Source organism: Paralichthys olivaceus, chromosome 1 (genome assembly GCF_024713975.1).
Source record: "Paralichthys olivaceus isolate ysfri-2021 chromosome 1, ASM2471397v2, whole genome shotgun sequence".
NCBI classification, from domain to species: domain Eukaryota; kingdom Metazoa; phylum Chordata; class Actinopteri; order Pleuronectiformes; family Paralichthyidae; genus Paralichthys; species Paralichthys olivaceus.
This window is the reverse complement of record NC_091093.1, coordinates 16,464,491-16,523,542: the sequence shown is the minus strand read 5'-3', so window position 1 is coordinate 16,523,542 and position 59,052 is coordinate 16,464,491. Positions and strand designations below refer to the sequence as shown.

At 40.7% G+C, this 59,052-nt stretch overlaps 5 protein-coding genes across 8 annotated transcripts; 4 read left to right on the top strand and 1 right to left on the bottom strand.

The window, feature by feature from the left end:
- The first annotated feature begins 2,238 nt into the window (after window positions 1-2,238).
- mc1r (melanocortin 1 receptor) lies at window positions 2,239-3,474 on the top strand. The gene has a single exon (XM_020098700.2). The coding sequence runs from the start codon at window positions 2,299-2,301 to the stop codon at window positions 3,337-3,339; it is 1,041 nt and encodes a 346-aa protein (XP_019954259.1). The 5' UTR covers window positions 2,239-2,298; the 3' UTR covers window positions 3,340-3,474.
- Window positions 3,475-9,385: 5,911 nt separating this feature from the next.
- On the top strand, window positions 9,386-21,839 carry def8 (differentially expressed in FDCP 8 homolog). 2 transcript variants are annotated; one of them, XM_020098615.2, is made up of 12 exons: window positions 9,386-9,526; window positions 10,304-10,426; window positions 14,283-14,377; window positions 14,497-14,646; window positions 15,784-15,925; window positions 16,263-16,427; window positions 16,799-16,926; window positions 18,020-18,133; window positions 18,405-18,485; window positions 18,910-19,050; window positions 19,233-19,342; window positions 20,237-21,839. In XM_020098615.2, the coding sequence occupies exons 2-12, from the start codon at window positions 10,318-10,320 to the stop codon at window positions 20,328-20,330; spliced, it is 1,329 nt and encodes a 442-aa protein (XP_019954174.1). In that variant the 5' UTR covers window positions 9,386-9,526; window positions 10,304-10,317; the 3' UTR covers window positions 20,331-21,839. The 2 variants fall into 2 exon arrangements, with proteins under 2 accessions (XP_019954174.1, XP_069379276.1); XM_069523175.1 differs by lacking the exons at window positions 9,386-9,526; window positions 10,304-10,426 and adding an exon at window positions 12,745-12,968.
- A 1,308-nt stretch (window positions 21,840-23,147) lies between these two features.
- LOC109636712 (mitochondrial inner membrane m-AAA protease component AFG3L1-like) lies at window positions 23,148-33,009 on the top strand. Its single transcript, XM_020098611.2, has 17 exons — window positions 23,148-23,482; window positions 24,921-25,002; window positions 25,118-25,177; window positions 25,272-25,381; window positions 25,668-25,817; window positions 25,901-25,975; window positions 26,326-26,450; window positions 26,537-26,810; window positions 26,921-27,058; window positions 27,698-27,845; window positions 27,939-28,046; window positions 29,198-29,323; window positions 29,480-29,590; window positions 30,258-30,373; window positions 30,484-30,684; window positions 31,028-31,222; window positions 31,480-33,009. The coding sequence occupies exons 1-17, from the start codon at window positions 23,363-23,365 to the stop codon at window positions 31,690-31,692; spliced, it is 2,352 nt and encodes a 783-aa protein (XP_019954170.2). The 5' UTR covers window positions 23,148-23,362; the 3' UTR covers window positions 31,693-33,009.
- A 112-nt stretch (window positions 33,010-33,121) lies between these two features.
- Window positions 33,122-47,435, bottom strand: dbndd1 (dysbindin domain containing 1). Its single transcript, XM_020098613.2, has 4 exons — window positions 47,240-47,435; window positions 44,047-44,190; window positions 39,817-39,954; window positions 33,122-34,526 (listed from the first exon to the last, which is right to left on the bottom strand). Exons 1-4 carry the CDS (start codon window positions 47,268-47,270, stop codon window positions 34,372-34,374), a joined length of 468 nt encoding a protein of 155 aa, XP_019954172.1. The 5' UTR covers window positions 47,271-47,435; the 3' UTR covers window positions 33,122-34,371.
- Window positions 47,436-49,225: 1,790 nt separating this feature from the next.
- On the top strand, window positions 49,226-57,487 carry mthfsd (methenyltetrahydrofolate synthetase domain containing). 3 transcript variants are annotated; one of them, XM_020098916.2, is made up of 8 exons: window positions 49,226-49,408; window positions 49,570-49,673; window positions 50,687-50,800; window positions 51,297-51,410; window positions 51,528-51,618; window positions 53,247-53,359; window positions 53,626-53,751; window positions 55,553-57,487. In XM_020098916.2, exons 1-8 carry the CDS (start codon window positions 49,381-49,383, stop codon window positions 56,285-56,287), a joined length of 1,425 nt encoding a protein of 474 aa, XP_019954475.2. In that variant the 5' UTR covers window positions 49,226-49,380; the 3' UTR covers window positions 56,288-57,487. The 3 variants fall into 3 exon arrangements, with proteins under 3 accessions (XP_019954475.2, XP_019954474.2, XP_069379253.1); XM_020098915.2 differs by lacking the exon at window positions 50,687-50,800 and adding an exon at window positions 50,873-50,986 and having other exon boundaries at window positions 49,239-49,408; XM_069523152.1 differs by having other exon boundaries at window positions 49,257-49,408; window positions 50,687-50,986.
- The last annotated feature ends 1,565 nt before the right edge of the window (window positions 57,488-59,052 follow it).

The following is a 59,052-nucleotide window of genomic DNA, read 5'->3' as shown; positions in this document are numbered from 1 at the left end:
CTGTAGCAGTGCAGTTCAAATAATGTCACATATAAAGCAGTGTGAGCCCTCATTCTGTATCTCTTTTCCATCGGTTGTTCTTGTCTGTTCATCTCTAGTCACACAGAGGACATAACCTCCAGAGATGCTGATCAAACTGGCGCTGTCTATACAATAACTTTTTCATTCTGTGAGCCACATGATGTGTGTGACTGTGCTAGTTCACCTGTAAGCTATGGTTGAGGTTGTGAGATCTTTTCATGTGATGCTCCAACAGTATATTTAGAATGAGCTTCACATCGGTGCCTCCGAACACAAAAGGAGTGTGTTTAGAACAAACCTGAAGCTGTGATATGTGCCCACGCCTCCAAAACACACGAAACTCAGTCATTCAAAGTGTGTCACACTGATTGTGCTTCAAATGTAATTCTCACTTTGTTTTTATTTACATCGAGTAGTACATTATCAAGCTTAAAACTGAGCTGACCGTGTTCAAGGTTTCCTCATTGTGATTATGTTTACCTCCATCAGGAGGTCCAGTTGTTGGTGGGTTTGTTTGATTGTTAATCAAAGATTATGGAAAAACTACAATGCAAGTTTCCATCAAAGTGTTACAGTGCTCTACTCATTGCCATTCCAGTTTATTATGAAGCAAACTAAATTATTTTAATGCAATGGGAGCAGGAAAATTTATTAAAGTATGAACCATATGTAGACACATTCTAAATTAGACCCTTGGATTAGTTTCAAACTGGAATATTTGGCTCAAGACAGTTTAGGATCTGTTTTTATACTTTACACGCAAATATTCTTTGTATTTACCCAAATGTATTGTGAAAGAAGAAATAGTTAACTAGTTTGCTCTATACTGTGTGCTACTCGTAGACTGTTCCAACACTCTATGAGTCAGTTACACTGCCTATTGTCACAAGTTTTGACCCATACGTTCAATGTATGATTACCACGCTGTTCAGCTGAGGATTTCTTCCCTTTAGGTCACAAGCACGAGTTTGCTGTTAATGATTTTAATTGGTGCATGACACAGGCTCTGAAGGGTCCACAACAACAAACAACAATGGTCATTGCAGAACTCCACCAACCAAAATGGATACTGTAAAGAGTGGAAGATTTGTCACGGCTCAAATCTGAAACTGCATGTAAGGGTGAGGTCATATTTTTTTCATCATTATAACTTAAATATTAGCAACTTACTGATTCTGTGTAAAAAAAACTAAAATAATTCAGGCACAAAGATGACATCTTCCTAAATGTGTCTATTTTTAGTTGGAGTTATGGCTCAGCCAAGGGACAGTCTACCCAAACACAAAGAGGGAATTTTGCTCTAAATTGATGCTAATTTTGGAACAAATGTGACTTTATTTGTCTGATTAAAACTAACTAAACAGAACTATGGGGCGGCAATGACATTTTCAGCAGTTATATGGATGGGCTTAATATGTGAACCTATACCCTTCCAGGCATGTGGTTTAATTAGATTGGTTTTAATAAGAGGAGGACTGCAGGTATAGATTAAAAGGTCAATACACAGAAGAAAAAAAACTTTTGGGTATGAAATGGGGAAAAGATTTGACTTTGTTGCGCATGGTGCGTAAAAGTGCTTCATTTCAAAATTTAGCCACTTTTGTTACGGTACAATAAATGAACAGCTTTCATTCAAATACATGAATCACAGCAGAAAACAGAAGGTGTAAAAAGTTCAATAATATTACCCCCCTGCTCTCCCCTATCCTTATTTATCCAGAGTGTGCGTTGTCAGACACGAGGCGGCTGAGCCATGACTGCAGCCCAGCTGACGTTTGCTTGAGAGGTGGAGTCGCATCCAGCCTCCCGGAGTCAGCATCACTTTGACTAACGCTCGAGCAGGTCACAGCCTCCCATTTTATAGATCTAGCTTTAAGCCAAAGACACTGAGCAGACTCTCATCTCGTGTTGGTCGGAATAGTCGGGGGAGTTGTGCGGACTTGGAGGGTCGGGTGCACGATGAGACTCAAACACGCATCACTTGTGAGCGCAAAGTTTTCATGTTGAAGGATATTTTATGGATTTCTGCGCCGGACAAGTTTCATCCATAGAAAAGTATTTGAAGTCAGCTTCGCGAACTTCTGCGGTGCGTAAATTGCTTGTTCCCATGGCTGAATTAAATATCATTAAACTGCGTTTTGTGGATATTTAACAGTCAACGTGCTGATGTGTTAAGGAGCTGAACAGTTACGCGGACTAGTCCCTTGACTTTGTGGTGTGACTGCAGCAGCTGATGCAGAAGCGTCCCCAGAAGTTACCACCCGTCAGAGAAAACTGATGAGTCTTCTTCACCATCATTCCTCAGGACAATCCTCACGCCAGACAGTCATTATACAGAAGTCAAACATGGACAGCAACAGGTCCCACATTCCCTCCATCCTCCACGTGGAGCTCAGCCCGTTCATTGACTACATGGACGACAACGACACGAACTCTACCGGCGGTGAGCGATACTCTCTGGGCTGCGTGCAGATCCGCATCCCGCAGGAGCTCTTCCTGGCGCTGGGGCTCATCAGCCTGGTGGAGAACATCCTGGTGATTCTGGCCATCATCAAGAACCGCAACCTGCACTCGCCCATGTACTACTTCATCTGCTGCCTCGCCGTGTCCGACATGCTCGTCAGCGTCAGCAACGTGGTGGAGACCATGTTCATGCTTCTCCACGACCACGGCCTGCTGGACGTGCACCCAGGTATGCTGCGCCACCTGGACAACGTCATCGATGTGATGATCTGCAGCTCCGTGGTGTCCTCGCTCTCCTTCTTGTGCACCATCGCCGCGGACCGCTACATCACCATCTTTTACGCGCTGCGCTACCACAGCATCATGACCACGCAGCGCGCCATCGCCATCATCGTGGTGGTGTGGCTGGCCAGCCTCGCCTCCAGCATCCTCTTCATCGTGTACCACACCGATAACGCGGTCATCGTGTGCCTCGTGACCTTCTTCTGCACCACGCTGGTGTTCAACGCCGTGTTGTATCTGCACATGTTCCTCCTGGCGCACGTGCACTCGCGACGCATCATGGCATTCCATAAAAGCAGGCGCCAGACCACGAGCATGAAGGGGGCGATCACCCTCACCATCTTGCTCGGGGTCTTCATTTTATGCTGGGGCCCATTCTTCCTCCATCTCATCCTCATCCTCACCTGTCCCACCAGCCCCTTCTGCAATTGTTTCTTCCGAAACTTTAACCTTTTCCTCATCCTCATCATCTGCAACTCCCTCATCGACCCGCTCATCTACGCGTACCGGAGCCAGGAGCTGCGTAAAACGCTCCAGGAGTTGGTCCTGTGTTCTTGGTGCTTCGGCGTCTGACATATACTTCACATTCAGGGAGAGAAGATCTCGTCAGAGATGCACATTTTTGTTGCAGAAGCTGAAGTGAGCCGTGACCGATACATGTTGGAAGACGCCCATGCTCAACGCTGTACATGACAGACCAAGACTGTATCTGACTGTTGCACGTGGCATCGTGGACTTGATGGTTATTCCCACGCATGCCTTCAGATTTATTCGCCTGTTGCTTTGCCTGCTGTTGCATTACGCTACTCCTGGGTCAGGTTCAAACTGTGAAACTTCTGGACATTTAATCCAGAAAGAGATTCTTCGTTGAAGAGTTAATATACTAAGTTATACTTATGAGCGTTTTATTTTTTGTTAATAAAGTTTTTTTCATGTGTTTGTCCTCTTGTAAATGAAATTATTGTATATAAAACTTGTCGATGGAAATTTGTCATCTACTCTCAACTCTCTTTTTCAAAGCTATTGACAATTACATTTTCTCAAGGAAAGACACGGAAAACCTGCAAACCCACGCTGGAGAAAAATGTTTGAGACCATTATATCTCCGAGTTAAATTTCTTCCTCCATTAAATGAAAACTGAATGATTGCTTGTTATTGGACTATTTCATGTCCTGAACCCGAACAAAAATCTCTTCATGATGCCAAAAGTTAGACAAACCAGACTTCAACATTCAGGGCTTTGTAGATAATGTGATGTGTGGTAGAGAGACCCTGCAGCCTTTTCTCCACCTTCCTCCGCCTCCATTCACTGCTGTTTGAAACCATTTGCTTGTCACATCCTCTGAAAAACAAGCATTGTGCAATGAAGGCGGATGCTGAAATGACTGCTGCTAAAACAATTTATTTCATGTTGGAATAAATTGACAAGGTTCATCGATTTTTTGCCTCAAGAACATGAATAAGCTGAGATATAATAGGAAAGCTTTGTACTTAGCCTTGGTGTGATGTAACTTTAAAATGGCGTGTTGCAGTCCACTTGGGGGTGTTGTGTGGGAATTACTCCCCCAAAAATAAATGTCTGAATGACTTACGATAAAAAAATTAAAAAGATGCAAAATCACATGAACGGTCTTGCCTGGTGGTAGGCCTGAGGCCCAGGGCACAACAAGAGGGTTCATGAAAGAAGTTATATCTAAGTGATATTTCTGGAAGTGTTTGTGGTTGTGTGCAAACGGAACGATGAATGAAAGAGCCCGATTTCAGTTATACTGATCAAACTATTGAGACATTAGGCATCATTGTGTGTGGAGAGCAAAGCAAAAAAACATGAGACCCCTATGTTTTGTCTGCAGCTGCAGATGCCAACACATCACTCTGGAAATCAAGAAGTTTGCTATTTTCTTCTTTTTTTTTATCCTATAATATCTTTATTGATCCTACGGATTCAATGTAAATAGAACATGCATGTTTTCCTTTAGAAAAACTGAAATGCAGTCATAAATCTGCATTTGAGCCATGAAGTGTAGATTTTTTTTTTTTAATTCCCACTCAGAATAAAGTATTTGTGTTGGTTTCACAGATATTTGTTTTTAAATGAAGGGGAAAAGAATCACAGGTCCCATGATAAGGCTAATCAGCCAAGACAGAAATAGCTAACAATTCAATTTAGACTTCTGACGGAAACCGTGATTCGAAATCTGCCTGTTAGTACTGACAATAATGTCGGCTGCAATGTAGTTTACCGCTGAGTACTGTAATTTACAGTTTTTCTTTCTTTTTGTCTTTCTTTCTTTCCTTCCTTCTTTCTATCTTTATTTCGACTCAACATTAAAACAGATCACTGGTTTTAATGTTGTGCCTGGTGGGCGTGTATCTGTTTTGTGAGAGTTAGTTCTGTTCCATCAGTAATGTGATTTAAAATTTATTTTTGTGTTTCAAATATTTTCCATGGCTTGAAAAAATACACTGATCTGCCACAGCCTTAAAAAACACTTATCAGTTCTAATGCAGTGGTTGATGGGTGTAACTTTACAGTATGTCTGTCGTGTCTACAATATAAAATAAGCTCTTTTTAAAGTAAGACTCTGAGATCTTGGTGCTGGCTGCTTTGGTATATTCTCTAAAGTAAACCTGATTCAACTGTCAATGCTGTGAGTATAATTATAAAACATGCAGCTTTCATGCCATGTTTACTTGAACATGAGTGAAGCAAGATTGTGCTGTATAGCTGTTGTATAGAAGGAACCTGTGTTATACTGTCTGTAATCCTTAAAGTGTTTGTTTCAAATAAAGGGGTCAAGACAAGAAATGCCTGTGGTCAATAATTAGTAATGCTACCATGTGTGTTTTGTGTACTTGCTTGGACAGAGGTTGTTTTAGTTATTTTCAGACCAAACATCCAAACCAAGCTCTTCACATGTGCACGCTAAAAAGACAGGAGTCCGAGAAGTCCATTAGAAATGGCTGTGAAGTTTGCACATGGGATGTGTCAAAGGGAACTAAATACAGCAACAGAGCAAAGGCTGTTCATGGCTTTTTAGATCTGACAGTCTCCGTTCATTACATCTTCTGCTGTCTCTGTTTTATCTGCAGATAAGACAGGACAGCAGAGACAAACCCAACGCCTTTGTACTTAAACGTATGTACATTGAACACCATTTTTTATGCCTCATAGAAAACATTTATGCGAGACTGCCAGCAGACAGAAGGGCCATTGATATATAATACAACAGAGACATTATTGAAATCCTCCATTTTTAAACTCATGATCAAGTGGTGTAAAAACTTTAATAACCTCAGTGTCATCTATCTGTCTGTCTGTCTGTCCGCCAGTCTGCTACCACAGTCAAACTGAAATCCTTTTCCAACACTCAGTACTGTCCATCATTGTAGATAAATTCATAACATAATAAATGACACAAGGAAGCAGACACATACTTGTCATGGACATGGCACTTGACAATTTTTATCTGTGCCTATTCCAAAGGATGACCAAAGTGTGTATAATTCACAGGGAGCAGCTGTTTATAATTCGTTATGTGACTTGTTCCTTCATCTGGCTGCACAAAGCAGCTCTGTTCACAGCAAAAGAAAAAACAGACAACAGTGCTCTCGGGATTCTGGTTTATCCATATGGCCAGACACCATGGCTTCTAATCCTCAGGGATGGACACAAATGGAACAATAAACAAACTAACCTTCAGCAAAACACAAATGTCAAATAATCCTAGGGGCATAAATCTGGCCTGCAAAATTACCAAAAACACAGAATACATCTTGAAGGGCCGGAGCACAGTTGTGTTGCTGTCATGATCATCTTTCTTATGTGTAAGGTGACATTCAGTTTCCCTCTTGAGGGATTAATAAAGCATATAGTATGGTATGGTAGGGTATCGAATTATATCCCATTCACATTGTATCTTACATCACATTGCGTTGTATGGTATTGTATCATATCATGCCATATCGTATCTGTCGTGTTGTATTGTAACATATTGCATCGTATCACATCGTATCGTATGTTCATTGCAACACCTTTACTTGGTGGAAACAAATGGGATGGGATGACCATTCAAAAAACTAACTGGTGTCTGAAATTACCTGTGTGTGTGGAAATTGTGTCGTCTTTACAAGATTTTTACTTCTTCTTGCCTCAGAGGGTTTCCATGTTGACATGCAAACATTATGCTGTCTAGGTCTCATTCTGGGGCAAGTTGAAGCTGAATGTTTATTCCTAGTATATAACCCAGAATCTGATGTGACAGACTGTCCTCAGTGTGGGCACTTTGGTACATGACTGAGATTTATGTCAATTATGCAAATGAAGTGATGCACAGACTAATCTATGACTTGAATGAAATTAACGAGTGTGTCCAGTGAATAGAATTACTTTGTTTTTGAAAGCAAACTGTATATATTTAACACAGTGGGGGAAAAGACAGGCCATTACATGACCATAGTGATGTTAGTCAGTGTTTGAGTTAGTTTGTCCATATGTTGGATCTGCGATATGCTGGTGACCTGTTCAGTGTGCACCCCAAACACACCCCACGCTAAGACCCTAAATTTTATAGATGATGATAATGATAGATGAATGATTGAACTTTAAAAGTTCAGTGTGTAAGATTTAGGTGAAAGGATCTATTGGCAGATATTGAATATAAGTTAATCCTAATGAGCTTTTCACTAGTGTGTAATCATCTAAATTGCGCAAATTGTTGTTTCCTTTACCCCAGAATGGGCCCTTTTTATTTAAATACTTACATTTACATTGAAAGCGGGTCCTCTCTACAGAGGCCACCATATTTTTTTTTTACAAACTAAACAACTTTTGGGTTTTTATGACAACTGAAGGTTTCCACAGGTTCTCTGTGACGTTTGGAAGGGGGGCTGAGGTGACGGATATTCAGCTGCAACATGCAACCTTACCACTAGATGTCACTAAATTCCACACACTGAACCTTTTAGTGTGTTGCATCTATGTGCAGTATTATTCAGAGGTCTTGATTTCCTGATTTGTGCTCAGTAAATCATATTGCACCCCCTTACAGTTTACGCATAATGACAATAATATGTTAGTAATTCTAGCAGGGCAAGAAGTTGTGCTTTATTATCATTATTATTATTATTATTGTTGAGGGAAAGTAGGACGCACAGTAGTATTTCTGTTTCTTGCTGTCTGAAGTGGGTCACATGCTTCCATCAAACACAACATTTTGTGACAGAAAACATCACTGAACAAAGGATCTCTTCATTCATGAGAAAGCAGGGACCTTTCATCTCTCCCCTGAGTGCAGAGATTTTTGTTTGTTAAACATGAAGAAATTGATTCCCTGGTCTTCGGTTGCACTCTGTAACACGCAATTTTTTCTGTTGGCTTTTATAGCTGAGTGTTTTTGTTTATCGTGGCACACACAACCTGATATGTCCTGCTTTGGAAGTGTTAACACAATTATTTTACTTTACATTTTTATACTAATTTAATCATATTCAATTGAAATATGTATCTTCATTAAAAAAACCATGTAATGAAGCTAATTAAGGTATAAATTGTCCATTTTCATCTTAATTCGAGTTATGCTGTGTATTTACACTGATGATACACTATGGTCTTATAATAGCATATGACATAACACATAAAGTTCAATTAGAACAAAGGAAAGAAATATGACTGTTAATAACATAAACCTCCAATGTTAGGTTGCATGTCTCAAGCTGTATCCGAGCTGCACAAATGCCAGAGGGTTCCAAAAGATGTTCATCAATATTCCCCATTGCTAGATGTCAGACACATCACAACAACAAACGCCCTGCAAATTTGATACACACAACACAAACAAATACACACGACAACGTGTTTACGGGACAAACAACAAGAGATGGACCTGGCTGGGGCATTCTTTGGGACTCTCTTTAAATTGTGGATTTCAAGCGTTGGAAGATGAGTCAGTAATCCAGTCAGATTAAAGGGATAGTTCACCTAAAAATGAAAATTTACTCAATCATATAGATCATAGAGGCAGCAGATGTGGCTGAGGGATAGAGCGGTCATCCTCCAACCAGAAAGTCGGCTGTTCGATCCTCAGTCTCCCCCATCTGCATGCCAAAGTGTCCTTGGGCAAGATACTGAACCCTTAAAAGGCGCCTCATAGATGTTGAATACATTAATTGTTTGTCATTTTGATAAAAATATGGCATAAAGGACACTGTTTTTTTACTTTCTAGTCGGTCCCTCAAGGCTTAACAATGACAGCTCACTAAACATGTGATATTTTCCCAAAAGATAAAACAAAACTACAGATTATTAACTTAATTGTCAGACTCTATTTAAAACGCTTGGTGCCAAAACCTTAAAATCTCAATTTAAGCATTGAAAAAGGAAAACGACAGGGTATCAAGTATTTATTTTCAAAATAAAAGCATTCAGCATCCCGTCCACATTGACCTATTTAGCTTAATAAACCACATTAAAAGAAAGCGACGGATCCATTGTGTTTGAATTTCTCCAATAGGTTTAAACTCGTTCATTATCTCTTCTCTTCATCGTACTAATCAAGACGCAACTGCCTGGGTATCGCTTGAAGGGTTTTATTGTGACACTGCGGAGCGGATGTGGATGTTCTGAGTTGTTAGCCATGTGATGTCGCTGATGAAGGAGACAAACAACACGGAGCGTCTGCGCGTACAAACCGCAAGAGTTGACATTAAATACATTTTCCCATCACCTCCGCCCTCGTGATAAATGAGGTCAACTGCGTGGTAAGCCTCCAGCAGCGCCGAGAACTCAAGCTAGCTAACGTTAGCATCCCAGCAACACGGGTTGTCTGCGAGGGGAGTTAACTAGCTAGCGTTAGCCTGCTGTTGACATCTGTGCAGTGATGTCAGATGTGTTCTTTTCATATCGGTGCCACTGCTGTCATTCATTTTATTCCATGCTACATGTGTAGCAGCGATGCAGGACACACTATGAAGGTTATATCAGAGTTTAGAGAGGCTGTTAAAGACAAAGCCGGCAGGTTTGTCACGGAGGGAAAAGAGGCTCCAGCCTGTGTTTATAACGGGTTTGTGGCTTTGCAGTGTTTCCTTGATTGACTCCATGTGCTGAGCAAGATGGTGATGATGGTGGTGATCACTTTTCTTTTGTGGGACTTTATTTTGGTTTTAAGGTTTGAATGCAGCGTGTTATTTGTACCTTTACTTTCTGATCTGTGTGGTTTTCTATTGGGGGTTTTCTTGTCCTCAAAGCTCTGGGAATACCCTGCACGCCTAGAATGGCACTCACTGACGGAGAGCACAAACCTCCAACAGTCCCCTCATTTTAGACACTGATGACTCCCTGGAAAAGCAGTGAAACACCCTATCTCGCAAAGTTAAAGAAAGTGCATGAAAAATGATTCCTTCCACCAAGTTTGGTGTTTCAGTGAATCTTGCGTAAATGATGGTCATGATCCCTCTTACTGCTTCAATTTATAAGCACAAGTGAGGTGAGATGAACAAACCTCTGATTGTGACTGTAAATTGTTTTGTCTGCCCAAGATGTAGCCGAAGAAATGGAGTACGACGAAAAACTCGCACTTTTTCGCCAAACCCGCCTCAATCCATTTGATCGGGGAGAGGAAGAAGATGGACCCCAAGGAGGCAAGACACCCCCGCAGCATGGTAAGGTCAGCTGTGGTCCCTCACAGGCAAATCATGAGAATTTCATGAATCTCAAGTATAAAGTCTGATCTCCCTTTGAGGTGTCCTTCACACCAGTAATGTAATTCAAAGAACAAAGAGGTGTAAATACAGTCAGGTTATGTATCAGATCTAATTCCTGCATATCCTGCATCAACAGCACTACACTGAAAAAAAATTTAAGTTTACACTGGTGACTGTCAGTAAGTTGTTTTGCTTTTTCCTGCACCAATGGGTTTGTTTATCATCTCTTGTGTTCACAAAGACTTCATGAATCAACTGGAGCTTAAACACTGCCTGGCCAAAAAAGTCGCCACCAAAAAAAACGGTCACACACTTTAATATTTCGTTGGACTGCCTTTAGCTTTGATTACAGCACGCATTCGCTGTGACATTGTTTTGATAAGCTTCTGCAATGTCACAAGATTTATTTCCGTCCAGTGTTGGATTAATTTTTCACCAAGATCTTGTATTGATGATGGGAGAGTCGGACTACTGCGCAAAGCCTTCTCCAGCACATCCCAAAGATTCTCAATGGGGTTAAGGTCTGGACTCTGTGGTGGCCAATCCATGTGTGAAAATGATGTCTCATGCTCCCTGAACCACTCTTTCACAATTTGAGCCCGATGAATCCTGGCATTGTTATCTTGGAATATGCAGGTGCCATCAGGGAAGAAAAATCCATTGATGGAATAATCTGGTCATTCAGTGTATTCAGGTGGTCAGCTGACCTCATTCTTTGGGCACATAATGTTGCTGAACCTAGACCTGACCAACTGCAGCCACCCCAGATCATAGCACTGCCCCCACAGGCTTGTACAGTAGGTACTCGGCATGATGGGTGCATCACTTCATCTGCCTAAATCCAGGTGGCGACTTTTTTTTTGGCCAGGCAGTGTATGTAATATTTCACTTTTTAATTGTCAAAATACAGACACTAGCACTCAAGCAAAACACAACTCTGTTTTGCCTCCATTCTAGTTTCTAAAGTATCAGGGAAAGAAAACTGCTGTATTTATGTGCAGCCAATAAAACTGTGAGGATGAGAAATGAGCCCAGATAATCTCTAATGTGATGCAACGTTTGTTGAAAGAAAGTGTGGTTAGTCTACTTTGGCAGAGATCAAGCCATCACATGTTTTTCTCTGCTCTGAAAATATGGCCAGTTTGTGAAAAGAGACCAATTGATTTTAGCTAAAAAAACAAAAGTCCTCTGTCTGAGGTCTGTCCTGAAGAGTGTGAAATACACAGCTGTCTTTTGGGTGCATTAGGATAAAATGCTGTATTGATCAATCGGTGGAGAGGGGGAGTATAAAGCTCCCTTACAGAGTTCCCTTATAGATGTTCTTTGTATTTCCTTCATGAAACAGGTGGGTGTTTCTCAGGTTCCTGCTTTTCAAAATGTCACTTGCAGAATCTTGCACTTCCTTTTAGTGACAAAACACAGTTAGGCTTTGAAGCACTTATCATGCTTAGGTGGCTCACTTACCATAAGGGGCTTTAAAGGGATAGTTCACTGAAAAATAAAAATTCACTCACCACAATGCCGATGGAGGGGGGGTGAAGTGTTTGAGTCTGTAAAACAGTTCTGGAGTCTCAGGGGTAAACAGCAGTTCAGCTGAATCTAATACAAGTGAATTGTCAATGTGCCGGCTTCTTCAGACGCAATAATACAACAGAAAAAACATAACATGCCTCCATACTGCTCGTGTGGTGTCATCCAAGTGTACGCAAGCCCTGACATTCATATTCTACTCAAAATGGTTTCATTTACACCATGTTTTTAGCCTACATGTCCACTGATATCTTCCTACGAAGTGCCTTCACGGACCCATGGGCACACCATTGCGTGGCTACATCCGCTAGCTCCGCTATTTCTGGGAGTCAACATTTAGGCTAAAAACATGGTGTTAATTACCTCATTTCAAGTCAAATATGAATGTTGGGGTTTGTGGACATGTGGATTACACCAGACAAGCAGTATTGAGGCATGTTATGTGTTTTCTGTTGTATTATTACGTCAAAAGAAGCGGTCGTCTGTTCTAAACACTGTTTACCCCTGAAACTCGTCAAGTGTTGTTGTGGACCCCCCTCCATCGACATAGTGGTGAGTAGATAATGAGTGAATTTTCATTTTTCTGTGAACTATCCCTTTAATCCCCTTGTGAATCTGTCTTTGACTAATTATTAACCTCAAGTGTTCTACAAGGGTCTTAAATAAATACTATAGCATGAAAAAACAAGATCACTAGGCTCAAAACTCAAATCTCATAGAAAAGGAAGTAGGAAAACCTTGGGCTGCACCAGAGGAAATGAAAAGCATTGGGGAAAGCAGTACCATACAAACACTTCCTGTATTCAGGAACTATAAAACTTTTTTGTTTCAGTTCGATCATTTTGACCGGACCGGGCTGGCCAGCGACACAGTGTCATAGCTGAGTTGATTTCACAGCCTTTTTGCATCTGTCTGTCTGAAACTGAGCAGCTGAATTCACTGAGCATGTTCTCTTCAGAGGGGTATGCAGGTAATAACAGCAATTGTCTGTAAGATGGAGCATAAGTTTGGCAAAATCTATCATGAGCATGGTTTATATGTATCATTTAAAAGATTGCAAATAAGTTCCTCTGTTATGTTTTAACTCACCTGTGCAATTTTGCTTGATTTCTGTACATATTTCTCCATGGTGTCTGTTGTTGCCAAAAGGAATGAAGTGTGCTGAAATGTAGTGTGTTAAAACAAAAGGAAAGAAAAGCATCACCTGCTACACAGTGCAAGGGAACTGTTAAATATAAGTGCTTGTAGTCTGATATATTTCAGTACAACACTACAAATGACAGCACATTGTGTTATAGTAGTTTTTATTACAGGTTTCCCGATTTGCACCTGACTACACTAGTGATTTTTTTCCCTTCTACTATTGTCATAAACATTTCTAGATCCTGTGTATTCTGCTGTTTTTGCTATTTATCTCACGAGAAGTAGAAATGCAGATATTTCAAAACACCTCTCGCACGAGTTCCGTGTCCCTCCGTTGCTCACTTTTTTCTGTTATCTTACTGTATATTAATGTGTAGATTAAATCTCAATAATGGCAGCATGGATGATGAAACCTTCATGGCAGGTGTACAAAGTTAGTGACTCTCTGCTCATCATTGTGCCAGAATTTTAAAAAGCCTGTTATCTATTTCAGGAGTTGATGGACACTAAACAGACTGAATGTTGGATTTACGTTTTGTCAGGTGGACAGAAACATGTCTCTGAAAGAATGCTATCGTTGTTCTGTGTCATAAGAAACTCATAATAAGATGATTAGATTGGCCTATTGTTAAAGATCTGTTGCTAAAATGGATCAGAATCACTTCACATTTGTCAGGACTTTGCTGCAGAAGAACATAAGTAACACAAGTGAAAAACTTGTATTTACAAAAACAGTAGCAGCAGCAGTTGTCCATGTATACACTTAGGATAATGGTTTGCATTGTTATAAGTTAATTTAGCATTACACAATATAAGTGATTTATAGAACAACAAGTAAATGTGAAAAAACAGAATTTCAAAGGTCATCCAGCCTGGTTGAGCCGCAGTTTGAATCACTCATCTGTATGAGTCGGTCTTGTCAGCTATCTTGGTTATACATTACCAGAACTTATGAGACCATTACCCCTGATTCCTGCAGTTTTCCCTCTTTGACTTCTTGAGTGTTTGTCATTGTCTTGAATGGCCACAGTCAGATGAGAGACCAGTGTAAAATCAGCATGTGTGACTGAGGAGACTTACAAGACCATAGCGTGTTTGTGCAGCTCTTTATGCCACATTGCCCTTGTTTGTTTGTTTTTAGAAGCCAGACCTGAGCTGTTCTCTGGGAGCAGAACCCACAGCTCAGATCGGACCATGGACCTCGGTCTAGCTGAGGACCACTTCTCGAGACCTGTGGTGAGTAAAACATTGTGTCCGCGATTCACCTCAACTTTTAACAACTTAACCGTTGTGAATTAAATTTACATTGTAAAACTCAATGTGCTAAGACACGAAACGTCCTTCTTTCCTTCCAGGGTTCTATTGTGCCGTCAGATATTGAACAGCTGCAAATGGCCATAGAGGAGTGTAAGAAGCTGATCTTGGAGCTGCCCGAACACTCGGAGAGACAGAAGGACACCGTGGTGAAACTTATACACCTGCGTCTCAAACTGCAGGAGCTTAAGGTTGGAACTGAGAAGGGGATTGAGAAGTGGATGGCATGATGTTTGTAATAGTTGTTGCTGGCCCTCTTGGAGTAAAACTTAAGAAGACATTTTTAATCTCTCTTTCTCACCCGTTTGTTTGTTTATTTATAAGCAAGCTTACACTAAAACAACTGGGATCCAGGGATTTTTTTTTCCTGAGCTTTCACTCACTTCTATTAGAGATCTCACCATATTGAAGTAAAGACCTGTCGCTATGCCACCTTTGCTTGTTTTACACTGGACCAAACAATGCAGTATATTGCTGCCCATGACTTAACATAGCATGTTGGCGTCCCAGAGTCAAAGGGGTGATGAGAAACAAACAGTGTATGTGTTTGTGTCGACTCTCCCTTTCACATCCATCTGGCTCTGTGACTATGTCTGCTGCTGACATAAAGGCGGAACGGCAATGCACCCCCATTTTGTGCTCATACCATTTACACAAAATTACGTGATGAAATATTATATAATATTCCTGTCCTGAACAGACTGGGTAGTCAATCACATTTAGCCCCATAATTTACAAAACCTATGACCACTGATAAAACTGTCTAGGCAGCACCCTGGCAGTGTGTCAGACTGATGCATGTAAACTAATCAAAATATCAAAGCATGTCCCAGTAACAGAGATGCACTTTGTCATAAATTTGGCTTCTCCAATCATTGTTGAATGACGTCACCTAACAAGAAGTAATCCATTCATTAATTAAGCTTCCATATCCTTTTGTGTTTTACTGAAACAAATTTATAAGCATATCATGTGAAGCAGCTAAATGTCATATTTACTGCTGTAAACGAAATGGAATTCTCCCAGAGCACTTTGTGTTATATAATAATGCAGCTGATTCAGTTGATCATAAAGTTTATCTTTGGCACTTAAAGGCATAGGAACAAATGGTAGATGAAAATTCATACATACATAGATATATTGGGGGAAAAAAAAAAAATCACATTTTAACACCTATGGTGCAATATGAAGATGAGAAGATGGAATCAGTGTTTCATTGTGCACAAATTGGTATTGTGCTGATATTGTATGCATATAATTAATATCTTTGCCAATTATTAAACTATGACTACACTTGTGTTGTGTGTTTGTACTTTGTCCCTCGACAGGACCCTGAGGAGGATGAGCCTAATCTTAGAATCCTGCTGGAGCATCGCTTCTCCAAGGAAAAGAGCAAGAGCGTGAAACAGACATGTGACAAGTGTAGCACCATCATCTGGGGCCTTATCCAGACTTGGTATACATGCACAGGTGAGACACTCCATCCAATGTATTAGTCTGATACAGCACTGTGAAGGTAAGTATTGTGCAAAAATGTTCAATCAAAATATTCTACGATATATAAGAGAGCAAAATAAATCTGATTCTGATTCAGTCAATATATATATAAATAAATTGTTAATTATGCCTAAGATGTCATTATCAAACCCTTATCACAAAGAAATTTAATCAAGGATTCATATTTTATAGTTTATCCATAAAATGTACTATAAATGCAAATAGTGATATGTCTGTTAGAGGCTCATATCAGCTGTTTATTATCGGCCAACCAATAATCAACCAATAGTAATAATCCATTTCCTCTCAGGTTGTTATTACCGTTGCCATAGTAAGTGTATGAACCAGATCACTAAGCCCTGTGTGAGGTCAAAGGTCAGCCACCAATCTGAGTATGAGCTCAGCATCTGCCCTGAGATAGGACTAGACCGCCAAGACTACCGGTGTGCAGAATGTCGCACACCTATTTCACTGAGTGAGTATGAAGATCTGTTGCTGCCATAAATCTCAGACATGGATTCATCAGTAAATGTGATTTATTCCAGTCATTCACTGTAAAATGTTGGTATTTGCACCATAGGCGTTTTGCCTGGTTTCCGCTCCAGAGAAATTATTTCAAAACTGTTGTTCGTTCTCAACAGCTGTCATACTTGCTGATTGGAGTCTTGTGTTCTTTGTTTAGTGGATTGCAGCTGTAATGAAGTAGCATGTCTATCTCTGACAGTAATAAGCTTGATTTATTTATCGTCAGATAGTGTGGTCAACTTCGGCTGCCTGATCGGGCTTTGGGTACAATTGATCCAGTTTCTGTAAAATGCTGTGTACTGTGCCATATTTATCTTGTAGGGGGCGTGCCAACTGAGGCCAGACAGTGTGACTACACTGGCCAATATTACTGCAGCACATGCCACTGGAATGACACGGCCATTGTTCCAGCTCGTGTCATCCACAACTGGGAGTTTGAACCCCGCAAGGTACAACGACCGCAACATGTAAAAACATCTCTTCCTCATTTATACACCAAGCACAGTGACATTGGCGTCGCTTCCTCCATTTGACACATCTGTAAAATGAGACTGAGCAAAAACAGCATCATTTGGTCTTAATGAACACAAATGACAATTGCATTTATTTGCATTCACTGCAGTGAAGTGAGATCCGATCACAAGTGGATACATTGGGCGCACCACTGCGCATGCATGCACTTTTATGAATATATTAATTGGCGGTAGTTGGGCTGACAGCTTCCTGATTGGGAAATCAACTCCAAGGCACAATTAATGAATGTGCACAGCTATGAAGACAGATTTGACCAATTTATGAAAAGTATCAATCTTTATGTGTTGGTGTTGTTGATATTGTGGAGGTGGCTACAAACAGATCTATATATGGACACTGAGATTCATAAAAATACATTTAAACTGTAGCAGATCTGAGGATGTCAGTTAAGTAGGTGGTCCTTCACATGTATACACCAGGACGCATTTGCTTTAACACTGGGAAGAATGTGGCCACATGTTTCATAGATCCCTCTAAAAGTGCTCTGACTGATTGGATTCGGGACGCATTTTGGTGCGTTCAGACCTGGAGTAGCACTGGTCTGAAAAGGGTCTCTGTTAACACTAACTGTAACTGCTGAAACAGTCCTCTGCTTTTTAACACACTAACAGAATTACACATAATTTTATTACGGTATAAAATAAACTTTATTGGCCATTCCGTCCATTCCACTTGTCAATGTCAATTTCATGGTCACGAGAAGGACTAAACAGCCAGTGATGTTTTCTGTGTCTCTCTGGGACCTTTGTCAAGACATAAGACTCAACAGGGAGTCAGCTTAATCAAAAATAGAGTAATAGAGATGCCTGTTTATGAAATCCAGTCAGTATCTGACCAAATTTCTAGTCCAACCCCGATTGATTCTGGGTCAAATGAAGCACATTGACCCAGGCTGGCTGTACGCTAATTCAGGTTTAACCTGCGTCACCTTGTCGGTATGAAGCATTATCGTGTTCACGTGGGTGTATTCAGCCAGTCCGTGGTCTGAAGGTGTGTCTCCTTTTTCAGGTTTGTCGCTCCTCAATGCGCTACCTGGCCCTGATGATCTCACGACCTGTGCTAAAGCTGAAAGAAATCAACCCTCTGCTGTTCAACTTTGTGGAGGAACTGGTGGAGATCAGGGTGCGTAGCTTCAATTTTACTCAAGCTGGATGAAACAAATTCCACAGTTCTATTTGTATTTGACGGTTGAGTTTTCCTTCACCATAGTTGTAGTTGTTTTGCCATACCACCCATTCTAACACAATGTTTTGCATCAGATGATGTTATGGTGAAAATAAAGCTGTTAAATTGAAGTACTGCCAGCACATGAGCTGAAGGAGGGAATCAACTGCAGCTCTGTGCATTAAGTGAGAATGACGGCAACATTTGTGTTGATGTGTTTCCTTTACAGAAACTTCGTCAAGATATTCTGCTGATGAAACCTTATTTTATTACCTGCAAAGAGGCGATGGAGGCTCGGCTACTATTACAGGTCGGCAATGATTTACAGCATCTATTTACCACCAATCAAATTATATGTGCTCTTAAAATGTCATCAACAGGACAGTGGCCTGTGTAGCCCATTAGGAACATGTAACAACAGCACCACTGTGTGGTGGAGGTGAGGAACTGAATTGAGAAAGGTTGCTGTTGATAAACTTGCTGTGACACTGCAAGTCAGTTTATACAGATAAACCTGGCTGTTCCTTTTCAGAATAAACTAAAAAAAAAAAAGGTAAATATTTGATCTTGGATGTTGGTGTGTCTGTTGGCTGCCGCAGTTTGACCTCATGAAATAGTTTAATATCTGTTTGTGTGTCTGCAAGGTCGGGTCGCATTGTGTGAGTTGTCTGCATATGTTTTATAAACCAGTGGAATATTTCTTTAAAGAGTTTTTCACTGTGTGTGTTCTCCAGCTACATGATCGACAGCACTTTGTGGAGAACGACGACATGTACTCACTACAGGATTTGATCGACATCTCCAGTGGCAGACTCAGCTGTTCCCTCACAGAGATCCATACTACATTTGCTAAACACATAAAACTAGATTGTGAGGTGAGCTCATACATTAAACACAAAGGAAAGATCTGATGACACTGCTGATTTCTCTTTGTTAGAAAGTATACCACCGTATTAGGTAGTAGAGATCCCTTGGTCATCTGAGAAATCTGACTTTCTGTTCTATTTTGTGTGTGTGTATGTGCGTGCTGTATACTTGTGTGTTTGTGTTTGTGTAGTGTTGTCAAGCCAAAGGATTTGTGTGCGAGCTGTGTAAGGAGGGAGACATCCTGTTCCCTTTCGACAGTCATACCTCAGTCTGCCACGACTGCTCAGCTGTCTTCCACAGGTTAGTCACCAACCAGCCTAAGAGAATGTGTGAAGATGTTTTTGAAGAAAAATAGAACCTTGTAGTAGCTACTGGTAATCCCAAACACCTTAAGTCACTGGTATAAACTAGTCAAGATTACCAGTTAACCTGAGCTGCTTTACGACATGCACTGAAGTCCCTGTGAGTATGTGAGAATGCAAATGTCACTTCCTCCAGACATTTTCCTGAACTTTTCCCATCAGACTCCTCGTAAAATATCCGAGTGAGCCCATGTTATAATGCAGCAGGAACAAGTCTTCAAAAGTCACAGCTTGTGAGTGGGCGTGTTGATGATGTTTCAAACATGTGATGGACACTTTCCAGAAACTGGAAGAATACAAATATGTCAGGATAAAAAAGAGGTGCAATGCACATAGAAGAAGCTGATAAAGATGTAAACTTGGAAAGACAACAAGAATTTGATAGCTTTTGGTGATAAGTACCCACGCCGGTTTGGATGTGCTGTAAACATAAACACTGTGCTTCCTGCAGTGGAATTTAGGTCCTGCCCCCTGCACACTCTATCCAGGTGCCACCCGTCACCCACATGTTTAGGGCATGTTCCTGTTGGTGTGAGTGCGTCTGACACAGACAGTCTCCTCCAGAGAAAAAGGCAAACAACAATACTTTTAAACTGCATCCAGAGAAATAAGAAAAACCTGGAGACAACTGGTAGCAGCATGATGCAATTTCCCAAACACTGAGCCATGATTTAAAAAGCCATTACCCAGATAGATACATTAATCTGATGTATAGGTTATGTATAGATAATGTAACAATTAGTTACAGATTGTATTTCCCTCAAACATCCAGGATCTGCTTTTCTCTTATGATGGAATGCAATCGAATTGTTGGTGTTTGTTGTCTCTTTAGAGATTGTTACTATGACAACTCCACAACTTGTCCGCGATGTGCCCGAATGACTGAAAGGAAGCAGGACGACGAGTCAGATGTGAAAGACACGTAGCTCTGGAGAGGACCACCTGATATTACTGGATGTTGCACTTTGCCTCATGTTGTGTTCTCCCCCATCATGAAAGACTGATCAAAGCTTTTGGTTTGTGCGTATGTTTAACCTGTAGTGTTTTCCAGTGCACTAAATTATGAAGCAGAAACCCATCTGGAAATTAATATGTATATATTTGTAGCACTTTTTTTTTTATTCCTGCTGTAATTGGATATACCGAACACTGTAGGTGTGAAGTGAGGTAGTCACATTAGTGTCTGCTTGTATAAATGCACAATATAAAAGCCCTACAGTAAAAAGATACATGGAAGTAGGTGATTGTACATGCAGAAGCTCTATATCAATCCTTAAAAGCCTCAACTGCATTCATCTATACTGCCAACTTTGCTGAATGCTAAACCTGAAGGTTGTTATATACAACAGTGGTACATTTTAACAGTAAAAGTAAGTTCAGCCTCCGAAGACAAAATTACATTAACCAAAAACTCACCCTTTAGTTTCCTGTTATGTTTTTATTTTAAAAATCTTGCAAACATGTTAGAAAGGCTAAGCTGTCAATTTCAAATTTATTTGGTCATGTAAGATAGTATTGCATTTCTAAAACTCCAGTTTGTTTACAAAAGGAAATTGATTAAATCTATAATCATAACATCACTGTACTTCTGTTTAACTTCATTTGACATAATCTGCCTCCACTTCCATCTGTTTATTTCACAAGTACTGACTCTAAAACAGTCTGTACTCGTCCTACGTCAGTGTTACGTGCCTGATTTCCCTTCAGCGTCATAATCTGTTGTTCTGAGAAACATTTTATATGGTCTTACAAATATTCTCAGGCCCTAAAAACAATATTTCTTCATAGCATCCTGTTTGCACATTACCACACAACATAGCTCTCCTCTGAGTCAGTTCATTTTTTCAATTAGCCATCCTGGATAGTGGGGGGTAAAAAAAACATGTAATTGTTTGACACTAAGGATTTATCTACACTCTTTAAAACCATAATTAAAATGATTGCGTATAATCAAAGCATGCACTACCAGTACATCTCATTGTGAGGATTTTAACTGATGAAGAAAAGAAACATGGGAGTTTAATATTCTTTTCCTTATATTCAGAACTGTGAAGTCATGTCAGCCAGTTTGATCTGTGTTTACTCTGCTTCAGTTCAGTGCAGCGTCAGTGTCGTGAATAGATGTGAACACTCATGAACATAGTGTGCCTACGATCGTCAGGTAACGTACAGCTGTTAACCTCATGTTAATAGTTCTCAGTCTCAACGTATCTATAGCACATTTTATCAAAGCGATGACCAAGATGTTACAGTGACACCTCTGGTAATAACGTGTAAATGTTGACCTCATCTATTTGTTTTAAAAATAATGAGTCTTGGCTGTGATATCTTCAGCATGATGTACTGTATTTTTTCAGACGTACATAGTGTTGGTTAAAGCCATGCCCTGTTGTGAAGTCATGTGGAGTAGAGCATGAATAAAGAAATGAAGTATATCAAGGCTGCAGCAGTTTGCATTTTGTGCCCGAGGGCCACAGGGTTGTACAACTACATTTTAGATTTTGAAAAACACTTTATTATAGCATCCTTCCATCTGTCCATTATCTTCACTGCTTATACTTCAAGGGTAATGGGGGGTGGGAGCCAATCCCAGCTGACATTGGGCGAGAGGTGGGGTACACCCTGGACAGGTCACCAGCATATCACGGATAGAGAGACAATCCTTCCCACCTTTAGAGTCTCCCATCTGCATGTCTTTGGTCTATGGGAGGAGGCTTGAGTTTTTTTTTATAACAGTACATCATATTTTCTTTGCAAAATCTCCAAACTGCAAGTGTCTTCAGCAGTCAGATAAAGTTGAGCGGTAAAAACACTATCCCAACTTACTCTATGGGACACTTTCAACAAAGCCAAAGATGTCAGTACATATTTGTAGTAAAGAAGGAAAACCACCAAGCACTCACACCTGACAAGATGCAACCATAGAATGTTGTTATATTTTATTAAAAAACAAAATGACTGCAAACTAGAAAGGCACTCAGTGGAGTGCACACCTCCACAGCAGTTCCCTTATGAGACTGTTACATTTACATAAGATAAGTTCACTAGACCCAGATGTTTATTTAGTTCAGTAACAAATTCAACTCATGAATATCAGTGCCATAAACAAGATCTATAAATTAATATTAAAAATGACAAATGCCCTATCTCTCAATTTTAAAGAATATGACAATCAATTCCTGAATCTGCACCAAAATAAAAAAATGCATGCAGACGAGTATTGACCCTGGCTAAACTAATTCATCTTCTGTGGATCGAGTAACTGAGTATAAATCTAAAGTTGCTTTGAATGAAAACACTATAATAATAATAACAGTTGTATTAGTATTGCCTCTTTTAAGGTGAACAAATAAAAACAAGAAAACAACAAATATTAGAAGCAAATTCAAACAATGTCATTTAAAATCAAGGACAGCAAATCATATTTAAAATGTTAAAAAAAAAAAAAACAGCAGATCAGAGAGTAAAAGGACAAAAGGTCCTAAATGTACAGTGAGCAGCTCCAGATAAAGAGGGCAGCCTGAGAAGCGCCTCCTCCGCTCCTCACGGCACATCGTGTTTAGTACACTGTGTATCTTTATATACAGTCTCTGTGTGTACCACATGATGTGATGAGATTCAAACAAAGTCATCGTGCAGAGTTAAGAGTCCTGAACACAACATGTGCGACAGAGGTGACATGAGTGGCTCCTGCATGGAGAGGAGTGGATTCAGCGGGGAGAGAACAGAATGTACCCGATGACCCTCTCCATTGTGTGGGTCCTGCGTGAGATACACGCCCCCTGAAGCAGGAGCCTGCAGACCAGCACCGACACAGACAACTCGGGAAATTCACGTCAAACTCACCTTTGTCTTGAGTGAACGTGATCTCGCGTGCATCTTGTCGGCAGCGGGTGTTGTGGCTCCTCGGTGGCTCGGACGGTGCAGCGAAGTGAAGCCGGGTGAAGAAGCTCACTTCATGGCTCTCCTCTCCGTGAGCGTCGGTCCTTTCCGGAGCCGAGTGCGGACGGTCCGGACGTGGAGCCGAGACTTGTTCACGATCCCGGCTACCTTCCACTGCTGCGGCGCCCTGGAGGCGGTACGGTGACGCATGTGTTTATTACAGAAACTCTATCGTCTCTAGAAATATAGATTCATGCATTGTGTTATTCACAGCTGGGACTTTGATATGCATGGAACAACGGTGTGTTGCAGGTGTTGCAGCCCTGAATTACTTTGGTCCTGTTCAGACCTGATGTTAGTGGACAGATCACATCTGGAATTTCTGCAGCACTGTTTGTGTATCACTCATTGATATGCTATCGCCTCTTAGTTGCATTCACTTTTTTAAAATGGCTCAAGCAAACGTTAGCAATCATATAGAAATGTAAACTGCATCTTCAATAATAGTAATAAGGAGGGACTGAATAGTTATAAAATAATGTGCATGTAAAAGTCACTTCTTGTGGGGGTGGGGGTGGGGGTTGAATGGACTGTCTCACTTGCAGGTTTGATTTCTCAGTGACTGGATTTTCAAAATAACCAAATATTTTCAAAATAAGATGTAACAGAAGTTATTGCTTGACACAGATTTGACTTTCTTCTGAGGACTGTGTTTTTCTGCCGAAGTGGAACAAACCAGAGAAGCAGTCATTTGTACCTGATCATTACAAGAGCTGCTCTTCAACTCATGTGTTTTATAACCGTGAACTTATTCTGCACGATCATTTATTGACACTTGTTCCATTGTAACAAAAACATGTAACACACTGTGTAACACACTCTCATTTACTTCACCACCATCCCTGAGCTGTACCATTATAATGGGAAATGTCTCTGCCTGCTGGACTTTGGATGTTAGATGTTCAGCCAATATTAGCTGTAACTTTGGGTTATATGGGGGCAGATATGTAGAGAAATGTATACGATCCGTTGACTGAAATTGGACTGAAATGTTTTTTTTAATTCAAGATTTATCTTATTATATTTGTTAATAATTTATTTAGTTTTCATCTACTCCATGATTTAAAATATGTAAACATGTATTTACATCAATCTTACCAAGATGTTTTTCATATATTTTGCACTTGTGTGGAAGAGAGGTGTATTTTACCCACAGTCTGTAATCTCATCGGAGGATTTCCTCTATGTTTAATGTGCACAGATGACAGCTACAAGTAAAATCTCAGGTGGCCAACCTTATTTATAGTGGTCTGCAGGAATAACCAAATTAAGTCAAACTAAAATAACATGTGAGCTGTGTAGCAGCTGCTCACTGTCAAATTTAACTGTGTTATCTGTGACTGTGTTATAACAGCTTTATGAAAGTAGGTTGAGAGAACCCAGGTCATAATGAGATTTCACTGATCCTGTGTATAAATGGTTTTGGGGAAAACAGACAGATATCAAGAGCTAGTGTGTGTGACTGGTTCATATCAGCAGTAGAAACCATTACATGTAAGATGTTTATTTGATGTCTCTGTGTAATTCTTTTCTTTAATGCTAATATTCATCACATACTGTTGTTTTTGTTTCAGACGTCAATAATCCAAAGGAAACTTTTATATCAACACAGACTCTCACTCACTCGGTTACTCAGCTCCAACAAACCACCAAGAGGTAAAGTACCTCCTGTATAATGTAGCTGAATGAGTGGCGTGAAGCCTTTTTGTTCTATTTGAGGTATTTGAACTTAATTCTCTTGTTCTGTGTGTTTGTCGTTGGATTGGTTCAGGTTTTGAAAAGTTTTTCCCAAAGAGTGAAGTGAGCGCAGGCGCCAAAAAATCAGTGGAAGGTGAGTGGAGGATGTGATTGTTGAAAACACCATCTGTACATTGTCTCTCCTCAGATCTGCTGCAGTTTATGGTTTGATCCCTGTCACGTTTTAGCTGAAAGTCCCAAAGAGCAGGAGTCTCCTGGAAGCGACTCAAACAACGATGATGGTGAAAGACGAAGAGGAGGAAAAAAGGAAGAATCACATTGGTGGACAAAATTTCAGGTGCAAACAACTGACTCTTTTTCAAGTCGTTGATGCAGAGTAATAATACATTTTATATTTGCAATACATTACATGTCATTTAGCTGACACTTTTATCCAAAGCGAAAATAACTAGCGAGGAGGGCCGGTTCTTGTCGCTGTCTCTCTTCTTCTGGAGAGTTAAACGCACTGCAAATAGAAAAAACAACTTCATCAATTTGACAACACATGAGCTGCAAAAAGTTACAACACAACGTGCTGCAAATAATCAACCAATCAGTTCAATTATTTCTCCTTTATCTTCCAGGAGGATTTCCCCTTGGATAAAAAAGTGTTGCAGAATGTTGCCATCGGAGCGGCAGGCATGGCCTCAGCTTTTCTCTACTTTTACTTCAGAGAGACGGGCATCCAGATCTTGTGGAAGGACTTTGTGCATCACTACTTGAGCGGAGGCTTGGTAAGAGGAAGAAGAGTCTTTATATCTTCTGTCTCTGATCTCTCTGTGTTTCATGTGGACAAATTGGTTCTTGATCTACGCAGGTGGATCATCTGGAGGTTGTCAACAAACAGTACGTCAAAGTTTATCCGACACGCGGAGTCAACACATCAGAAGTGGTTAGTTGCTACAAAATGCTGTCACATCCTTCTGCTTCCACAACTCACCACATTATGAAATGATCAGGTGTCGGTCATAGATCATGAAACTAATATATCAAATATTGCATGAGACCCCTCACCTGAAAAAAGACTAATCAGCCAGACACAATACAATAAAGGAGAAGTAAATACAAAAAATAGAATAAAAAGTTTCTTTTCACATGTTGTTTCTGTTCATAAAAAATGATCTTAGATTAAAACAAGGATTGCTACATGAAAATGCGGAAGACACTTAAAGTAAGTTAGTATATGTATATTCTGTACAAACTGTTTATGACCATGTGTTTTGTGTTGTCTGTGTGTTTCAGAGCTATCTGTGGTTCAACATTGGCAGTGTTGACTCGTTTGAACATAACCTGAAGATGGCACAGCAGGAAATAGGCCTAAACTCCCCGCACAAAGTACCTGTCTTCTACAGTACTCAAAGCGATGGGTGAGAACTAGAACTTAACTTCTGTACATATACTTTTTCCTCCTGTGGATCCTGGTGTAATTGAAGTTCTCTTTCTTCCTCCGCAGGGCGCTCCTTGCCAGCATTCTCCCATCTATTCTTATTGTTGGACTTTTGTTTTTTGCCATGCGGCAGGGACCCATGGCAGGTGGACGTGGAGGTAGTGGGCGAGCAAACCCCTTTAGCATGAGCGAATCCAAAGCCAAGATAATCAAAGACAACATCAGCGTGCGTTTCAAGGACGTTGCAGGCTGCGAAGAAGCCAAACTGGAGATCTTGGAGTTTGTCAACTTCCTGAAGAACCCATGTCAGTACCAGGGGCTCGGAGCCAAGATCCCAAAGGTGTGAAATATTTTCATAATGGATGAGTCGATGACAAGCCCAGTGATTATTTTTTTATGGTCAGTATGTGCTACCGTAACTTTCACTCATTTTCACATCTTTATCCTCAGGGTGCAGTGCTGTCAGGGCCACCTGGAAATGGGAAGACGTTGCTCGCTAAGGCGACTGCAGGGGAAGCCAATGTCCCCTTCATCACCATCAGCGGCTCAGAGTTCCAAGAAATGTTTGTTGGTGTGGGCCCAGCTCGGGTGGGTACTCAGCTGCATTACGACTGCCCAGGAGTCTGGGAGCCAAATGATGGGTCACATGTAGTTTATTCTCCTGTCTGACCACATCATAGTTTAGTCAATTGCCGGTGTGTTGAGCATAAAACCATGTACTGAATACAAAGATGGAGGACGTGTCTTTCTTCCACTGTCCAGAAATGAAACTACATTATCTGAAAGCTGCCATCTTGATCATCATTTAGAGTCAGGGGTCTGCACAGTAGCAATTGGGTGATGGAACCGCCGCACAGAGGTCCCGTCTATACACATGCTCAAGAAACTGCAAGCCAGACTGAGCTGTCAATCATGACGTTTCATTTCCTGTTTTTATAGCATCAAAGAGCTAATTAAAACCTAACAAAAGTTACAGAAACAAAGTTTGAGTTAAATTTATTCGACATGTACTTTGACTTTTTTAGTTTTGGTCCATGTCCCATTAAATAACATGGAGGTGGTGACATTTCTGACCTATACTGCAGCTAGCCACCAGGTTGCGATTGAGGCGCTTTGGGTTCACTTTTGAGGAGCAGTCATGTCGTCCATCTTTATGTACACTCTATAAACACACCTTTTCTTCCTCTCGGGATATTACTGATTTCTCTTTGCCCTGTCCTGTATAAGATAAGGGACACGTTTGCCAAGGCTCGAAAAAACGCCCCCTGCATCCTCTTCATTGACGAGATCGATGCTGTGGGCAGGAAGAGAGGGAACTCTGGCGACCAGAGCGAGCAGGAGAACACACTTAACCAGTTGCTGGTGGAAATGGATGGTAGGCAGTAATTTAACTTCTGTCAGGGTTTGAACTTCTCTCCCATCACTGGTGTAAAATATAACACCTCCATAACACGTGTCTTCTCTTCAGGGTTTAACAGTAGCACCAACGTGGTCGTTTTGGCTGGAACCAATCGAGCTGATATCCTGGATCCAGCTCTGATGAGGCCTGGACGCTTTGATCGACATGTATACATTGGTACAGTGATGCACTTATATCAATTTCTTGCTCTCTTTATGCATCCTTAGACCTACAGTGTATACATGCTGTCGCCCCCCTCTGGCAGCAAGGGTCATAACACAAAAACTGAGAAATTGCCACAGTTCAAAGTTAGTATTTTCATTATGTGCTCAGAGTAAATGTAATTACTACATAACATTCTTTAGGTATTTAACAAAGTCTACCATGTCCAAGATAAGACAAGACACACTGCTGATCTTTTGAGAGTCGCAGGGCTAGAGCCAATCCCAGCGGATATTGGGAGAGAAGTGGGGTACACCACGGACAGGTGGCAGTGTGTATTACACACTGTGCACTTTTATTTAAAGGGTTGATCTTTTTCTGCCTGCAGATCTAATTTGCTTTACACCAGCAGGCTGGGATAATGGTGGGCAGGGCAGTTTTCTCTCTGACAAAGAAACTGTGTCAAACTGAGAGAGCTAGCTTTTTTATAAAAGAGGGATTAGATAAGTGGAGGCCAACACGAGGGAGCGATTGGACACACAGTTTCTTTGTTCCCTCTGTCCAACAGTGTTGGTGAAATAATATTGCTTAAAACATATTGATGATTAATGTTTTATCAGCTGGTTAAATCATTTGATGGATCATTATGTCACTTATTTAAAAATAAGAGTGTTTTAGTTTGCATGAATAAGCATAAATAATGCGCTCTGGCAAGGTGCTGCAAACATAATCAATGCTTCAAGCTCTGATCTGATTGGTCCTGCAGATGCCCCCTGAGGTTATTCCTTGTTATCGGTTTAAAAGAAAAGATCATTCATCGTCATTGACCTAATGACTCTCCTCTTCCATGAGAACAGTCGTCCTCCTTTCAGAGCTGATGCTGCTGTACCAGGATTTTCTGTGTCTTTCAGTTTGATGAGTTTTATCCTTTGACACCAATAGTCTGAATTTGACTTGATGTGACTTCCTCTTGTATGCTGCTGTGATGAATCCACAGACTACCTTGGTGTCTATGGTAGTTGTAGCAGTCGCAGGTCTTTTTCTTTATCTTACTTTGCTGAGTACTTCAGTCCTAATCTTTCCTTTGTTTTAAAAAAGCAGATGCTCTGAATGGCACAAGATATAAACTTCAAGAAATTTCTGTTTTCTTGTTTTGTTTTCCACAGGCCCACCAGACATTAAAGGAAGGGCGTCCATCTTTAAAGTGCATTTAAAACCTCTGAAGCTGGACTCCAGTATAGAAGCAGAGGCTCTGGCCAGAAAACTAGCTGCACTAACCCCAGGTTTTACTGGTAGGAACAACACGTTAACATATGTTTACACACACCTCAGTCTCTCCATCAGTTTCACAGTGGACGTACAATTCATCTTCTGTGTCTGTTCTTGATTTTCCTCCTCACGTCACATCCCAGTCTAACTTGATTGTGATGTCGTCTTGTGTGTACCAGGGGCTGACATCGCTAATGTGTGTAATGAGGCAGCTCTGATCGCTGCAAGACACCTCAACCAGCACGTCAGCACGAAGCACTTTGAACAGGCAGTTGAAAGAGTAATTGGAGGTAAGTTAACAGCCACATTCATACACTTGATATCATGACAATACTCATAGAACGACTGTGTGATGACGGTTATACACCTTAATCAAGTCAGTCAGCAGTGAATTCAATGGTCTCTAAGTTTTGATCAACTATATACTCTTAGTTTATATTGATTATTATTTCATATTGATCCATAAATTTGAACTTATCCTTTAATTTAAAAAAAAGGCTTTTAATATACTAACTTACATTACATCCTGTCACACATTATCACATTCAGGCTTCTCTTTAAGGATTTCACTGTTTCTACTGTACTAACAGTGTGATTTCATTAGAGCGTGACTGACCACGATGAGCTTTTCACACAAGTATTGGTATCAGTGTTTGCCAATATGAAAACTTTTATTTTACACAATAAACAATTCAGAAATGAAACAAATTTCTTTGTTTTCTTTTTATGTGTTGTTATTCTTGTTAAAGTTTATGGTTAAAATGTAAAATATCAAGCTTCCCACGTCTGAGGAATAATCGCCAAATCTTTTTAAATATTGTTATCGGCTCTAGATTTCATGCATGTTTGGCTCCATCAACCCAACATCCCCTCAACTGTGTTCAGACAGCACATCAGCTCTGATAACGTGCTGTGTGCAGAAAAACAAGCAGTGTAAGACTTTCTCCTTTTTCTCAGGTTTGGAGAAAAAGACTCGGATCCTGCAGCTTCCAGAGAAAACCACTGTGGCTTATCATGAGGCTGGACATGCTGTGACGGGCTGGTTCCTAGAACATGCAGACCCTCTGCTTAAGGTATTCAGACTGATTCACCATAACCTTTGGTGTCGTCACCTCTATTGAAAGTCAAATCTCCACCATATGATTATACTGATTATTAGATTGATTGTTATGTCCTCTCTCAGGTGTCCATTGTCCCCAGAGGGAACGGTTTAGGTTATGTCCAGTATCTGCCTAAGGAGCAGTACCTGTTCACCCGGGAGCAGCTGTTTGACAGAATGTGCATGATGCTGGGCGGCCGTGTGGCTGAGCAGGTTTTCCTCCGTCGAATCACCACCAGAGCACACAATGATCTCAGGAACGTCACGCAATCTGCCTACGCACAGGTAATCAGCATGTTTCACCACAAACCTGTCCATAGATACACAAAGCTGTAAGGTACTGTACGTGATTCTGGACTGAAAGAAATGCTTGGTAGTTGTAGATGAAGTTGTTAAAAGAGAAGTTGTCTGATAATGACAGATATTGATACCTGAATAAGAATAAATGTGGAAACTAGCTGTTTCATCATGATGTTAAGTTTTTAGGTCTGATTTTTTGAAACATGGATTCATTATTCTTTCATTAGAACGTCATGTGCTGCATCTTGCAGACAAAGCTGAGAGATCAGCCTTATAGTGCTAATGTTCTATTCTGTCACATTAATGCTCCTTTCTCTTCATGTTTTAGGTCGTACAGTTTGGGATGAATGAGGCAGTGGGTCAGGTCTCCTTTGACCTCCCTCAGCAGGGCGACATTGTTGTTGAGAAACCCTTCAGTGAACCCACAGCCCAGCTCATAGACCAGGAGGTCCGCCTGCTCATAGATGCTGCCTTCCAGCGAACACTGCAGCTTGTCACTGACAAGAAGGAGATGGTGGAGAAGGTAAGAGCAGATTGAGAAAGATAAAGCTGAGCAGTGTCTTTACTCTAAAGCTGCTCCCAGAAGAGAATGATACAACAAATTATGAAGAAAAACTGAAAGAGATGACGATGAATAAGATGTCGTTGAAGAGTGTCATCATTTAAAATACTGTTTTTGAATTCTTTCTTCATTAATACCACATGCATTTGAATAGATGATGGAGCTTACTTTAATTGATATTGTTTATCAATTGAAATAATCGTTGTTTCCTGTTGCAGGTGGCAAAATGTCTTCTGGAAAAAGAGATGCTCGATAAGGCTGACATGGTGGAGCTGCTCGGACCTCGTCCCTTTCAGGAGAAGTCGTCGTATGAGGAGTTTGTTGAAGGGCTGGGTGAATCTGAAGAAGACACCTCTCTTCCTGAAGGGCTGAAGAACTGGAAGGAGGGCAAAGGGAATGAAAAACACAATAAATCAGCCATTTACTTGTAGCTGCCTGTTGGCAAATATTCCACTGGATTCTGGTAAATATAACTGAAGTAAGTACGGCACCGTCTGGTCCAGCCTGCAGCCTGTTGGGACTCTTAACATGCAACTTTTTTATTTATTTTTTAAATTCCAGCAGGAATTCCAAAAAGTGCATAATTATTATAGTCAGGAGAATTTAAACCATTAAGCTATAGCTCTCAGCACAGTGCACTTTGTAGCATACGTTTCACCAGAGGTGCCTTCTGTTCCTCCTCTCCCACAGTCTGATGCCGTCCTATAGTGTGATGACACTGATAACATGCAACAGAACAACTGGGAGTCATGGACAGGAGAGTTACTGAGCTCAAGCAGAAAAAAGACCTTCTGTGAAAGGCACAGGACTTGTATTGGTCAAGCTGCTGTTCTGGTATCATCACATTTTCATCATCAAAGTTTTCCAGCCTCACTCAGTGCACATGCTTTGTTCTTTAGCCTGTGGTAAAGAATTCCCCAAGTCAATTCATCTACGTAACGTAAAGTAAAATGTGTGAAGAAAACACATTCTTCGTCTTTTCTTTCTCAGATGCATTTGACTGTTTCCTTTACATCATTGTCACATGAAGACATTCTTACTGATTGAGTTGGGACTTTGTCTCAGTGTAAATACACAAATGCAGTGCCTGTCGAGCTGGAGCACGACCTTCGACCTTGACTGATGTAATCAGTGACATAATCAATTGGTTGTTTCTCATTTCAAGAGAAACCATAGTAACAGCTAGAGCTGTTTTATGATTTTAGATCAAAGTCAATTAAGTCGATTTTCTCAGGAACCACTCATCAAAAAAATGGATGACCAGTTATTGAGAAAATCAACAGACAGACTCAGAGAGGTCGTAGGTAGATTTTCACCCCATCATCATCCTTCTGAAAACTTCCACCGTCCTCAGACTTGTTCTCATCAATGTAAAGACAAATATTTTCATTTGCACTTAATGAGTTGTTGGTGTTAGTGAACTTAAGGTTGATTTGTGACCTTCGTGCTGGAAATAACTGAGCTGAGTATAAATCCGATATAAGCTACTGTAAGGAACATTTTGTCATCCAAACGTGAGCGAACTGATTTATGTATGATAACCTTGAAATTGTGTGTTTGCTTCCTGTTTGACAGGGCACAGTTTTTACTTGATCGTTTTTTACAACTATTGTCACTTCACTTTGTCAAAGTTCTCTTAAGGGACAATGTGATTAACAACAAAAATTCAATGTAACGTTTTATTCTGCCATACTGCACACTTTGCATGTGTGGTGCTGTCAAATAAATGCTGTAGTGTCACAAAATCATACTTTTGTACAATTATTTTAAGTATTATCTATATATATATATATATATATATATATATACATATATACACACATTGGCTCTTTTAACTTGATCAGTCACACAAACACAGGCTTTTTTTTTCAAGACTTGTATTTATTCTTCTGTCATCCCTGTAGTCTCACATCTCCACAGTGCTGTGTCAGCACCATCCCCGTGTCGCAATTGATCCATTGTGTCAGAGTGTTCAGAATTATTGGCATGCCTGGTTTAGACAAGCTCAACGTGAGATAAATAAATCAAGAAATCAGCTGTTTCCCTTTGCTTCGAGGGATGAGAAATATTGCATTATAAAGTCAGATTTATCGGAGAAAAGATGATTACAAAAGTGTTGGCACTTTGTATTTTTTGGCATTCCTGCAAATGTGATACCTTCGTTCCCTTCAGCTCCAAGAACAATGGAATTTGGCTACCAACTGATTTTTGGATTGGCAACGAGTTATGCAGCTGTGACTGGCATTTTCTACAATTCTAAAAATCGAAATTTGATCTTAACAAAAGTCTGAGCTGCTACTTGGTCCGTTTATCATTTTAGTTATCTGCACCAAGTGCCAATAATTCTGGAGGGCACTGTAAATATGATTCAGTGAGACAAGTGCAATGTTTATATAGATTCATTTAAAATAACACAAATCCCTCAGTGATATGGAGATGGTCTGATCGATAGAAATTTGCCTCACTGAAACCCACTGTATAAGTCGCCTTATTTACAGGCAACAGAAAACCCTGTCATGTTATCAAGCAGCACATGAAGTAACGGCCTCAGCGTGATATTTAACAGCTTTATTGATATGTTGTTTTAGCTCATGTCCTGGTCTTTCAATGTGAACCCCAGTGTCTGAACGTCACATGGAAGATCTAGCTTCAGGCTGGGCTGGGGAGGCTACTGTTAGAGCCATTCTCAAATCTCCAGCCACTGTTTCCTACCCTGAGAGGCTGTGAGGATGGAGGTTACTCTGCTGACCTCATACCCTGTTATATCATTCAAAAACAAAACTGGAAAATCTTCTGGCAGCCCAGAGTGCATCGATAACCCCGTTGCATGAACATCACCATGACCGTGTGTGTTTGTGTGTGTGTGAGAGGAGAGGGAGAGAGGGGATTGTGTGTTGCACAGCTCAACATCTTTAGTTATAGGCCAGAGCACAGTGTCCAGAGTTCAACCCGAACTCGTCTATTCAGCACCATGAAACATTATGTGAGTGCACAGTGGCAGATGGGGGGGGGCCTCTCGGTCCACTTTGTGTTCCCCTTCTGGCTTCGTCTGTCTGGCTCGGGCTTTTTTCTCTCTCTGCGGTCCGGCCGGTTCACCACAGATGTTGTCGTCATGGTTGCTTGGGCCTCTCCAGCTTCATCAAGGGCTCGGCAGTGTCAGAGTCGCTGTGGTGTTTTCTCTCTCGTGGGGACTCGACTTTGCTGCAGCGCGTCCATGAGGGGGAGCGCATGTACCCACCTCTGGGCAGCACTGGCTGTTGGGAACCTGGGAACCAGACACACACAGTGACTGGTTACTAACATGAATCCAAAGTCTTGGCAGCAGACGTACAGTAAATACCTGCAACAATCAATGGATAGGCAGTATAGATGATGATTGGATGGATGGATGGAAAAAACTGTATACAAATATCTACCACACGTAATCTCACTGCAGTCACACAACTTGTGTTTTCACCATACAAAGAAACATATTTCTAGTTTTGTTGTTAGTGCCCCTTCACACCACTTGGTGGTGGTGTCCAACCAACAGAGACTACCACAAGGCAGCAGAGGGAAGAATGACTGACTGATAAAGAGTCGGCACCTCACTCCACCTTTCACTGCTCATATCAGTCGAATCTTGGCTGTCCTAAGTGAATGTTATACTCAGTACGTGGCTTATACATCTCCCCGAAGTCCCATCCATATCCTTACACACACTGGAGAGAGGAAGAGGAGGGGGAGGAGAGAAAGGACATATTGATCTTAGAAGATTGATGGCATCTCCGCTTGGTTTTAATGAGGAGGACAACAACAACATTCCTCAGCAGCACAAAGCAGTCTGCAGCATTGTGTGTCACAAACACTGACTGATGATGACTGGTTGTCTTAAAAGTATTATATAGATGCATATCTTCAATGTATTTGTATAGAGACATATTCATGTCTCTATAATGTACATATTTCTCTTTCATTGTGAGTGCAGATTGCTGTTGACCTGTTTGTACCCTGACATCTAATTAAAAAGACTGATGAACATGAATTCAGTAAAAACTAATTTGAGACACAGTGAGGAGTGTTAGCACATCTAAGAAGTAAATTAAGAACAAACCTTCCCACCGTATAAATAGATTTTCTGTTTTCTGTCTCTTCTTTGTGTCTGTTGCTCTCTCTCTCTCTGTCACATACACTGAATACCCTGAGCTATTTGGTGCTCTGCTGTGTTCCGTCTGTGCCTCTGGCGAGCAGCCATCCAGATTCTTCAGTCAGCGTGTTGCTGCATAACTTGTCTTTTTAGAAACACTAGACGCTGTGAAGGCACAGACCAAACATGCTGCAGAACACTATATGTTCATCAATGTGCACAAACACCCTCTTTCAGCCCATTATTTTGTGTGCATGCTCATCCTAGCACAACCCAACCAGTCTTTGTGGACTGGGGCCGGTATCAGACGCTGATATGGAATCTCATTAAAATCCTGCAGCGGCCCCAAAGGCAGCAAGTTGAGCTGGAGTCTGACCTTTCACATTCAAAGCAGTTTTTACAGAGGGACTATAAAGTGCAGTGTTAGGTTCCCTAAAGGATAAGTATCATATGAGACAGAAAGACGGGCTGAAACTTCCCAGCATGCTTCACTTCTACGTTCAAAGTGGAGACGTCACTGCAGGTTTTAGGGATAGGATACTCCTACTTTGACATCAATGACTAGGGCAGTTGTAGTTTTAATATCATACGTTTTTTTGGTGTGATTCCAACAGTTGTTTGGATTTGTTCCTCATTGTTCCTCTTTGCCCCGATACAACCTTTCCACCACATTTCACTGAAATCCATTCTGCAATTGTTGCTTGATATAGCCAACAAACAAATATCAATGAAAACATAACCCCCTCGGTGTGGTTAATGACATCATATTATTGATTGAGAGTGATACATGCTGTGGTCAGAAAAATCCATGGATGGACAACGACTTTAGTCAGTTTTAGTTTTTACTATTATTTTCTCATCAAATTTTTTTTGCCATAATTTCATCACTCCGTCATTCGTCCACTAAATACATCCTCGTCCAAATCCTTGAAACAACCCTCGCTAAAGCACTTGACCATGAAAACATCCACACAACATCAACACAATCGGTCATAGTTTGCAATGTCATCTGTTACTGCTCCAACAGCAAAGAATAGGAGGTGAAAGCTGCGCCTGTGGTAGTTTGTTGATGAAACTTTATGGTTCATCGAACTCATTTGAGCTTAAAAACAAAGAGCAAAGCAACTGGACAAAGTCAGCCTTTTGTTCAGTGTCTCTGGAGCTGCTCTAGAACGAGACGCTTGATGAAACATTGACTGTATGTTCACAGTATTCTAGATTCCAGCAGTGAAGTTCACTTCATCACGTTCACTAGTTTTGCTTGAAATATCCCTGAAATGATCAAATGTACATTTACTTTTCAAGCTGCAAATGGCTGAGAGTGAAGGGAGGGACATGGGAATGAAGAACAGGAAAATGGAAAACTGAGTAAACACAAACAAACAAGACACATGTATCTATAAATAATGCAGTGTCGTTCTGCGAATTATGAAAAGTGTGTAAATGGCTTTTGAAGGACTTTGTTTCTGCAGGGAAAAGTAAATTATTTAGGATCCTATTTAGTATGAACTCACTAACCCATCTCCTGTTCATCTCCTCTCTCTACTTCCTTTAACCTCTCCTTCAACTCATACCATGCCCTCCAAACACTCAGCAGTTTCCCACAGAGCCTAATGCTCATGCAGCTCAGCTATATAATACCTGACCCACATTTATAATGCAAACTTTGACATAAATTAGATAAAGTAAATACTATTTCTCCCCGACTCTGAAATCACTGGTGACCTTATGAGCAAATAAATCAATTATCTCTTCTGAAACTGCGTTTGTCACAATTCAGTTCACAGTATTTCAGGGTTATAGTTATAGCAGGGTTGTTCAAGACAAGAAAACTTACCCTGCATGAAATTACAAGGTTAAATAATGAGGGAGGTGGAGGAGAATACAGATGAAACAGAACAGCTGGTACATACAGCGGAGATTTGTGCAGTAAGTTGCTGTTTGGATAAGTCCTCTCTCTCTTTCTCTCTCTCTCACACACGCGCACACACACACACACACACACACACACACACACACACACACACACACACACACACACACACACACACACACACACACACTGCACACACACTGTACACTACAACAATTTTATCCACAATGACTTATGGCCACAAAACTGCTTCCCCATTCAGCCCTGGTGGTATTCAAACCACTGACCCTAGCAGTCCACATATTTAGACCATTTGTGTGTTGACACAGCTGAATGGATTTCAAGAGTAAATAAATCCTGTAAGCTTAGCTGATTACATTAAGTTGTTACATTTTTGACAGACAGTGATTCCTCAGCCTTTATTTTGTTGCCAGAGACCAGATCAGTTTTGTTTACTTGTTTCACAAGATATAGAATATGTTTTGTGAGGTCTCAGCCACCTTTAACTTGGACCTTTGACCACTATATTCAAATCGGTTCATCCATGAGTGCAACTGAACGGTTGTACCAAATCTGAAGAAATTATCTCAGGGTGTTCTTGAGATATCGTGTTCACAAGAAGGGGACACAACCTGAAAACATAAAACTGGCTGTTGCCGGCGTGGAGGCATAAAAACATTATGTAGAAACAGTCGTATTCCATGTTTTAAATAACTGCATCACTTTCCATGAATCTAATATAGATCTATAAGAAAAAAACCTGATAGCTTGTGTTAGTTAACTAAACTGATTCATAAAATGTGTCATCCTGTGCAATCTAATCTAATCATTGCAGAATGTTGTTCTCAGATGTAAGGCAGTGTGAATTCAATCATTTATCGTAACAGTGAAAACAGCTGTCCATATGATGACAGCAGGACTTTCTGATGATAAGCAGAGAGCAGAGCAGCAGATGTGAGGCCTTGGACAGGAATATACTGTTAAACCTGCTCACTGTGGGAACACGGATTCAATGTGTAGAAAACTGTTATTAAGAGTTATTATTATCTACTAACCTGTTGTTTGAGGAAAACATATTCAAAAATAGATCAAATTCTCTCAGATAGAATTTTGGTACATGTGTTTAATCATTGTTGAGTGATGCAGAAGGCAGAAGATTTACTAATATGCATCAAATCTGAGAAAGCTTGAATCAAATTGATGTTTGGATTAATGTAAGTTACCAACCAACCAATCAATCAGCAGACCAAACACCCACTCACCAAGCCAACCCACCTACCAACCACCCAACCAACCATCCATCCATAAATCCATCCATCCATCCATACTGTCTATCTATCTATCTATTTATCTATCTAACTTAAGGTTGCAGTTTAAATATATATGTCTGAGGCTACAGTTATATTAGCACTAGCAGCGTTATGGGTGTACATAAGAAATGTGAAATACTGCCTGACATTTTTCTCATCTAATCTTGAAACTAAGGTTTTATGAAGAAACAAATCCTGTCTTGCAAGTAAGCTACGCCTCTGCACTAAATGCTGCAACCATCCTCAATTTACATGATTGGCTGTGGAGATGGAGACAGCAGCATGCAGTACAGATGGTCCACTGGGATCATAACTCACACCTAACAAACTGTGCTGTGATATGGACCATTAGTATTAAAAGGAAAACAGATAGGAGGAGGTAGGGAGAGGAGGATGTTGAAGAAAGGTGAAAAGCAACGTGTGGAAAGATTTTGTCTTCATTTTTTGAAATGGTGTACAGAGTTAGTTAGCCTTACCTCTACAACCTACTGCTGTGACACACATGCAGAGTGAACTGTCTCATTAGTATGCATGCATGTGCACGACGCCCATATTGTGAATTTGAACGACTTGGGTGTAGCTGCAGTGTAATCCCATCTCAACACCACATGTGTTTATTTCCTCTCTTGTTTTGCAGAATGAAATCATTTTCATGATGTTAATGTTATCACAGTTATTACTAGTGCACGGTGACTGCATTAAAAGTGTTTTAAATTTAGGGCCATGGCACTGCGAAAGCTTCATGTCACATTTCATAATATATATATATACGACTCCCTTTTTCAGATCTGCCTGCTCTTACAGATCATTGACTTAAAACACACTCACACTCTAATTGTTTTATGTTTTACTTTTCAGAAGATTGCAAAACAATCATGTGAGCAAAGGTAGCAGATTAAAATCTGTGCAAAGGTTACAGATTCGAAGAGCTGTTTGCACACTGACAACACATTTCCTGTGTTAATACATCAGCAGTCTGTTGCCAACGATATGTATAAACACAGTGTTTACATATTTGTGCCTTAGTAGCTGATAATTCAATCAATATGGCATGCAGTGTTTTTCTACATAATCCTTGAGTGAGTCAAAGTGCTGTTTTATTTCTATTTGTTACACTCGTTTAGGTTTAAATCCATCCATCCATCTATTATTTACTATTCTCTACACCCCTTATATTTTCAGGGTCAGGGTCAATCCCAGCTGAAGGGTTAGATATATATGTATTTACAGTTTTACCAGGTCCTACCTGTTGGGAACTCGTTGTGGTTTTCCTCATCAGAGTCAGCAAACACTTCAGCCAGTTCCTGGTCAGACATGTCAGTCAGCTCAGTCAGGTCCAAGAGGTCAAAGTGCACCTCCAATGAAGATACACTACTCAGTGGTTCTATGAGGCAGAGAGAGAGAACAACACCATGCTTTCATTCTGGAGGGAAGTTGAGAGATTAAAATGATTTTTGCCAACAGAATATATATTTTTTTTTGTGGTGGGGGAAAAACTGCTTCTGTTATGGACACGATATGTTGCTCTTGAATATCGATGGTGCTCATAATCAGATCAATGGCTTTCTTCAATCTGCTGCTGAACTTGTTCTGTAGTCAGAGACTTAGTGACTGAAGAATTGAAACACGTGTAGGACTTTGTGCAACTGAAAATAGCCACTTCTTAAATGCACTGTGAGCTCCATTTTCTCCTGGGTGTGCTGCACATGTTCATTTCTGCACACACCTCTGACTCTTTAGCGGGCAGGCCTCTCTGCTGCTGCATTAATCAGGGTTAGCATCACGTACGATGTGCATCAACGTGCCAGCCTGTGCATTCCAATCAGGCTGCCACCAACGGTGAAATTTTAATATAAATGTAAAGCAAAATTTATTCAAAGATTCTGTAAAACTTAAAATAAAGCCTTGCAGGGGTCCAAGAATATCTGCTTGTATCAGCATCCACCAGGTCAGGAGCTAACTGTGTGTAACAGAGCTGAACTGATCTTGCATTATTGTGAGAAAAATGTTTGGACACTTCACTAAGGGAGATGGATGTGTGTTTGTATTTCCTAATGTATCAGTGGATACTGGGCTGCCATGCAACATCAACTCTGAACGTGTGATGGGCTATGTGACAGATTGAAAGCTGTTTTTGTCTGGTGTTATTTTCAGGCGATGCCTTAGGCTAAAAGAAGCCGCTGCTCTTTGTCTGCTCCCACATTTGATTCCCTGCGTCACCCTCCTGATAGAGTGCATATTGAATTGAGAAGGGCTGATCATCATGCTGAAGCGTTGATAGGTCAGGGTGTCGTGATTGAAATATGAGTGAAAATACTTATCACCAGAAATGCCAGGAGACAAGTGGGATAACATTTTAAGGAAGCAGGGACAGTGAGAGAATACAAATAAGAAATGAGCACTGAGCATTAGGGATCTTTAAAGGTGAGATGAGATGAGATGAGATGAGATGAGATGAGATGAGATGAGATGAGATGAGATAAGGTTAGGTTAGGTAAGGTAAGATAAGATAAGATGAGATAAGATAAGATAAGATAAGATAAGATGAGAATAGATGAGATGAGATGATATAAAGAAAAGTAATGTAAGTTAAGATAAGATAAGATAAGATGAGAATAGATGAGATAAGGTAAGGTAAGGTAAGGTAAGGCTTTTCTGTCTGAAGCCTGAAAGTGGTTGTTTATATTCAATGCAGAAGCACTGCAAAATGCAATGTGGTGACAAGCATCATTTACAATCTGCTCTTTTATTGACTTTATATTTTTCATTTGTTCAGAATGCTTCGTGATCTTTTTTTACTTTCCCATCAGGCGGCAAGCAGACCCCTTTTTTCCAAGAAGAGTGATGGAAGTTGAGGCAGTGAAACAGGGAGGCAGGAAAATGTGGAGGAGGAGATGGAGACAAGAGAGAGAAAGGCAGGGAGAGATGAAACGAGGTAAGAATGAAAAATACAGTAACAAAGAGGATAAGATGGAGAAAATAGATGAGAAAAGATGGCAGGCGTTTTGTAAGAGGTAACGTTCCCTACATTATTTTCTTATTTTGAACTGGTTATATGATTATTTCTACTCTACTGCCCTTGTTTCTACCGCCTCACCCCCCATCTCCCATCTTCCTTCTCCCACACCCTCTCTCCTTGAATAATTGATCAGTGCGTTTTCTCTCCCAGGCAGAAACAACTGCCTCCATCTGAAAAGCCAGTCAGGGGAGGAATGAGACGTCAGCAGGGACCGCTGGCAATGGAGAATTCACACTTAGACGAAAAACAGAGGACTTTGTGTCTGAGGCAGATGAATGATGTAAACTAGCACTTCTTAAAGCAAACATACAGCCTGGTTCCTGTATTCCTGCTTGACACCTCTTCACTTTTTTAAGCATGTCCTTAATCCTACTGTCTTTAATGTGTGTGAAATAAAGATCCTTTGATTTAGAAAATCACACGAATAAAAAATTATTGTTTGCATGCTCTTGATTTGAAGTGCTTTCATTTTCAGCCCTATTCTTCCCTTTCCTCTCTCTTCACTCATAAAAGTACAGATGGATTAACTGCCGGAACAAAGGATATAGGGAGGGAGGGCAGGAAGGAGGAGTTAACATTTGGGAGAAAAGGAATAAGGGAGCAGAGAGGAGGTGCCTTGCATGTCAGTGTGTAATGACTAGAGTGTAATCCCCTTCCCACTCTCCTGGCTCCGTCAGAGCTCTGAGGTCAACAATGCAGCCTGAACAGCTTCATCATAATGATGATGTCTGTGGCTCAGCCAGGGAGGGAAACATAATAAACACACTTCCAGTTATTTTCTGTTGCAGTGTTTGTTAATCAACAGATAAATAATTCAAGGCTTCAATGCAAATCTATCAAAATGTCACCCAACTCTTGTGGAGTACATCCTCATACCTTTTACACCAACCTGGTGAAATGCAAATAAGGTGAAATATATTGGTAAACCAATAAAGCAAGGTTCCAGTGGAAAAGAGTGGCATGACCTGATTTAACAACAGCTGCACTTATTATTTGAATCCAAAATTTCAATTCCACCTTTTCAATTCAATGCTATCAATGTATAGCACTGAATCATAACATGCATCATCTCAAGGCACTTTACATTTTAAAGTTGACACCTTAACAATTATAGAGAAACCCAACAGTTCCCACAATGAGAAGGCACTTTGGTGACTGAGAGACAAAACTCCCTCATTAACTGGAGGAACTGAACCAGACTCAATGTGTGCGGCCATCTCATTACTATTATTATCATTATTTTAATGATCATCATTATAGTTAAGTCGTGTAAAATCTGGATCCTGCAGCTCTGGTGTCAGAGAGAGAGAGAGAGAGAGAGCACATTTACCCATTGCAAATTCTCTAACCTGCAGTTTTATATGCATTTCTATTTATCTGTATTGATTTTCATAAAATCAGTTGCAGAAAACCAACAACCTACTAACTCAGGAGCAACTGTGGTCTCCTGTCAGAAGATAAAACAGCAGCACAAGGAAGGTAATGTTAAAGAAAGTGAAAAAAAAATAAAAATCCCGGATGCACCCCCTCACCTGGATCCACACCAAAACTTACCACATCCTTCCACCGAGTTTCATGGTAATCTGTCTGGCTGCTTTTGCATAATCTTGCTTCCAAACCAACCAACGAACAAACAAGAGACATGGCTTTTGGAGGTAATATCTCCATTATCTCCAAAATGTGAAAAGAGGGTAAATGATGGAATTGATCTCTTGTTATCTTTCGATGATGCTGAATGAGGAAGAGGGACGATCATTTTATTGAAATCTTGTCTCCTCAGGACAGAATTTTCCAGCTCTGAGTAAATACTTTAACCACCAATGGTTTTTCATGATGTTGGACTTGGCTTGTCTTTCTTTAACTTTCTTGCCACATACTAGTAGCTGACCTGCCAGGTAGCATGGCTGTAGCGGGTCACATTAGCTCTGGATGAGCTGTCTCTGAAAAAAGTGTTGGGTTAGTGGAGCAGATAAAGGCTGCCTTGTCACCCATGTAGCCCCAGTATCCGTGTTTCTATGCCCTGGGCTCTGAGTCTGGCACATACAGGGAAGCCTCTGTGTGGGACCGATGTACAATGAGGCCTTTCAACCAAGGCTAAGCTGCAGCAGCCTCTGGGACTGTGGGACCTGAATACCTAAAGTACGCAGTGATCATTCAGCGGGTTTCAAGATCACTGGAGATCTACCTAGAGGATGTCGACTGTAGCTAATGCATAAATGACCTTCAGGCCTAAGCTATGAGATTCATTAAGAGTTAGATTGATCCAGTATCGTGAGTGTTAACAGAAGCAGGATATCGTCTGTCGTCTTTCCTTATCTCCTTCTTGCTGAACTCGACTCTTGCTATTGATTACCTTGCTTGTGGCATTTTCCACCAATAATTACCCCACCTCTTTACCACTAATGAATATTCAACACTGTTAATAACTCTCTCTCTTCCTATTTTCCTAGTACTCACGTCTCTTCTCAGTGATGTGCAGAAGGCTCGCAGTGTGCCCCGACAGGCTGCCCTCCTCCTCCCCTGCTGCGTTCTGGAACAAGTCCTTGGATAGATCGGCTGAGCTGGAGGGCTTCAGCAGCTTCTGGATGTCTTTATTGGGCTCTATTGACACCGAAAAAGAGAGGGAGGGGAGTCAAGGGTGGTGCTAATGGGTTTTCCATAGAAGATTACATTAGCCTATTTACTTTACTGCAGATCTGAGGTCCAGATATAACCCAGGATAATTATAAGTATGGAAAGAAATCGATGTCTGTCCATCATGATCTGTGATTATCCTCCCTGTGTGTTTTCCCACTCAGTAACCAAATCAAAACCTTACAGTAACCCTCAACTTTCCACAGTGGAGAAGGGGTTAGCACCCTCACTTGGAATGGGACCTTTATGGGGGCGGCTGTGGCTGAGGGGAGAGAGCAGTCGTCCTCTAAGAAGGTTGGCTCCGGCTAACCCCTGCATCACTTGGAGAATAAGGTATAGATATTTGACAGATGGAGGGAGTTTCTAAATATGTTTGTCCTTTTTAAAATACTTTCTTTAGAACACTCATAATATATATATATATATCAGTCTTTACACTCACACTGGTTTACATGACTGTTGGCAGACATCTTTCTTAACAGTCATCACAGTTACTATTATTTCTATGAAGAAAATGTTTTCTAGGAGCCTGGCCGTGCTCTTCACTCAAGCCAAAACTGAAAAACATCTCAAACATTCATTCAAAATAGAAAACCTTGTCCACGCAGGCTGTTGAACACAGACTGTCTGAAAATAGAAAGCACTTTAAATAGCATCTCTCCAAATGTAAGAGTGTGCATAAACATTAACTTTGTTAAACCTGATCAAGAATGAATCTTCAACTGTTTGACGCAGCTGGAGTGAGCAAAGAGGCATGAATCCTCAAAATTAGAAATAGCAAACATTTTCAAACGAGGCTATATAATATGATGGCAGACAAACTTGTACAATTATAAAAATGACATTTAAAAAATACAAGAAAAGGGACAACATTTGTTAAGATGTCAGCAGTGAGCATGCATATGAAAGCATGCAGATTGGATAAAAGCAGAGTGGGAGTACAGCATGGCTTCCTGAGGAGCCTCACCAGATGGCTGGTACCAATTCTACTTGCAATATGTTCCCAAACATTTTAATTTCTCATTTCAAATGAAAAGTGTGTTAAATCCAAGGCCAGGCCTAATTAGCGATACGTTTTGATTTCAGCCGGAGAAGCTCATTGCTTGTTTGATCAATGTGCCCGGCGAGGAGCATTACCTCTGTTGTTATAATGAAATGTTCAGTCAATATCTAGACTGTCTGCCAGCACCGCATGGTTTCCCCTCTGCATCACCTTCCTCAGCAAACACTTATAGTAGAGAATGATTACTTAACAGTGTTACAGGCCTTTTCTTTATGGTTTCACTGTATATCACATTGGGCTGCATGGTGATGAAGTGATTATCACTGTTGCCACAAAGTAAGATGGTTCTTGGTTTGAATTCCCAATAGATTTTTGGGAGTTTGCATGTTCTCTCCGTGCCTATACGTGGGTTTTATATACTCTGGCTTCTTCCCACATTTCAAACACATTAGATTGAGGATTAGATTTATTAGTAGGTGTGAGCGTAAGTGTATATGACTGTTTGTCTCTGAATGTCGTGCCATACACTGATGACCTGTCCGGGGTGAACACCACCTTTTGTCCACATTGGCTGACTTAAAGGAGAAGCAGTATAGCTGTATGAATGGATGTGACAACAGATGTACACACCTTCCAAGACGTGCTTGTATTAAAACTTGGGATGATAAAAATAAATCTCTCAAGAGTGCCTGTGTATCTATACTGGCTCTCACAGAGAGAAGAAAAAGTGCATCCCAGTAAGTCGCGGTATTATCTGCATGGAAAAGAAGGACAAGTTTACACAGATGGCCTGATTCAGCTGCCACCTGCTGAGCTGACAGTAACGAAGCTCGAGTAAACCATGAGCATACAAGACAGCACCTGGAAAGGACAGTCCACTATGGCACATGTGCCCTCTGCAGGCTAACGGCTATGGCCCTGTACTGAGCTGTCAGCCATGACTGCATGTGAATCAGTCATACACAGACAGCCGGAGGGGGAGAGAGAGAGGTGTGTGAGAAAATGAGGTTCTGTACATTTGCCAAAAGTTGATTCAAACTCAGTGTCTCGGTTCAATAAATCAATTTCACTGTGTAGCTCAGACAGAATCATTGTCCCAAGTCAACACCCTTTTCGCCAAGTCATTGTGCTGCTTGTTGATTTATCTCTCTCTTCCTACATCCTTCAACTGTTTATCATGTTTTTGGTGCATTTATATCAATATTCATGCTAATGCTGTATCAGACTAGCTGCTGTGTCCGAACGCTTGCTGTCACATTTAGTGACCCCTTTCTATAATACATCATAATAATGATGTCCCCTCTAATTAAATCTTATCCTAATAAACAAATTATATTCTAGTTTGTCATGGGCAGGTCATTCAGGCCATGGCTCAGAAACCATATGGCATATAAACTTTCATAATGGAAAAATGAAAAAAAATGCAAATCGCAAATTAAACTGATTTAAGAGGCATTTTTCTAACTGCAAGGAAGCAATAAAGAGATATTATAATTGTGGTGGAATGCACACTGTGGGCTGAGAGGAAATATGCCCTATTACTGCTTTGCGAGATTCATTTTTATTTATCAAGGCAAATGTTGTTATCCGTCAGAGCACGGGCCGGACAGATGACTATGGCTGACTATACTTTGCATAGTTGCATAGTTAAATTATCAGCCCTCTCAGTGTTTAGCTGTTACAGGACAAAAGAAGCACTGAGGCATTGTACAGTGTCACTACACACAGCACAGGCTTCACACACAAAAGCCATATACATCCACTGTTGCATTCTATCAGTCCAGCTTTTGTATGGTTGATCTTCATTGTGTGTATATAAAAAAAATACCTGCAGATTGGATGTATTATTTTTGCAGGAACTGTTCACAAAATGCTTCCCATATTGCAAACATTATGAAAGAGAGACACATGGAATTAACAGCACAAGTCATGCACAAGGCAGATACCCCCTAAAACAACCATGCATGGTGTAATGTGACACAGGGAAAAGAAAGAATAGAAAATGGCTCTTACCTGGGCTCCCTGCCCCTCCCTGTGCCTCCATGCAGCTTAGCAGAGAGTGTCCTGCTGTTCACCACACCAGCATCGGAGAGTGCAGGAGACAGACAGGGAGGGAAGAAAAGATAGGCAGGGGAGGCTGTGTCTGCCTGTGTGTGTGTGTGTGTGTGTGTGTGTGTGTGTGTGCATATGAGGGGGAAAAGCAAGGGTGGGTAGACACAGCCAGACCCCAGCTTTCAAAAGACTGCTCCTACTCCTCCTCCTTCTTCTTCTTCTTCTTCTTCTTTTATATTGTCCTCTGTGGTTCAATATTTCCCAAACAGGTGATGTTGGTTTCTTCACCTGCTCCTCATCATCAGAGATGTGTGTGTCTTTGTGTGTGTGTGATAGAAAAAATGCACCAGCTCACTGGGGCCTGAGGTCTGCAAACAGCCACATCCCTGCAAACAATTTCTGAGCCACTTGGTGTAGTGAGCACAGCATTGTGACGCTTGGCTTGGTATGTACAGAATACACAGAGAGCGATCCTGAGCGAGGGAGGGTGAGGGAGCATGGAGGGAGAGAGAGAGAGATAGAGGGTGGGGGGCAGAGAGGGAGAGGGAGGGTGAAGCTGGCAGTCTGCCCAGGCTGAAAGAGAAATGGGGTGTCAGGGCGGGTTATGGAAAACTGCAGGGGGTATGTGTGTGTGTGTGTGTAATTTGTTTTTGTTACCTTTTCCAGTATAAACAGTCACCTTGTTAGGACCAGTGGACCTCATGGGGACCACAGCCTGATCTTAATGAAGCAAAACTTGATTTTTGAGGTTCTGGTTCAGGTTAGTTGTAAGATGTGAATTGTGGTTAGGTTAAGGTTAAAGTTAGGAATCAGTTGATCATGGCTCAGGTGAGGGTACAAGGTTTTGCTTAGCTGTCCACAATGAATGGGAGTCAGTGCAAAGTCCTAACAAGGATAGCAGGCTAGAAGCTTGCTAGAAGAGATCGCCCCCTAGTGGCGCAATCTGACCCTCACAGGTAATAATGAGATTATGTCAGTCATGCCAGAAAGTCACCACAAACCATAAACCACACATAATCAACAGATTAGATGAACGGTGAACTGTCTCCTCCAATGTCATACTTCTTTATATAAAATGAAAATAGAAATTTAAACAATTTTCCAGTAACAAAAGGATTATCAGCAGGTCCCAAATTAAACAATATTGATTATTGATCTGCTTGTATCGAGTGCCCACCAGAGGATTGGTAATTTTCTCAACACCAGAAGAATAAATGTCAAACTATTCTTGTTCCTCTGGCTTTCTGTCTTCTTATCTACAGCTACTTCAAAACTAACACATCCTCTGTAATTTCACTGCCAAACTCTGACCTTGTGGAAAACAGAACTGGAGCACCACAGGAACTTTCATGTGGTGATTTCAAGAAGGTAAAATACATTGTGTAGAGATGAGTTGTTTTTTAATGGGACTAAATGTGAATTCAGTGTCCAGATTACAGACATATCATGGCTTTGATTTTGACCAGCACGCCTTTGGCAACTGCTGTTTTCTTAAAATTTCAAACTAGGCTCCGTTTTATAGTAATAATGTATGGAGACTGTTCACCGCTGTACATTTCCAGCAAATTTCCCCACTGTGGGACTAATAACGGATTATTTTATTTTATCTTATCTTATCTAACTCAGAGCCAAGTACTGCTTCCCCTCATTTTAACATTAGACCACTTGGTCACTAACCTTAAATTATGCTTCTTATGTTTTAAACATAATAATAATAATAATAATAACTTTAAAACAAAGATACAAAGTGCTTCACAACACAAAATAAGAGAGCAAGAAAATAGAACATTATAAAATAATCATATATAACAGGGGTATCATCTAGGATTGTTTTATTTTGTCATATTGTGTTGTTATCTTTTTTTGTCATGTTATTTCATGTTGTGTTATCGAACCTAAAAGTTTTTAAATCCTGCATCTCTAATCCCGCCCTCTGCTTCGCGTTTTGTAAAGGCTGGTCCTCCCGGGCCGCCGTAGCAGTGATAAACACTGACAGCAGCTGTTGCCTCAGTATCATGTTACCGAGCTCACATGTGAGCTTTGACTCTGTGATGTGCAGCACAGACCTGAACTAGACAATCATCTGAACCACCAACAACACGATGGAGCCTGCTATCACCATAAACCCCGGTACGTTCCATCGCCACATGCTCTGTTTTGTCGTTTGAAACGAGTCGACACGTGTCGCAGAGGAGCAGACGTAAATGTTTGTACCTCAGTTGACGCCGTGTCCTGCTTCAGTTTAGTACAAATGTGTTTCAGATGTTAAACCTGCGGTGTTTTGTGCTCAGGAGCGTCGAAGTGGGACATCCGCCAGCGAGTGTGGGACTACATCGAGGAGAAGAACCTGGCCAACTTCCCGAGGCCTGTTCACAACAGGATCCCCAACTTCAAGGCAGGTTGAGCCCATTCCTCCTGAGAGACACGTGACACTGAACAGTTCACTTAGATTCACAGTCACACTGATGTCAACACTGTGGATGTGTCCTTCATTCAGACTGGAGTCACACAGGCTGATCTGCCCAGTCTGACTTCTGCCGTTTATGTGGAGACCACGTGGAAACTGGAAATTAAGACGTCACACCACAAACATGATTTCCAGATGTTAAAACAGACATTTAACATGACGTTAATTAAAATGAGACAGACTACACAACTAGACTTGGAGAACAGTAGTATTTAATGGTATTTTATAGATTTTTATATCAGTATTTTATGTTAATATTATGCTTAAGTGTATTTAGTGGAATATGAAAGCTTTTATCAAAGAGCCTAATACTGTATCATATTTACAATCATTTAAACAAAGCAACTGTTTATCGGTCGTGACAAACTCTTAACCAATGATAATGCTCACAATAATAAGAACATTACATTTATTTGTATAGCGTCTTGGTATATATTTGGGAAAGTATATGAGCATGTTAGTATCAACGTTAACATTACTTTTATGGACGTAAATATGTTGCACCACTCTTACAATTAGTATGGCTGGTAATCCTCACCAAGACCAGTCTCTTTATGAAACCACATTTAAATTCACTGGGTCTGTTTGGATCCAAACTGCACAGATTCTTTTTTTTGTTTCAAGTTCCATGAATTATTCTCTGATGAATCAACAAGTATTGAACTGTTGGATCAGCTTCCTGATCCACATCCAGATTTCATTGGTTCTTTCTTTAGTCACATTGCATCCATCGAAGTTTCGTGGTAATCTGTCCAGTACTTGTTTGCATAACTCTACTAACAGACAAACAAATGCAGTTGAAAATATAACTCTTAACAGAGCTAATAATGGCACCAGTGTATGCACAGCAGCTTTTTACTGATTGTGTTGGATTGCCAAAGACTAATTTCCCTGCTATCTGTACATCCATGCATCTCTTCTGCTGTGCACTTAATGGCCAGGGTGCCAGTCAAGCATGCGACAGGCTTGCAGACCTGCAGGAGTTCAAGTCCAGCCAGACAGTCAAAGTAAACCCAGACACCCCCCAGAAGCAGGCGCGCTTTGTCACACTGGAAGTAAGTGAACTGTGTTTGTGTGTATATATGTGAATGTCATCAGCTGTTGTGCCCTCCTCTCCTTGCATCCAGGGTGCCTTCACAGCCTGTGCCAAGGTGTCTGAGCTGCAGGAGTTCACCGACACACCTGAGGTGAAGGTGGATCCTGATAAACCTCTGGAGGGGGCCCGGCTGGCAGTGCTGCAGGTAGCACTGCATTATGGGAAAAAGCTCAGAGAAGCACGGAGTTTAAAGCTGTACAGCAGATTTAAGCTTTCTTATCTGCTTTGTGACAATGTCAATTCGACCCACATGTAGGGGATTAAATTGGACATTCATTATTTGTTATAGAAAATCATCGACATTGACATTTCAGGCACATCTATACTTTGCATCTGCTGAATTTGAATCTACTTTATTTTTTATTTTTACCATCATTCACTGAATTACTTCTCATCTGCACTTGTGTTGAATTACTGCAAATGTCTGGTGGATCATTTTTGGATAATCTCTGCAGGCTCAGAAAACTTTACTGGTCCCGACTCCTCGTCTTCGTACTGGTCTTTTCAACAAGATTACTCCTCCTCAGGGGGCCAACAAAGAACAGCTACGCATATGCTCTTCCTCTCAGGTTTGAACTCATTTTGATTTTCCTCCAGATTTTCTTTTTCTGATTCATAAACCGCAAACATTTAATCTGTTTCAATTTGTTTTATCTCTCTCCATCTGTTCTGCCCTCCTCCTTCAGGGGGTGAGAGACTTCAGTGTGCCCGTTGGCCTTGATGCAAAGGTGAAGGTCGATCTGGTGGTGGTTGGCTCGGTGGCGGTGTCGGAAAAAGGTAACGGGTAGTCGGCATTTCCACCAAGGTTTCACCACCTCAACTTACCAATTCAATGAAATACTGCAAGCTGAAACATGCTACCAATTTGACCTTTAAATGGGAGTGGCACAGTGGTGCAGGGGTTAGCACTGTCACCTCACAGCAAGAAGGGTCCTTAGTTTGAATCCCAGATCCTTTAGGAGTTTGCATGCTCTCCCTGTGTCTGTCCCACAGTCCAAGGACATGCAGATTAGATTAAGCGGAGACTCTAAATTGACTGTAGATGTAAATGAGGGTGAATAGTTTGTCTGTGATACGCTACAGGATGAGCGGTGTAGATAATGCATGGATCACTTAATAATAATAATAATAATAATAACAAACTTTAGTATATAACCCCTTTTAAAAGACCATTAGAAAGTGCTTCACAAGAGACATTAAGATTTAAGGCAAACAATGTTAGGGCAGAAATATAAGAGAAACAATAATACATATGATAAGAGTCAAATAAAATACAATAATACATTCTAAATTTATTAAAAGAATCAAATAGATCTACTGAGTATAAATACATGTATTTATGTAAATTATAACATACATTTAATTATGATAGATCAATAGTACTATTAGAGTTTTCACCATACAGATTTATTTCACTTTAAGTTTAGTGGTATAACTCTGTGAGAAGCAGAATCATCAGCATGTTAATAGTGTGTAATTTGTAATATACTGTCGTGGTGCAGTAAATGTGACAATGACTGAACATTCACTGTAATTAGAACCTGACTCTGATAAACTAGAACTTTGTCAATTTGACATTAAATGTTCTAAGGGTTGTTTAATACACTGTGGAAAATGACATTTTGAAGGGACAGGTTGAAGTCGTGTTGAGGCGGGTGTAGCACTGAGACGTCCCGTCAGAGAGATTTGAGGAGGAACACGTATGAAAATGGGGCAGATGTGTGTAATCAGATCCATTTTGCTCCTTGTGAGTTCTGCTGTGTTCTTACCACTCTTCAGAAATTGTCTCATCACTCACAATGCATTTTGGTTTTCATCAAAATGCCTGGAGATAACTGGGGCTGTGCTCCAGTGGAACAGACATGTTTACCATAATGCATACATTTCCAAACAGCTCCAAGTGAAAGCTGCCACATGGTTCTCATAAAGGCTTTGTTGCACTGGGTTCATCCATGTTCCCACCAGACTCCATTTAATGAAGTTATTTTCATAAATTGAAAACATTACAACAGCTGCCTTTTACATGTCAGTGTGTTATAATTCAGTCCAGTTTTTATATTCAATTCTTTTTCTTTGCACTATTTTTTGAACATGTTGAACATAGTGCAGATGTTGCTACTTTCAGCTTCATACACATGAAGTGAATCTGTGACACTGGTCGAGAGAAAATACTCTGTTGCGCCTGCAAGGTAGACAACGCATAGTCAGGAAAGAAGAAGGGAAAAAGTAAGGTACTTGTTGTGATAAAGTGATTATATCTACACAATGTAAGTGAATAGACAAATGCAAATATCAGGGTAGAATCTCTGGACCATACCACAGCTCTATCTCAAGTGTGCAGTGTTACTCTCTGTATCTAAAGACCAGATTTTAAAACATTTCCATGGCCTCTGCTCCTCTTGCAGGTTTTCGGATTGGAAAGGGAGAGGGCTACGCTGACTTGGAGTATGGCATGATGGTTTCAATGGGAGCTGTGAATGAGTCAACTGTGGTGGTTACTGTCGTTCACGACTGCCAGGTCAGTGGACTCTACTAAACAAACTTGTTTTTTCAAAAAGTTGTTTTATCGAACCAGTTTTTTTGTTGTAAACATGACATAGCCTTAAAAACGTTGAAAAACAAGTCTTCAATTCACACAGACATGAGTACAGTAATATTTCGAAGTTAATAGCTAAATGTAATTTTCCAAGAAATCCTTATTTCAAAGAACAGAAGTCTATCTTAAATGTTCAAACTGTTGAACACATCAACCAGTCAGGGCTAATGTGTATATTTGTGCTTCAGGTGGTGGACATACCAGAGGAGCTAATAGAAAGTCATGACCTGACTGTGGACTATATCCTCACACCCACCAGAGTTATCAAAACAAATTGCCAGTCACCCAAGCCACAGGGAATCATCTGGACCAAGGTACATTTAAGCCACTTGTCTTTGTTGTGTTATGTGCTACTGTAAATTTACAAGATGGTTATTTCACAGTGGATTCATATGGGAACCATAGTAACCAAAGAGGTCAGTCGCCAAATAGAATGCCCAAAGCAGAGATAGAAAAAAGGTGTCTTGAAAAATGCACAAGATCATAAAGTTAAATGGCTGCCTTTACAAAGTTAAAGCCAACCCTAACCCATCGTAGTCAATCATTTAGTGTTATGGTCCTTAAATGTGGAGCAGTTGTATTTGATGTGTAAAAGTATGCAAACACATTCATATGTACAATGTTATATAATACATGAAATAAGAATTTCTTGTACATAATTTAATAACATGTAAAATCATACAAATCTTAGAATCTGAACCATTATGTCAACTGAAGTCCACACATGTTTAACAACGGACAGAAGCAGACGTATAGAAGCCAAATAAAATTGTAGAAATGAAAAGTAGCTTTGTCACAGGTGTAAGCAATGAAACGATTGATGGCTGAATTCAATTTAGCTGCTGTAATTGCCGGGTCCTGGTGTTGTGCATGTGTTCACACTGACACTGAGACAGTTTCTCTTTAAAGGCTCTTCTACATTTTAGACCCTCTGATTTGGATTTAACTAAACCTTTCTGTTATTTGGGGTTTATGTGAACATACAGGTACATTTACATCATTTAAACACTGATCGTGCGTGGTGTTGAAATGAATCAGTATTGGGTTGAACACAAAAACAAAATGATGCCACTGAAAACACAACCTGTCTGACAGCAGATCATTTTGTTAATTGAGTGTATGTTTTATAGTGTGGAGCAGTTTCAGGTGTCTTCTAATCTGATTAAGGAGCAGCCTACACATCTTTATGACTAGTGGCTTTATACAGAGATGCTCCTATAAAAAAGTGCTTCTCTTTGGAGACATTGCCCTCTAATGGACATTATACCACACTGCAGCAGAGGACTCTTAAATTCAGTCTGTTCACTTTTTAAGCAGGCATAATGTTAATAATACTAATAATTAATAATGTATTTTTTAATATAAAGTACTTTATATACAGTGTATATAGTGCATATGAAGTAAATAACCAGCTATAAAACACAAAAGTGAAAATCATCCAGACAAAAATGGCCCCAAAAAATATCAGCTGTGTGGGTGTAGTTTTAAAACTTCATCTTAAAACCTAATCTTTCTCTTTAGTGAACCTGAGTGTTAATCTGCTTCTGATTGTCTGACACTGGCAGAGAGAAACCATGTGTTTTTCCACCTGATAATTTGTCTTTAATTGGACATTGTGTGGTATTATTCCTATCATGTGGAGAGTTGGTGTGTTACCTCTGGGTTTCCTTCAGACACGCATGTAAGTAAACAGGACCCAGTGACCTCACAGGCAGGAAGGCCATGTCTGATCATCAAAGCCGCCCTCTGCCCAGCCAGCTCGGCTCTGCTGGGGCAGGGGAACGACGGGTCAAGCAGGCCAGTGTAAAAACAATAGCCCCGTATATCCTTTACAGGACTGGTCAGCATCAAAGGCTGCCGAAACCCTTTAAGACCCAACAAATCAAGAGGAGTCTTTATTTTTAACTGCCTGGGAAATGTAATGTCCTGCTACTATTAAGAAAGTTATTACTGTAGCATGGGCTGGGAGCAGGATGGAATAATGGCAATTATTTTGTCAGCTTTCCCCATTGTTATTAATTTAAGTCATTCATAGGTATGCAGCAGTGGCTCTGAGCAGGGCTGACACCCCTCTCCTTTCAGACTCACTGAGCCTGTCCATTTTTGTGTCTTCAGCTGGACACTGAAAAGCTGGAGAAGATCCCCATCCTGAAGGAACTGCGTGCTCTGGAGGAACTGGATGGAAAGGATGTAACGCTGGGGGCGGTGCCTGCTGCTGCAGAGCCTGGTGTTCATGCCGGTCAACCCAAAAGACAAACCAGGAGGAGGCCAAGGCAGAACATGCAGCAGGATCCTGAGTGGGAATCCAAACAGGAGAGAAGAGCAGAGGGAGAACAGAAAGCCAGACTGCGTCCAGCTAGAGTGAGGAAAGAAAGCAGAGGAGATGGCAGGAGAGAGGATGAGGGAGAAGTTGGGGAGAGAGGAAAGGGAAAAAGTGGATGGAGGGAGAAGGGCCCAGAGGAAAGGGGAGGCGAATTCGTGTCTCAGCGTAAGCTCCCCCCGAGTGTGACCACAGTTTACCTGGGGGGGATCCCTGCAGGGATACGTGTTAGTGAGCTGAAAACTGCCCTCAGAGAGAGGGAGGCCGCTCCACTGAGGCTCACCTGGCAGGGAGCTCAACACAGGGCCTTCCTTGACTACAGCGACCCCCAGATTGCGGAGCAGGCCCTGGAGGCTCTGCAGGGCCTCAGTCTGAATGGTCACAGTCTGCAGGCTGAGCTGGCCAAGAGCCAACGAGGGGGGAAGAGGTCCGGACAGTCCAATAGGAGTCCAAGATCATCAGGGGCTGAGAAACCGAAAGCGGAATCAACAGATAGCCAGGGTGACGCAGCTGAAAAGACTGAGCAGTAATAACACAGGGCCAGGAAGTATTAAGGATGGTGCAACACAACACCTTCACAAGAGTTAAGCTGGGTTTTTAATTTTTCTAGATTTATTTACAAGAGGACCTCATTTCTATAAAAAAAAACGTTCAACACAGACAGCGAAAGTGAAAATATGTGAAACTGTCATGCAGCAGCAATATATAAAAGTGTACCTGCTGAATTGCAGCATCAATGTATTTCACTAGAATATTTTGTTCATACTTAACCAACTCACCTGAGTGCCTCGTTGTATTCACACACACACTTGGTCTGTGTCCCGAGAGCCCTCATTTCCTTTTTTTCTGTAATTCTTTGAAAAAGACTTCCTCTCTTTTATTTCCACAACCAGCGATCAGTAGTGCCTCTAAAGTCATGTTGCAGACCTGTTTGTCTTATTTTTATGAAAATCAATACATTTAATTGAGGCCATCAAAGAAGAGCCAGACAGTTTTTGTTGCAGGTACTGCCACCATGTGGCCACTTACTCAATTTTTATAGCCCTGATAATGCCTGGCTCATGGGGCATGGTGGTGAAAATAAAAAAATATATTTTGTACTTTTGTACTATTCATATACAGTATATCTAAATATACCACCGTTTTTGAGCACAAAGATTTTGAATTGACCATGACCTTTCTATTCAACTTTTTTCAGCATTTGACACAAATTGCCATAAATCACAAGCAGTTTCAACCAAATGTAGAGGATGGGAATACACCTGCAACACTTCAGGCTACCTCCTAATTTGAGTAAAGCAATATAATGCATTTAAATAGCCATAATTTAACTGTGCAATTTTTTTTTTACTTGTTCATGCACATTAGTCAGAATTTAGGGATAATCTAAAAATAAACATGATTTTCTATGCATATTATAATAATATCTCAAGCTATTTAATTTTATTTGAGAAGAAAGCATTTGGAGGATTGTAAAGAGTCGAAGCGCCTTGATTTTTGTTTTCTGTGCTTTCGACTTGAGTTACTTTTCAGTGTGTGCATTCAAGCAGTGATTTGTACCGTTATTGATAAAAATGTCTTCATGACTGCTTAGTTACCATTAGTTTGAAAATGGTGCCTGTGTCACCTTTCATTAGAGGAGAGATGTACGTGGCTGCACTGTTACAATCTTCATGTTTCTGTTTGTAGCATTACACAGTAACGCTCTGCACTAAAGAGTTTGACTGTAACTGTTCAGTCTTGGTGTCTTTTTTTAAGCAAAGAATGATTGGGATGGATGTTGAATCACTTTTCAGACTGCAAACTTCAAAAATCCTTCACCATCAGACCAGTTGTAACAAAAGCCTGAAACTATCACAAAGATATCACAATTACCCTTCGGACGAGGCAGTGATTTAAGGTGAGATGTTCAATTTTCACATCTTAAAATCACTAATGAAATTTTGATTAGAAACAGAGGGATGATAATTTGGAACGAATCATTAAAAATTCCTGAATTCCCGTAACTATGCCCTGAGACCATTTTTACCAAATCATGCATCAAATGTAACATTTAACTTTGGCCTTGTTTTGAGAGCAGCTCCATCTGTATTATCCCTGATGGTTTTTAGACAGTATAATTTAAAAATACCAACAATATCGCATGCACAGAATGCAAACCACATATCCAGACTTTGTCGCCTGTTTCTTCTACCCCTCGTGTTTTTCTTCTGCAGGCATAACCTGTTAAATTGCCACTCTCATGTCAGTCTAATGCCAGAGAGGTGTCCTGTTTTCTCTGAAGTCTCATTTGTGTTGAGGCACACCAAGCCTGTCTGTCTGCACAGGGCAGGTCTCAGGCTTTTTATGGAGCTGTCATCCAGGCCTGGCCGGAGAACAGCTGTGGAGCCCCATCTCTCTCTCTCTCTCTCCCTCTGTCCCCCCAGAGCACTGAACCTCGGTAAATGTCATCAGTTAGTTAATGTGCAGTCCCACATGCTGCTGAGCCTGCTGCCCCTGTGCTCCATGGCATTTTACTGGGGTTCAGTCAGTGGTCAGTGTTGTGAGGCCGCAAAGCTGCACATGTATCCAAACAGAGGACGATACATCTTTGTACATGCACATGAACCTTAACAGCATGGCTTACAAATTGAAATTAACAAGAAGACTTGTCTTAAATTACATCTCAGTTAGTCAATCTAATTTACATGAGGTGAGGATCACTGTAATCTGAGTGAACTATGTTGAGGCTAAATACAACACATTGCTGCCCGCCATGTTTTTGACTTCAGGAGCACCTGTTGGCGTCATCATCAGATTCTCTGAAACTGAAATGATCCAAATTCTAAAATGTATCAAGACTTCTATTAATTTGTTCCAGTTTGGATTAATATGACCTCAATTTGCTTAAAACTATATGCAGCAACGTCTCCATGCTAAACTGATAAAACTAAAACACTGATTTTTACAGCTGCCATAATCAAGAACTCTTAAATAGCATTTAGTAAAATTAGATCTTGTGCCTTTTGTTACATTTTTTGAGCAATATTTCCTTGAAGTGATATAAGACATTCATGTATCACTTATTCATTATTTGTGTGCATGTTTAATCTTAATCCTGTGCATTAGCTGTAAATGTTGATGCTGATATTTTTAATATTTAAGAACTAAAGAGCGTTTTCTCTCAAATAGAGAAATTAGAGTTTTTCCTGCATCATTAATGTAAAACCTTTTATTTTTATTTATAAGTTGTTAGTTTATAAGTTGTACATTTAGAGTCTCCTAAAACCCTATCTTTATGCAGGTTATCAAAAGT

Coding starts and splice junctions, on each gene's coding strand:
- mc1r (XM_020098700.2), top strand. CDS start 2,299: ATGAGTCTTCTTCACCATCATTCCTCAGGACAATCCTCACGCCAGACA.
- def8 (XM_020098615.2), top strand. CDS start 10,318: ATGGAGTACGACGAAAAACTCGCACTTTTTCGCCAAACCCGCCTCAAT. Junction 10,427..14,282: donor CAAGACACCCCCGCAGCATG/GTAAGGTCAGCT, acceptor GTTTGTTTTTAG/AAGCCAGACCTGAGCTGTTC. Junction 18,486..18,909: donor AGGCTCGGCTACTATTACAG/GTCGGCAATGAT, acceptor TGTGTTCTCCAG/CTACATGATCGACAGCACTT.
- LOC109636712 (XM_020098611.2), top strand. CDS start 23,363: ATGGCTCTCCTCTCCGTGAGCGTCGGTCCTTTCCGGAGCCGAGTGCGG. Junction 25,976..26,325: donor GAGTCAACACATCAGAAGTG/GTTAGTTGCTAC, acceptor TGTGTGTTTCAG/AGCTATCTGTGGTTCAACAT. Junction 29,591..30,257: donor AGTTGAAAGAGTAATTGGAG/GTAAGTTAACAG, acceptor CCTTTTTCTCAG/GTTTGGAGAAAAAGACTCGG.
- dbndd1 (XM_020098613.2), bottom strand. CDS start 47,270: ATGGAGGCACAGGGAGGGGCAGGGAGCCCAG. Junction 44,191..47,239: donor GGGAGGGGCAGGGAGCCCAG/GTAAGAGCCATT, acceptor CGGTGTCAATAG/AGCCCAATAAAGACATCCAG. Junction 34,527..39,816: donor CCACAACGAGTTCCCAACAG/GTAGGACCTGGT, acceptor TCTGGTTCCCAG/GTTCCCAACAGCCAGTGCTG.
- mthfsd (XM_020098916.2), top strand. CDS start 49,381: ATGGAGCCTGCTATCACCATAAACCCCG. Junction 49,409..49,569: donor TGCTATCACCATAAACCCCG/GTACGTTCCATC, acceptor TTTTGTGCTCAG/GAGCGTCGAAGTGGGACATC. Junction 51,411..51,527: donor GCATATGCTCTTCCTCTCAG/GTTTGAACTCAT, acceptor CTCCTCCTTCAG/GGGGTGAGAGACTTCAGTGT.